The sequence below is a fragment of the Canis lupus genome, chromosome 29 (genome assembly GCF_003254725.2).
Source record: "Canis lupus dingo isolate Sandy chromosome 29, ASM325472v2, whole genome shotgun sequence".
NCBI lineage: Eukaryota > Metazoa > Chordata > Mammalia > Carnivora > Canidae > Canis > Canis lupus.
The window spans coordinates 26,919,797-26,991,885 of NC_064271.1; the positions used below are offsets into that span (position 1 = coordinate 26,919,797).

The window sequence follows — 72,089 nt, forward strand, 5'->3', positions numbered from 1 at the left end:
GTTAAAAATGGGAAGATCCCTAAAAGTTTCAACCAGAAACAATTTTAATGCCTTATTTTTTTCCTCTTGGTGTAGTACAAACTGACCTATTTTGAAGTATTTGGAACATCAGAATGCTATTGCAATGTTCTAACCAAGAAGCTGTCCAAAACTAAGTGATTGAAGCACTTCATAATTGAAGGACTTCAAATGAATCTAGTGCTGTCCCAGTTTCAGCTCTTAGCCTCCCTGTCATTTTTTCTTTGAGTACCTTCTAGGTAAAGAGAATAAAGCTCTATAAGCAAAGGGAAGGAGAGAATTATAAACTGATGGAAAAGTGGAAGAAATTAATAGTATTGTTTTGGATCCTCCTGATATTTTGATATTTGGAAGCAAAAGAAGAAAATTGGAATTTCTATTTTCAATGAGAAAATGATATGCAACTTAGATTAAGATAGCAAGACTGATGGGACCTAACCTGACCTCGCCCATCACATCCCAGGTAATCAAAGCTTAGGAGATATGATGGTGTAACTCTGAATTCCATACATCCAAAATGAATTTGATTCAACAGAGGAAAGTGAATTTTTAAAAGATGTTTACCAATTAAAAAGCAGAAATACAATTTTGGAGGAAAATATTTTTAAAAGAAAATGTCCTTCGATTATCAGTTATTATTAGAGAAAAGTATAAAACTAAAATCTCTGGATTTCTATTCTGGTTTTGTCATTTGCTAGGTGTATAATCTTGGGAAAATCACCTCATTCTGAGACTATTTTCTTACCTTTAAATCAGAATGATCATACATTCGAAATTGACTTCATAGGACCAGGTAGGGATAGAATGATTAATGTGTATTAAAATACTTTGAAAATATGGAAAGCCATATTCAAGTATGAGGCTTGATGATGATGATTATTGTTAATTTAAAAAAAAATTTTTTTACAGAAACACATGGGAATTAGAGCAAAAAGAAACCTCCACTAGCTATACCTGGGAGACCTATAGGGAAGAAGCCTACATTCTTCCTTCACAACCAAGGCAAAACTTCTGGCATTGGCTCTTTTCTTGCCTTTTTTTTTTTTTAAAGGAAAAATATTATTTGATTAATTTAATTTTATTTTAATTCCAGTATAATTAACATACAGTGTTGTATTAGCCGATTGATATTCTTATATTGGCCATTACAAGCTTAACCAAGTGGCAAACATTTGACCATGACTTTAGCTACAATCTCATAATATGTCATTTTGACAATATTCTTAAACATAGGAACATGAAAGAAAAAGAAAGTGTGCTGATCTATCTACAACACTATCCAATCAGTACTATTTTGAGGCCAGCTTTTTGACATTTTCCAAAAGAGACCAATACTGATCTCACCATAATCTAAAGAGAGTAAATACAAGAATATCATGATTGAGATTTTTCTATTTGAAAAAGTAATTCAACATGATATATATCATAAGAGCTTTTATTTACAGGCAACATTACATTCTTGTGCAAATCATTTCTGCTCACAAACACCCCACTGGCTTGACTTAATACATGTTTCAAAACAGGGATGAATCAACCTAAGTCAAAAAATCATATCTGTATCAAATGCTGTGGTCCCAGCATATTAGCCTTCTCTGAGCACAAGGACAGGGAGAGAGATGGAAACAATGATTAGTGTGCAGAGATGGGAGAGCAGTGAATTTTTCTCAAACTGGGCTAACATCTGTCTGGTTGGCTGTACCAGTGGGAAACTTCTAAAAGACTGGAGAGTTCTACTTTTGTCCTCAGTTTTATTGCATCTTTGAGTTTGCTAAAAATTATTGGAAATCTTGCTAAACTGGAACCTGTAGATGCAAGCCAGGACTCAGATAAAATCATCAGTCCTTTGCTTCATAGCCTTTTGTACCTTTGTGTAATCCATCTCCCTCTTGTCCCCAGGAAGCCCACTATCCTCATGGCATTGCCAGTTCTTTCTAAAATCTAAAATTTCATATTAATATGGTAATGACTTCTGTTACACTTTAAAGGTCAATTTATATTTTTAAAATATAGCCTTAAAAGGGCAGTGAATAAGTCTTAGAATCTTCAGGTAATATGACTCCCAGATGAGGGTGTATATTTGTGTAGGGATTTTATTTTTCCAAACTATACAACCAACTAAATACAGATAAAAGTAATGTTCATGCAAGTAGATGATATAGTTGCTAAAATAGTGAAATTAGGGTTTAATGTTGTCCAGAGACTGTCAAATACTGCTGAAGTGACTCTTGATGCCAGGTATCTAAAAGTCTGTGATGAGTATTCAAATATAAAATATGGAGTCCTGGGGATGCCTGGGTGACTCAGTGGTTCAGCATCTGCCTTCGGCTCAGGGCGTGATCCTGGGGTCCAGGGATCCAGTCTTGCTTTGGGCTCCCTGTGAGGATCCTGATTCTCCTTCTGTCTCTGTCTCTGCCTCTCCCTCTGTGTCTCTCATAAATAAATAAATAAAATCTAAAAAAAATATGTATTTCAATGCACAATTCCAAAGATATCTGGAAATTAATCAATTCTTTGCAACAGATGTGCAAGATGGTCTAGAAACATTTCCAATATTGATGTATATTAGTCTTAAATCTATCTATATGTACATGACATTTATATGTATAACACATAACACAAAGGAGACCTGACGTTGATTCTTTACATTGGCAGTGATACTGGATATTAGAAATTTCAATTTGTGAGTAGTTCCATTTTGGGAAAAATATTCAATACGAATTAAAGGTATTTTCCAAAAAAAAAGTCTTAACAATTTATATTTATTTAAATGAATTTTTAAATTGATATATATTATTATAAATTGTATTTTGCTTTTGTATAGAAAAGTTTAGGTATTTGTGAAGAAATTAACTTTTAAAATTACACGAATATCATTGTGTTCTTTACATTTACTTTAATTTACATTTCCCTCCCCTTTTTTTGAGGTATAGTTGAGACAATTACATTAGTTTCAGGTGTACAACACAGTGATTCCATTATACTTTATGCTCTGCTCACCATAGGTGGAGCTACCATTTGTTACCATATAACACTGTTACAATACCACTGACTATATGCCCTATGCTGTACTTTTCATCTCCATGACTTATTTATTCCATAGCTAGAACCCTGTGTCTCCCACTCCCCTTCATTCATTTGCTCATCTCCCGACTCCATTCCCCTCTGATAACCACCAGTTTGTTCTCTGTGTTCGTGGATCTGTTTCTGCTTATTCTGTTTGTTTGTTCATTTGTTTTGCTTTTTAGATTCCACAAATAGTAAAATCGTATGCTATTTGTCTTTGTTGGGCTTATTTCACTTAGCATAATACACTTTAGGTCCATCCGTGTTGTTTTAAATGGCAAGACCTCATTCTTCTTTATGGCTGAGTAGTAATTTAAAATTTTTATATGTTATATTCAAAGTTTATAGCCTTTAAAAAACTGCATCTTCTTTTTTTGATTTTTTACATCACTTCAAAAGAATGTAAGTATCTAAAAGGGTCCATTATAAAATCATGATCATGAGAGAAAAAAACAAACTATAAAATAAATACATACTAATTATAAATCACAGGTGCCTTTGTTTATTGTTCATTTAAACATTGTGGATCCATTAGCAGAATACCTAGATAGGTACAATAAAAATTAAATTCAATCAGAATTTATATCTTGTCCACTTTTCATTATATAAGACCATAGCTTTCCTTTTTTTCCTCTTCATTTTTTATTATGAAAGTATATCGTTTCATAAGCACAGAGAATGTATTTTATTTCACACTGTGTTGGTTTGATACACAACTCTGAAACATTTAAACATCTTATGTGTGGGCTTCCATTGTTACTCTGGCCTTGGGCTTCTCAAATACTAGAAACAGGCCTATAAAATAAATAGTAAAAGAATGTGAACAGATCCATTTTGCCAGATCCTGACCTTTAAAAATAGCCAGCAGAACTACACATGATTGATTTCCTGGCCTCTAAAGAACCACTGGCACTACAGGTAAATTTCCAGGACTTCCCTTGTCCTGTTTTTCTCCTGTTTCATTCAGATTTCACCTCTATATTCTGTTGTTGACTCTCAGTTCTCTGACCCCAACCTAATTCTCCACCTCTCCCTTGTAAACGAACTGTTTGTGTGTTCTCCATTGTGTTGGGTCTTTAGCTTTTGATCTCAGGCTTTTTGATTGATCTCTTTAGTTGCCAGCTTCTCTGATGGTTTGAGAAGTGAGGGTTAGTTCTGGCCACTTAGAAGGCTGTTCTTATCCTTGGAGACTCAGCTGGAACCTGGCAAAATAACTCAGACTTCTACTGTAGGTGGTGGGCCAGAAAGATTAACACCAATTCATTATTACTATGGAAACAAGATAAAGAAATAGCTTTATCATAAGAAGGAAGAAGCTTTTTCTTTGTATATAAAAAATGCACATATGTAAAATACTACCAAAAATTCTATATATGTCATCTACCCTTATAAACGTGCAAGCTTCTTTGTGGAATCTCATTTCTTTACTCAAAGAAGGCTTCTATCTCTGAAAAAGACATGATAAATATTATCTGTCACATATATTTCTGTACCCTGTCTTATTAAATTTTAATGTTTGATTGCTCAGTGAAATAACATTGAATAAATCAGTGCAAATAAGTATCAGCATCTAAAATTTCATGTCTTGCATATATTATCTGTCACCTCAGCGTTACTTTTCTGCTCTCTAAAGGACTAAGATAATTCAATTACCAAAATACACATGGGAAAAACAAGATAGCGACTAAATACCACATCTTTTGTGTGAATATTTGTCATTTTGGCTGTTAAAAATGTAATCCCTTCAGTATTAGTACACAAATTCCTTTTGTGTGCAGTTTTCATCAAAGTTAATGTTTTTCTGACACTACAGAATTCTTGTAGTGTTTCTGGTACTATAGTAATTCTGTAGTATTTCTTTTACTACAGAATTCTTGTGTTATTCATGCATACTAAGAATGGCCCAAGCTCACCTAATGAAATGGTATTAAATAGATCTTTGATTTTAGTTAGAGATGCAGACATGAGGGGGTAATTTGACACAAGATCTGATATCCAGTAGGTGTGCAACGATATGGCCCTACTGGATTTTTAGACACCATCCTGATGGTTCGGTGTCTGTGTATACAAAGAGATTTGCATTTTAAAAATCATCCATCCCTGGTTAGAGATAATTCATTCCAGGAACAACAGTGCATGCTGCCAAACTACTCCAGGTATCTAGTATGTTTTTCCTGCCTCTTTGTGTTTATGAGTTCCCTTGGATCTGTCTATTCCATAAGCCTTGTCATATATATTTTATCATCCAGATTTTCACTTGTTTGGTGAGCACTCATTGCTATTTTGCCCGAGACAAGATTGGTTTCCTTTGCTTGCAACCAATGTACTACAATACGATGTTTCTGAGAAGTAATATTTTTAGAAAATGTTATGATAGATAATTTAAATTGATTCACTTTCAAGAAAAATCTAGAAAAATCAAAAATTTATGTAAAAGATTAATCCTAAGAAACAATCTTTAAAAATAATAATGGAATGCATTTCTTTGGAGCATTTCAGGGTGTTTTTTTTTCATTTAATACCTTCTTTGATAATAGCAACAAACAAGTGAGACCAGAAAGAGAGAAAATGTTGGCCTGATTTTATACAAAGACACAATGAGATTGAAAACCCAAGAGTCTAAAAAGTGTGTTTTTCCAGACACAGTGAGGCATAGGCCTAGGCCTGGTTGAGAACTCTAGAGAAGGAAATGCAATAGGTTTAATTTTTAACATGTAGCCTATGAAGGTACAAGCAGCATCATTACCTACTACTTCAATTAGATGCAGAAGGAAGATAAGCAGGCTTCATATATACTGGAATCATTTTCTTTTAACATTTAATTTATTTATTCATGACAGACACACACACACAGAGAGGAGACACAGGCAGAGGGAGAAGCAAGTTCCTTGCAGGGAGCCTGACATGGGACTCGATTCCGGGTCTCCAAGATCACACCATGGGCTGAAGGTGGCGCTAAACCGCTGGGCCACAGGGGCTGCCCTGGAATCATTTTCTAATTGCTTGGGCTTATATTCCTTTGGACTGACAAGCACTCTAGCCGCCACCTTGCAAAAATGTTCCCATTATCCAGTTAGATTTACTGGATCATTTGTCAGAGAATTTCAAAGTCAAGCATTTTATGACTTTATCTCTAAGACTGGAAACTTGTATTCAAGTGAAACTGCGGGCAGAAACTCAGTATGTAAACAGAGAAAGCTGGTGCTCTAAGTGAAGCAAGATTTGTGAGAATAGAGACCTCTGATTCCCACATGTAAGGCCCCTCTGTAACTCAGGGCTCCTCGGAAAAGGGCCTTAACATTATCAAAGTAGCCCTGTCCCCTATTTTATAAGTGAAAATATCCAGGCACAGATAAATTATGTGATTTTTTTCAAGCCTGGTCCTATATAGGAATTTTATAGAAGACCTGGAGCCCTGACTCCCAGACAAGTTTTTTTTTTTTTTTTCAAGTTCAGGGGAACACCTGTATTTCCACCCTATTCTCCCAAACTTCACATCAAAGGAAGGGCCTGTTCAGCATCTTGTGAAGATGAGCATGAAGAGCCATGACAGCTATACTAAATTGCGCATTCCTCAAGTCACTTGTGTGCTTTTTGAGGGAGTTTCTATTTCCCATGGCTAAACAGGCAATATAACTTATCTTCCAAATGAGAATACTTCTGAAAGTGAAAGTCTTCCCCCTACAGCTCAAAAGGGACCACAAGGCACTAAGAGGATCATTCTGTGATGTGCCGCTTGGGACCAAGGGATGAGGGCCCAGAAAAAAATCCCATCCACTAGAGAGGGTGGGGAGAACATCTGAAAGAGCTGGGGTGGGGAGGCGCATTGAATGCCCCTAGGACGAAGTTGTAGATGTGGGTATGGGCGGCTAAGAGAAGTTAGCCTGGGAGTACTAAAGGGAGGGGGCAGTGTCCCAGAAAGTCAACCTCTAGGGAGGGCCCCAGGATGCCTTCCAGGGCTGCACTCCAGGCTTGTTTCCAAACTTCAATTGGGAATAAAGCCCTCTCCACTCCATTCAGGCTCAAAGCAGCCACGGGGTCTTTCTGACATATAGCTGTGACCCCAAAAAGAAATAGTAATAGTAATAATAATAATAATAATAATAATAATAATAATATAACACATGGTATAATACAATATAATTACACCTGGAGAGCAGGCCAGGTAAAGTAGGATGTATGATCATCATATCCATGGTATCTGGTGATATGTTTTATATAATTGGAATTATTCTATAAAAAAGGCGTTTAGCAGTCTCCATCTTACCCTTAGTTATTCAGAATGTCAAAATATATTCTGCACCACATAGATATGTAAACAGTCCCACTTATGTGGCAACATATGTACCTCCTGTCTGGTCTACTTGGAAGGCACACACATGAAAAGAGACTAAAAAGTGAGTGAATGTCATTCTAAAATGAATTAGAAAACATTTCCATGCATTTAGAATTCTTTATTTTCCCTTTTTATGCTTCTTACACATTCCTAACTAGAATCCAAATTATTACTGGGTCTCCAATCAATAGGTCATGCTAGTCATGGAGCCCATTCTACTGCCCTGTCCAGGCAAAGAAACAAATTGGTAGCCCTGCCCAGTTTCTGAGTGTAAAATCCAGTCCTATCTATCCAAAAAGCCTGGCAAGACAACCTAGTAACCATGGGACTCATCCTACACTCCTGCACAGGAAGCCAAGCCAACAGCTCTGCCCAATTGCTAAGCATAGCCTCTGGCCCCATGGAACCAGGAAGACCAACATTGTCTTCGGGCAGCCTCAGAACCCAGCCTACTGTGTCACCAAGTTGTGAAGCCCCACCTACAAGCCCACCTAGCAGAGGAACCTACCCTGTAGTCCTGCCCAGTTGTTGAAACACAGCCTGCAGCCCTGCCCAGGCAGGGACTCCAGCCACTGACCCCACCCAATTGCAGAGCACAGTCTCCAACCCCACCCAATTGTGGACTACAGCTGGAGGTCAATGGCATTTTTTTACCAAAATGGGAAAAAAAAAAAAAAAAAAAAAAAAAAAAAGCACTAAAATTCACATGGAACCATAAGACACCCTAAATAGCCAAAGCAATCCTGAGAAAGAACAAAGCTAGATGAATGACACATCTTGATTTCAAGCTATAGTATAAAGTTATAATAATCAAAATAGTATGGTACTAGCATTAAAAGAGACACATAGATCAATGAAAAGAATTGATAGCCTAGAAAAAAAAAAAAAACCTGTTTGTAATCAATTAGTATCTTACAATGGAGTCTGTGTCAGACTCAGATTATAAACTCCCTGAGGGCCCATATAGCTCTGTACGGTGCCCATGATGCCTAGGAAATAACTTTTACTAGTAGATACTTAAGAAATCTCTGGAAAACAGTGTGGAGATTCCTCAAAAAGTTAAAAATAGAACTACCCTATGATCCAGCAATTGCACTACTAGGTATTTATCCAAAGGATACAAAATACTGATTCGAAGAGACCAAGCACCCTGATGTTTATAGCAGCATTATCAACAATAACCAAATTATAGAAAAAGCTCAAATGTCCATCAACCGATGAATGGACAAAGACAATGTCATTGACATTTGACAGTTGACAATGTCAACTGATGAATGACAAAGACAATAATATTAATGGAATATTATTCAGCAATCAGAAAGAATGGAATCTTGCCATTTGAATTGACATGGATGGAGTTAGAGGATATTATGCTAAGTGAAATAAGTCCATCAGAGAAAGACAAATACCATGTGATTTTACTTATATGTGGAATTTAAGGAACAAAACAGATGAGCATAGGGGAAGGGGGAAAAAAGAAAGGGAAGCAAACCCTAAGAGACTCAACTAGAGAGAGCAAACTGAGGGTTTCTGGAGGGGAGGTGGGCAGGGAAGAGCTAAATGGGTGATGGGTATTAAAGAGGGTGCTTGTGATGAGCACTGGGTGTTGTATGAAATCATATTGAATTAAAGCCCATCCTAATAAGTGATCCCATTTTAACTGGATTACCTCTGTAAGGACCCAGTCTTCACATAAGGTCACATTCTGATGTACTGGGGGTAGGACTTTACCACATGGATTTTGAGGGGACACAATTCAACCCATAATAACCACTTACACTTCTACAATAGTATTTCCCTTATTGGTTATGATAATTTACTTGTCTTGATTCATGATTAAACTTGAGACAATCTGAACACATAGTAGTCACTCAGTAAACATTGAGGGTATGAGTGAAAGTATGCTCTGAAGAACAATTATTGATCCTAACACCCGCCTTCTGCCTTTCCCATAGGGCTTCTTCTTCTTTTCTCTTTTAAAGATTTTTATTTATTTATTTGAGAGAGAGAGAGAGAGAGAGAGCAAGCCTGAGCATGAGTGGGAGATTGGATCAGAGGGAGAAGGAGAAGCCGACTCTGTGCTGACAGGGAGCCAATGCAGGGCTCGATCCCAGGACCCTGGGATCATGACCTGAGCCAAAGGCAGAAGCTTAACTGCCTGAGCAACAGAGGTACCCCCTCTGTAGGCTTCTGGGACGGCCACAGGGCTTCTTAAAATTGATCAGACAGCCTTCTGCTTCAAATATCCATCCAGGCCTCACCACCCTTTTCCCAGGCTTGCTTTTTCCTACATTGTACCATGTTGTAGTGAATCTGAGCACATCTGTGATGTCCATTAACACTACAGGGACAGGGCCTTGAGTTAATATTCATCTTCATACCCCCATTATCCAGTGCCATGCTTGGAGCATAGTGAATGTTCAATGTTTACTGAACTAACGGAAACCAGCAGAACTCTGACCCAGACAAAGAAGTAAGGACAAAAAAATCTTTCCACAAAGGTATCTTAGGAATGACTATAATCTCTGTGACTTCAGGGCACATGGATCTTTCGTTGTCCATTCATTGAAACAGGTCAGTGTAACCTTCAGACTGCAGCTGCCTCTTATCACTGTGTCCCCTGAGAAGTGGAAATCAAGTTACACGGAAAGCAAAGTGAAATTACTTTGCAGTCTTCTCCCTGCTGTTAGTTCTTAAGGAAGGAAACAGTGTCACGTTTCATTGTCTCTGCATCACAATGGCAATAATAATAATAATAATTATTATTATTATTATTAATAATAAATTCCCTTGCTTTGGAACAGTGATGTTCAGATCCTTAGGCTGCAGCACATAGGATTTTTTAGGAAGACGCATTTTTAGGAGAATTTGGCAACACAAGGAAGTGCTGCAATCCAGTTGTTAACACCATTTTAGCATTGTCTTAATTCCCATTCCAGATGTTCCACTTGGTGGGGTGAGAGTGTGAGCATTTTTTCCCTTGGAAATTCAGCAAATACCATAGCAGTGTATAGTTTGTCCTCATCTCCAGAGAGAGATTCTGAGAGGATTGCTTCACTTGGCATGAATTCAAGGACACCCATTTAATAGGAGAAATCATACATTACAGTAAAAGGAAATGTTAAATTTCACTCATTATTGTCCAGTTGCCTTAAAATATATTTTCATTTGAGACTCCTTCTGTGGAGACTGCAGTGTTGTGAGAGCAAATGAACAAAGAAATGAGTATAGATATATACGAGGCAGTAAAATCTTATTTAAAATACTAGAAATAGTACACTTTATAGAAATTAAAGTACCTTGGGCATTCCTGCCATATGTGGAGTGAATAAAAAGTGTGATGAATCCTGAGCAATCTTTCAATTTACTATTGAATGATTGAGTTTTGCTTTTCTTTTCAAGAAAATTTAACAATTTAACAACCTGGTATGACATTAAAATAGTCTCATCACAATTTCTATGGTTCCATTCTTGATTTTGTGCTGTAGGATCTCCTTATAGGTGAATCTATAAATTAAAAATAAAAATCTCCTTTCAATGTATTGATAACTAAGTCATGATGCAGACAGTTTTATCAAGTGTTGCCTGACTTTGAATTTGGCTCTCTAGGAAGTCCCAGGTGTATTTTGCTCCAAAACATTCTCTCCAGATGTGTCTCTGCCATTTAGAATTGAATTTATGCATGCTCATATTCATATTTGAGACGACCAATACCTCAGTAATGTTTTTATTGATCTTACTGCAAAAGGATGAGAGCTTAATTGGTAGGAAGAGATTGGTTCTGTCTGGGTTTATTTGATAAGGTGGACCCTTAGGGGAGATCATTAGGTCTCAATGAAAAAAGAATTGGTCTTATTGTTGTCCTTTCAAACTGTTTCTGCTTATCTTATCATGAGGATGGTGGTGGGGCTCTGTGTTTAGGCATAAAGCTGGGCTGGATTTCATGGAATCCCATGGGGGCTCAGTGACCAATGAGAGGCTGTTGCTAGGGAGAGATTGCAACCAACATATGCTAACTAAATCAGACTTGATGTAAGTTGAAAAAAAAAAAAACAACAACAACAAGAGGAGATAAAATTCTCTTTGTGCATTTCTCTCTCTCTCTCTCTCTCTCTCTCTCTCTCTCTCTCTCAGTATTAGGTACTCTATGTGTTTCTGATTATAGCACTATTATTCTTACCTCTTATTTACCCAGACCTATTGTTTTTTCTTTTTCTTTTTCTGTCTTATATACTTTAGCCATGCTTTTCATCTTAGCTACTCTATTGCCCTCTCGCTCTACCTATAAAATCACCATCTCTCAATTTGTCATAGATAATTGCTAGTGACTCAGTTCATAGGAAATCTACGAATAAAAAAAAAAAGCTCATTAAATATCAAGGGTTTGTGGTGATAGAAATATGGCGATCTATGTTGAGGCAGCAGCTCAGGGACAAAGTCTGGACAAGATCTCAGAAACTGAAACATTTGGTATTTAGCCTGCCCACAGGGTAACTCATTTGTGCTGGAGTCTGCTTACAGGGAATCAACAGAAACTCCTAAAATATGCCAAGTTATGCAACACCCTCAAAATAATACAGTGCTTATTGCTCAATAATAATGTGTTAACTATAAGTAAATAGGAAATCAGTCCTTGCTGTTCAGGGAAAGTAATATAGTATACACCTTTCATGAAATTCAAGAATGAGTAAGATGAATCATATATTTATGAAAGCTTCAATGATTAGAGAAAATATCCATTCATGTCCAACCACACCTCCCTCATAGACTTGCATACCCCAAATCACATTAAGAAAGTGTTTCCTATTTTTCTCCCCTATTCCTATAATGAATGATGTTGGATCTTTAATTAAGCTGAATATTAAATAATGAATTACTTATTAAATTTTGACATTGAAAATTCTTTCCATGATACAGAAAAAAAAGTCTGGTTTCTTGTCAGTGCTTTGAGTAACATTTTAAATGTTTGCTTTGTATTTGTAGTAACAGATCAGGTAATACAAAATATATTAATTCTCAGCTTTTTTATTATTTATTTTAGGTTAATTCAATTTTTAAGCCAAGAGACTGGAACAACACAAATAAAGCTTTTTATTGTGGATTATAAGGCCAAATGAGTTCTGTCTCCTATTCTATTGTGTCGATAGATACTGTTTTACTGAATCAGTGATTCTGATCCCTGAACACTGTTTGTAAGAGCTACTGATATGGCTCCCTTTCTTAAGCCAGAAGGGCTTGGGATGTGCTTCATCTCAATACCATTAAAAACATTTTCTCATTTATTGTATGTCCTCCTTACAAACCTAGCTCCTGGCTGCCTGTGGTGGAACAGATCAACTAGTGAGGTATATATATCTGACATCCTTTCGTTTCAGAGTGAGTATCCATAATGTGGGAACATCCAGTTTTGAGGGGAAAAAAAGCAGTTTTGTGCTCTCTGTCAGATGTTCTGAGAGGTGATCTCACATTTTATTTACCAGACTTTGGTTCCATATTTGGCTCAGAGCTGCCCTGGAAATGTGTGGGATGTTTGTGAAATGTCTGATATGTTTGTAATTTGCATTTGCCAACTCTATTTGGAAATCCGTACAAGAATAGAGAAAAAAGTAAAGGCAACTATTATGTTGCCAAATGTGTAATTACTCTTTTTCATAATCTATTTTTCCTTGGAAATGATTGTTTTGATATCAGGCAATGAATTGTATCTACAGAGAAAAAAGAACCATGTTTACTATGGCTTATTTCCTAGGTTATATGTAACCAATGAGTCCTATCATTGTTAATCCTGTGCGCTATTTGCTATTCTCAAAAAACTCAAGACCTGACACTTCATCTTATGAGGTGATACAGTATTTCTGGCTGTGCAAGAAATGTTGCTATCATTTCTTAAGGCTCTCCATGGATGGCTCCACATTATGATTCCAGGCCATTTCTTTCCCTTCTATTTATTCCCTGACTTATGTTATCCCTTGGCTGGTTTTCTATACATTCCATCAGTTGTTTTGAATTATGCCATTCTCAACCTGAAAAATCTTCTTTTAATTGCTTTCATCCAGATTCTTTCCATTCTTCAACACCCAGATCAGTTATTTTATTATTTTCCTTCTTTCTCTTTCTTTCTTTCTTTCTTTCTTTCTTTCTTTCTTTCTTTCTTTCTTTCTTTCTTCTTTCTTTTTCTCTTTCTTTCTTTCTTTCTTTCTTTCTTTCTTTCTTTCTCTTTCTTTCTTTCTTTCTTTCTTTCTTTCTTTCTTTCTTCTTTCTTTCTTTTTCTTTCTTTTCTTTCTTTCTTTCTTTCTCTCTGTCTCTCTCTTTCTTTCTTTTGCAATGGGGAGAGAAAGAGAAAGAGAGGTGGGGGAGGGGCAGAAGGAGAGGGAGAGAGAGAATCTTAAGAAAGCTCCACTCCCAGTGTGAACCCAACATAGAGCCCAACATGAAATTCGGTCTCACCACCCTGAGATCATGACCTGAGCCAAAATCAAGAGTCAGATGGTTTGACTGAACCACCCAGGTGTCCCTAGATTAGTTATTTTCTATTCTTAGAAGCCTTACTTTCTGGCTGCACTACGCTTCTCTGGATTATGGTTTTTTGTCTCACCATCTAGATGGTAAGTTACTTGAGAATGATGGTCATCTCATACTTTTCTTGTATTCTCCATGATATCTTGCACAACACTGGGCACAATGCAGACATTCACACTTGTGTATTCACATATTGGTTTTAAGCCGTATATATATAGTATAAAAGCCCCCAACTTAATGCCCTCTACCTGATACTATAATGACATGAGAAATGAGCACCTTTTCCCTTCCTCTCTTAGGGACATTTATGCTCTAAGGTAATGAAAATAATAAAATAACTATTATCTTTGTCATTATTTATTCATTTATTTATTTTCTTGAGAGAGAGAAAGCAAGGGAGAGAGCTAATGCAAGCAAGGAGAGGGGCAAATGGAGAGGGAGACAAGCAGACTCCCTGCTAAGCAAGTAGCCCTACGTGGGGCTCAATCCCAGGAACCTGAGATCATGACCTGAGCTGAAATCAAGTTTTGGCAACTTAACCCACTCAGCCTCCCAGGCAGCCTGTCATTATTATGTTATATATTGCATGGCGACCACATGAACTAAGTTCTACATATGTCATTTAATTTGATCCTCAACAGTCTAGCAAGAGATGTATTGACATTGATATTTTAGAGGTGAAGCTATATTTTAGATGCTGAAGCTCAGAGAAATTAAATGAGTTTCCCAGGGTCACAGAGATAGTTAATGATAAAGCTGAACTAGAATCTAGGTCATCTTTTGTGGAGGCCAAGAAAAATTAAGGCCATCCCACCTAAAGTTTAGCATTAGCACAAGTACAGCCATCTTAGGTCCCTGTGAATAATAGCTGAACTTTAAGGGGAAAAACTGCAGAATGTCCTCAATGTCCTTGGCAGGTAATCCCATATCAGAAAGACAACAGAGCTCAGAATTGCCCTCGGCAGAGAATCCCATATCAGAAAGACAACAGAGCCCACGCCCGTGGTAGAAAGTCCCATCTTAGAATTCTTCCATCCCTTCTGGAAATCCCCTAGACCAGCCTATAAAAAAACCAGCTGTAACCCACTTCGGGTCCAAGTCCCTGCTCCGCTGTGTTATACTTGGACCCAAGCTTGAGCTTGCTAATAAACCCTCGTGCGCTTGCATCGGTGTCGGCTCCTTGGTGGTTTCTCGGATTCGCAATCTTGGGCACAACACTTTCTCTTAACAAAACAAAGCAATGTGTTCTTTTTCTTGTCTTCTTTTGCCATGTTTTGGGGATTGAGTGAAGAGTCTCACTCACCATTCATCACATGTTCCTTCCTTCTCTTGCCAGATACTGCCAGCCCTCAGGCCTATAACCTCAGGTTGCCCAGGGGCCTCCTCTGCAGGGCTTGCAAATGTCTTCCTGTCCTTAGGGAAAATTCTTGTACTCTTCTCCAACTCTTTCTTCTACTGCTCTTATGCCTTCCCAGGTGACAGGGGAGCTCATATCTGATAGATTGATCTTCATACTGTACTAATAGATCATTGTGACTCATTTTTTTCATCCTTATCAGAAAAAATTGTGTGCTAAAAGTGAGCCCTAAGGATCATAGTTTTTTTATTCTCAACTAATGAAGTTCTAATAATGAGAATTTTATCGTTAAAGAAAGTTTTAGAAGCCTGAGCCTTTCAATAGTGCCTCTCAAATCACATCATACACCAACTGCCTACGCAACCTGAAAAACATTTAAGTCTAACTTTTATTTCTTTTCCCTCATCTTTTCCTTGGAGCAAAGTGAGTTTTCAAGAAGTATGGTAAACTCTGCCTCCCATGCTTACAGCCTCCTTTGTATTATTTTGCTCATTTTAGGAATTTAAAATTTAAGACATCTATTCCCAATGCCTTATATGGCAGATGAATGCACTTGATCTCAAGGATGTACCCCCATGAGAACAAGAACTTTGTCTCATGCTTACTGTTTGGGAACTTGGGAATCAAGGCTGAGCCTTGCCTGACAGGGTAAGCTATCAGGAAATACTGACCGAGTTAATTGATGAAATTAGCATGTATCAAATTAGTTATTTTGGATAACCATGAAAACTAATATTTATTAGACTAACTATATGCCAGATATTTTCTTAAGCTTCATGTATTTATTTTTAGAGGATGAGAGAGAGTCCACTCATGTGAGTGGGGGGAGGGGCAGAGGAAGAGGAAGAGAGAGAATCTCCAGCAGACTCCCAGCTGACCACAGAGTCCAATGTGGGGCTTGATCGCATGACCTGAGCCAAAACCAAGTCAGGCACACAACCGACTGAGCCACCCAGGCACCCCTATGCCAGATATTTTTATAAGCACTTTGCACACATTAACTTAGTACTTAGGTCAACTTCCAATACCTGTTTTTTTATATTTATATATATAAAAATAACATAATATTTTGGTGCCTTCTGAAGATATCTAAGGAACCAAAATATTATGCAGTTTAACCAGTTTTGGGTCAGTTTCAGATCGGGGATATGAAACCAGACAAACTCAGTTCAAAGAGTGACTAACTAAGAAAGTTGTTCAACTATTAAATCCTCCAGAAATATTGCCTCCACCATCCTTAAGACAGACTAGGTAAAGTGTTCCATTTTGGATCACGTTATAGCATATGATTTGTATATATCACATTGTATTATAATGACTTGTCTTTGTCGTTCTTAATTTAAATGACTGGGTTTAAACGGAAGGTTATGAAAAAAATTGAAGCAAAATATACAATTAAAGATCAATTTGGGATAAGGTTAGAATAACAAAGCATTCTCTATCTGGAAAATTATTTTGATTGTTATATAAAAGATATAGATTAGGATAACAAACAAAAATAAACACTACCAGACCCTAGAGCCCAATGATTCTCATTTTTTGTTAATTTCTATAATTAGAATTTGCTAAGCAAGAGCATCTGATTTTCTTTGTACTTTCAGTTTTATTTTATACAGTGTTATCTAGGTCCAAGTAAATATCATTTGCCACAGATAGAAGTTAATTAACTCTCTATTATGCTATCCTGTATTAGGTGTTCATTGCCCCTCATATTTATTTGATAAGTACTAACATCTTTGTCATTGGGAAATATGTTCTCTGAGTTAGCACTATGGAAATGCAGAGAGTGACCCTGCTGTGGTTTATTGGGTCAGGTCAGAGATTGAAAGGTCCCAGATGGCTGCAGGATCTTGCAGTATGTGGGTCTGTTGCTAGGAGACCATATTGATCTTTTCTAGCCTCTTAGCAGATGACCTCCTCTACTTGCCAGTGATTGATTGCCATCATTTACAGCATTAGGTAGAGTGTTTGCCTTGTCTTCAGTATTTAAAAAGTTTAAAAATCTAATCATTAATGCTTAAAATGCTTTAAGGTCTTTTTTTAATGCACCCATAGCAGCCTATCATTAGGAATGCCTGTTCATTTAACATGGCCAGTTTCAAATATGGTTCAATAGATATATATTTTCCTGCCTTAATATAAATAAAATGTGATTATCAAAACCAATTTGCTTATATTAAACAAAGTTAATTTGGTTTTTACTGGTCAAAACCAAACTGTGTTGTGTCTGCCTTGCCCAGCTCTTTGTCTTAGGCACAAGGCTCCAACTAGAATGCAGATAGGTTTCGTACATTAAAATGTTCCACTTGCAGAGAATAACAGAAGACTTAATTGCACCTCAGTGCTTTCATGTCTGGCCCCTAAAGGTCAAGTTGGACAGTGCAGTCAATAACTGGACAGCTAGTCCAATGAGAGCGCTTTTCACGCCAGTGGAGAAGGGCAGTACATTTGAATGCTGCTCCAGTCTCTCAAGAAGGAAGTTTATACACAAGTCAGGCTTCCTGGTTACAGCTCTCAATGATTAAATGCCTGATATAAATATAGTGCTGTCTAATATTTTAGGGTGGATTAAAAAAATCAGATGGAGACAGCCTTGAAGAGAACAGCTTTCTGTTAGACTTGTGAAAGATTCCATTTAAACAGATACTGCAGCAGTATTTTGCTCAGCCTGCCCTGTCTGAGAGAGGGTCTTGAAGACCCTAGTATCCTATAAATCTTGACTTTTCTAAAGTTTCTGGGAGAAATGGAGATGTGATGGGAGTTTTCATGAAAGTAATGGTGATAGATACTAGGTGCTTATTCTGTGTCAAACATTGATCTCAGCAATACATAGGTATGCACGTGTACACATGCACACACACAGATAGATAGCTATTATTTTTATTATCCATCATAACAATCCTATTAGGTAGGTATTATTATTTTAAATAAGATGAGTATATTGAAGCACAGATGTTGCAAATGATTTGCTAAGGTCTGTGCAGACAGGAAGTGGTGAATGGAACCAGGATCCATCCCATACAGTTCGAACGCAGAGCCAGGAGTCCTAACCACCATTATCACCCTCTGCCTTGCAAGAATGAGATCTGGATCTGATCCAAAGCTTCTCAGTAATTATCAGAGAACTCCAGCAATTCTCATCCCTCTATTCACCTCATCATTGGTCCCTTGATGCTTTGCTGACAGCAGTCTCCATCAAATATTTTGCTGACTTAAAACATGGGTCTGAGGAAGGAATTAGAGCAGCAGCACTTCCCATCAGGCCTCCCCAGGGAGAGGTGAGAACAGGTTTCCAAATCACTACTGTAGAGTAGTATTGTCATCCCCTTCCCTGTGTGAACAATGACTACACTGTCTTGCATTTCCACATTCCCAGAATTTATACATCTCAATTCAGTGATAGCCACCTCACCTTCCTAAGTGCCCCTTAATCTTCTCCCATGAAAAACAGAGAAGTGATTAATATCTGCAAAGCAGTAAGAGAGATACTGGACATGAGGTAGCATCCCATCTGTGGAGACTGGACTACAAGGAGCATATTCTTAAGGATTTTATTCACTTTTAAATCCTGGCAATGTAATTTTTACTCTACAAAACCTAATTCGTATGTGCTTGAAGCCAATAATCTTATTCTTATAAAAGCTTCTGAAACCATTGACTCATTGAAGCTCATGAAATATAAATAATTTGAAACATTTTAGGGTTCATTGTTTTCTTTGGATCTCCTATTACGCTGCAGGATGGTAGTGTCTTAGAGAATTTTCAGTTTGGTCAATAAATAAATAAAATTTCAGAAAATGTGTATGTGTAAAAGGGACAGTGTGGATATCTCAATGGATATATTCCTAAGTTATAGTAATAGTAGCTGACATGTGTAGAGGCTTATGTCCCTGGTACTGTTCTAAACATTGTACATGTATTCTCTCATTTAATATCCACAGCCATCCTGTGAGGCAGGTTCTAGTATTATCTTCTTTTAGCAAATGAGGAAACAGAGACACAGAGGATTTCACCAACTTGCCACAGAATACACAGAAATTATTTGCCAGAGATAGGATTTGATCCTAGGCAATTAGGCTGACTGGCCCATATTCTTGAGTGTTTACATTCATTTTAATTATTGGAGAACTCTTTTTCATTAAGTTGATCATAGCAAAACTTTCATTACAATATGTTTCATTGCAATAATTTAATATAATGCCTTAACTGAAATTTTCTATTGGCTCAATTTTTGTTAAAAGTAGAATTTTCCTCATATTTAACCAAAGAGAATCTCCACTCTAAAGTTTGAGTTCAGTTTGCATAGGATCTATTGTGAGAAATTTTATCCTATCTCCATTACTCCAGGGTCACCACACTACAACCAGGTCTAAAACATGCTTGAGCAAAGCATATTTCTGCCTGTTTAGCACTGAAGTCCCAAATATATAAAAAAAAAAAAACATACCTACGGTTATAATCATAATTTTAGTTTTATGTATAGGCATTCATAATTTGTATAGAGTCTTATATGTGTATATACGTATGATTTGTGTGTAGAGATAGAGATAGATGATAGATAGATAGATAGATAGATAGATAGATAGATAGATAATAGATAGACTGAGAGAGTGAGAGAGAGAAAGAGAGAGGAAGAGAACTATATGTAGGTGCCCATGTACCCCAGGCCCAGAAGCTAAATCCTAACTGGACTAAACAAACCATCGTAATTACATTCCCTTCACCAATAATTATAAATGGCATTTAGCACCATTATGGACCATTTAGCACAATTATGGCCCATGAGATATGTTGAGGAAGTCAGATGGTTGAACTTCTAGCAAAATTCTTCTTGTTGCACTGGATTAACCAACCTGAAACCATGAACTGTGCTACAGATTGTTATATGAGATAAGTTTTTCTGGTTGTTTTAAGCCTGTGTGGTCAGGTTTTCTATTACTTGTTGCTTTAAGTCCAAGAGAAGTTATATACATCAGGGGTGAACAAACATTTGCGAAAAGGGCCAGTAAGCATTTTCAGCTTTGCAGGTCATATAATTCTTGTCACAATTACTCAACTCTGCCCTCATACCATGGAGTGGCTTATAGGTAACACCATTCAAATGCGTGTGCCTGTGTTCTAATAAAACTTTATTTACAAAACAGTTTTCGAAATTAAATTTATTGAACAAATGCCACCTCAGTCATAAAATCAACAATTATAAAGCCATCCAGAGACCCCCAGATATTTCTTTGGGTCACAGTCATAATTTTGAACCTGAGAGACTATGGGAGAGAGTCATTGACGTGGGGTCCAGTTTCAGCCCTATGACTTCTCTGTATGACTTTAATTAAATAAGTTACCCAGCTTTGCTGAACCTTGGTTTCTTTATGGGCAGCATGGGGAGTATTAGTAACTCCCCATAGTGTTGTTAGATTGGAAGTGAAGTCTAAAGTTCTCTCAACAGAGTGTCTGGCTCCTGCTAAAAGTCAGATCTTATTCTGTTTGTCTCCCGTGGTTTCTGCAGGGTCACTCCTCCTAACAGTCTGCTTTTTCTGCCTGTGGGAGTTCAGGTGCTTATTATTGTTGTTGTTTTTTAAATAACACAAAATCAAACGTATTTGCATGCACAACAAAGAGGATTAGGACTTTAGGCAAAACAGGAAAGCAGTTGTCTGTCAAATGGAGAGCAAGATTCTTAAGTAACTGACTATGGGACCTACAATGATGGGAAGACTTGCAGTGTTGCCTTCAGAAGTTATGTCTCTATACCTGATGCTTCAGCAGGCTTTCAAACATGCCTTAGTGCCAGGTTAGTTCTTCTAATTCCTTCTGACAATCAAGATGGTTTCAAAAGGATTTGCTTCACTGGCCACTGTTTGCCAATCTCTGATATAGATGATGTTCTCAAATATTTTGAATCAGAGTATGCTTTGGTGGATCAAAGTCTCTACACTATCTGCTTTATTATATAATAGAAACCTTCCAATGGCACACGGGAAAAAAAACAAACCCAAACTGAGTTCCTCAGTGAAGGAGACTTATTAATGCAAATAACTGAAAGGTCCAAGCACAAATTTAACATTAGTCTAGACTTGGTCCAGGAGTTCAGATAACATTATTAAGTTATCTCTTTCTCTCTATCTCTTGGTTTAGCCTTCTGCTGGCTGGATTTATCCTCAGCATACCTATAATGGTCCCTGACACTTCATGGCTCACTTCTTTCTGCCAGTAGTTCCAAGGGAAGAGGCATTCATGTAAATCCTGGGATTCATTGGAATCAAACCAGTTTGGGAGATTTGTGTGTTCCTGCACCAATCATTCTTGGACCAGCACAATTGGAATTATGGTAATGGGTCAATAATGTGCCAATAATAAAAGTAATCTTTCTGATACATCCCTAAAAAGTGGCACCATTGCTGAATCATACAGACTAAGGATGTGCAAATAATGGTCCCCAAGGGTAACATAAAATTCTGAGAAAGAGCTTACAGGTGGCAAATATCAACTGTGTTTGCATCTTGAATATTTGAATGCAATTTCCAAGAAAAGATGTAATTGTAGAATATGTATAATTATAGAATATGTAAGCAATGGCATCACCTTATCTACAAAACCAGCCCTGACCCTGAGAGGTAAATAACTGCCCCCTGCTCTATGCACCTACAGCTCCATCCCCATGCCCCATATCATATTATCATAGCCCATTAATGCCTCAAATCACTTGATAGCATATATTTCCCGACCTGTGACTACATTTTCCATAATAGTAAAGAAGTTATCACTTCATCGTGTGCCTCGATTGATTTCATAATGCCTAATGAATAGTAGAAACTATAACAAATGCTTATTTCTTCAATAAACTATCTCCAGAATTAATCATACAATAAGCAACAATATTAAAAGATATCAGATTACATTAAGTAGTCAACTCAGACCCCCAGTTAGTCTGATATTCTACAATTGATATTTATCTCCTCACCTCCCCTGCCAATACTCCAAAAAAGCCTTTTTTGTGTTTGTTTAAAATCATTTGCATATTGTAGAGACCTATTGACCCTGGGAGGAGAAATACATAGAAATAGAGTAGTACAAAGTTCAGGCTCTCACATCCAATTTGGGGCTTTGATGACACTGCTTAAAATTAAGATTGAAGAGTTTGTCAAAAACACAAGTTGCTAGACAGTCTTGAATTTACAGGATTTTATCAACTGGCCCAAGCAAATTTCTTAATTCTTTCAAGGGATTATATGTTTCTGAAGGACCTGGGAACCACCTCTTTGAAACATGGTCACTGAAGGAGAGAGCACCTTTATCCCCCAGTCCCTGTAGGAGGCCAACTGCCTAAATTCAAAAAAAAAAAAAAAAGAAAGAAAAGAAAAGGAAAATTAGCAAACACAGATGGACTGGTCACACTGACCACCCTCTCTCCTAGTATCCTTCAGTACTTTTCCATTAGCTCACCCCCTGGTTTTAAATATGCCCTCCCACCTCACCTTTACTTTCAGCAAAGTTGAGTTCAATCATTCTACCTTACTGCAATAGTCTTTAATAATTTTTTTCCTACTTAGTTGGTCTGATGCAAACCAAGAGTGCCTAGAAAAGGTGGGAAAAAGTGTTTACAAAATTTTTTTGAAGACAACAGAAAGAAAGTTCACAGGACTTGAGGGACCATCACCCCTCGAGGAAACAGAAGCCAACTCTGGGGATTACTTTTGCCTGCAAACCATTTGTCTATAGTGGTGACTGGTTAAGAATATGAATAGAATCTTCAGAGGTTTCATCTGGTATAATTGTTCCAAATATTTCTTGCCCCTGCAATGCACACTTAAGGAACTTATCTCCCTTTGGTATCTGGGTTGTGTCTTGATTGTTTTGAACAGAGGTATGCAGAAGTGGTATCTGGAATGTTCAAGCTTAGGTATTAGGAACACCTCACTGTTTCAATTTCTTCTCTCTTGGGACACAAACACCACACTGTGAAAAAGCTCTAAATGCCACATATATGGAGGAGTGGTCACAGATGCATTATTCATTATAATTCACAGCATAAACATCCCAAATATTTATCGGCATCAAAATGGGTAAATACATTAAGATATGTTCATGCAGTAGATACTTAAGAAAATGAAAATATACTGCTATGTGCAACAATATGTATGAATCATACAAACATAATATTGAGTTAAAAATCACACAAACATAATATTGAGTTAAAAATAGGCAAATCTAACACATGGCCTGTTAAAAATCGGGAGATGTCCTTGAAGTGGAGTGGGAATGTTCTGGCCAGTGGGAGCCTGGAGAGAACCTCTCTAACGAGTCATGTCCAATTTCTTTACCTGGGTGGTATTTGTATGGACGTGTTCACCTTGTAACAATTCATTAGCTGTTCTAATTCAATTGATTTTTTTTTTAATAACTTCAGATTGAACCAAAACAGAAAACCTTTCCTTAGCCATAGCTAATAGATTTTACCAATATTTAGGGAGCAGGAAGAGAAACTAAGTCTATGAAAGAAATAAGCAGCTCTACCTATATGCTGTCATATCTATGCAATAGCAGTTGGATTTATTTTAAATATTCTATGTGTAATCTCACTTGTATTGGTGTCAAAAGTCTGTCCCCTTTCCTGGTTTTTTGATCATTTCTGTTAACCTTTTGGAGTCCATATTACCAGAAGACTTAGCTCTTTTTTTCTTTATGGGGAGCGTTCAGCTCCCTTTTCTTGTCACTCCCTGCTCTCATCCTATTTCAGTAAATAGATTGTCTTCTGGGCCAGAGAAGTTCACATGGAAATGCTCACTTGTCTTATCCTTCAGCATATTTGTTTTCTAATTTACATTTCTCCACCGAGTTTATGTCTTTAAATGTCACATGATGATGACTTTCAATCTGAGGAATAAAGCTTCTCAGTTTTCAGAGAGCAAACAACCTTGTCTGCTTATCAAACTGAAGTAGCAGAGAAAAATGTGACTGTGAAGCCATTTCCACTGGTTCAGGGAATTTGCTCTCACCTATTCACTTAGTGCCATTAAACCTGACAGCTTCCAGCCTTCAAATGATTCCTGTGGTGTTAAAAGTCTATGTGTATTTCATGTCATTCAGCTAGTTTATAATGCTAGCTTGGCTCTTTCCTCTCCACAGAGATCCTATGCAGCTCTTTCTCAATGATAATTGTACATTTTTTCCCACCTATTCTTTCACTGAGCTACTGGGCACATTTCTGTACCATTTGTTGCCATTTAGAGAAATTACAGTGATATTTAGCTTTTTGTTCTTGGGGTTTATAATATAGCATATTATTACCAGACTATGCTAAAGCATGAAGATACACAGCTGAAAATACATAACCACAGAACATCATTGATTTATAAGTGACTTTTGAGTGTGTGTTTGCTTTAGGAAGGGCTATGCAAAGCATTGTTATGATTCGGCAACAATGACACAGACACACAACCCCTTAGAGAGATAAGATAACAAATAAATTATATCTAGGAAGAACTACAGATTTTTTCAAACTAAACGACCTTAAAGATCCAATTCAAACCTTCATGTTTATATCTGAGTCAAGTGAAGTCTAGAAGGGTAAATGGATGCCTAATGCTTTCCAGCCAGTAAGAAAGGCAGACTGACATTGAAAACCAGGCGTGCTCTCTACCACGTAACATATATATGTATAAACAAGTGCTAAAATACAATAAAAATAGTTGTGAAGCTCAAATAATTCTTGTTATCTACTGCATATGACATCCATTGAATCGATTTTGCCATAGTTTAATTTTGCTTACTAATTAGGCAACCTCTATTTTCTTCAACAAGTGATAGTAACTATCCTGCCCTTACCTTAGAATGAAAAACCAAGGTGATCTTCTCAGTACTAGATCCCTGAAAGAAAGTGCCCTCTATAAATATCTACTGTCACAACTTATTTAAAGAGGTTTGGAAATAACAGAGGCCAAACTGTTCCAATGCAAATAAGCTGTGCAAATATGCCAAGATGGAAAAACCGTAATATGGCCAAAAAAGAAAGGGAAGGTAGAAAAGAAAGAGAAGGAGAAAAAGAAAAGAAAGAATGTCAAAGAGCAGTTGTAGGAGGAGAGAAAGGGGAAAAAATGTAATCCAAGTAGTCTCAATGTGAAGAGGTGAAGTCAAACTATTCTATGAAATAGAGGATCACACCACCAAGAATGACATAGCCGTTTTGCAGATATCTTTGGGGACCAACCCTGAAGCATATTTACAGAATGATATACAACCTACTGATATAAAATTTGATATCAAAGAGAATTACAAATAGATTTTACTACCACTGAAAATGAACATAGAACTTCTGTGATAAAATAGCCACCCCAAGGAAACTTTCCTTTTCATATGTAAGGAAAGCCTACACACATAAAATCTGGTTTTATTTCCAATGGTACTTTTGTTTGATATGTTGACAATGGGCTACTTTGTTGAAAAACATTTCGATGAAACTGTTCCTTTTGAATGTTGAAATAATACTGAATAATTTGGGAGAAAATAAAATGGACAAGTTCATAGATAATAAACACATCTATTATTAAGCCTGAAATGTTAGCAGTGAATCCCGGATGAACTGAGATGACCAGATGCAGGAATAATTATGAATACTTTCACATTTAGTAAACAATCCCAAAAAGATGTGTTAACATTAAAGGGACATTAAACAGCAGCATGAAGTTAAGTGGGAAAACAAAGGAGAATTGCTTTGTTTAAGAATGAGTTGAGGGATCAGGTTTTGTTTGTTTGTTTGTTTTGGATCAGGTTTTTAATCATAAATTACAGTATCAACTATGTTGCCTTGCAAAAAGCTACCATTTGAAAAATACATTTATTTGTTAAATTATTTGGGCACACATTATAAGCAACATTTTGGTTTTATTTTTAATTTAATGAATGAATTGAGCCTGTAAACCACTTATTTTGGCCTTATATAAACAAAGCCATTAATTCTTTCTTTTGCTTTTTTTTTTTCCTTTAGTAATCTAGGTGAACAAAAATGAGTTGATCATAACCTTTGGTTCACAGTGCACTTTCATCATTGTTTGAATGGCCAACTTTTATTTATCCATTTATTCATTTACATTTTAAAATTATTTATTTTAAAAACTGGTAAATATATAAAATTTACAACATCATTTTAACAGTCTTTTAATATATAGTTCACTGCCATTAAGTACATTGGCACTGTTGGGGAACCATCACCACAGCCTATTCATAGAAGGTTTTTCATCTTACAAAACTGAAATTCTGCACCACTTAAGAGCTCCTCCTCCCACCAGCCCTTAGTAGCCACCATTCTACTTTCTGTTTCTTTGAATTGGACTAATCTAAGTACCTCATGTGAGTAGAATCATTCAGCATGTGTCTTTTTGTGATTAGCTTATATCACTTCGCATAATGCCCTCCAGTGTCATCCATGTTGTAGCATGTGTCAGAATTTCCTTCCTTTTAAGGTTGAATAATAGTCGTTGTATGTTTGTGCCACATTTTGTTTATTCATTTGTCCATCAGTGGACACTTGGATTACTTCCATCTTTTGACTATTATGATCAAGGCTGCTATGAACAGGGGTGTGCAAATATCCTTTCCTACCCCTGCTTTCAATTTTTTTGGATATGGACCCAGAAGTGAGATTTCTGGATCATAGGTAATCCTATTTTTAATTTTTTGAGGAATCTCCATACTGTTTTCCATAGCGGCTGCACCATTTTACATTCCCACCAGCAGTGCACAAGGATTCCATTTCCTCCTCATCCTCACAAACACCTAATTCTGCTTTTTTGATAGTGGTCGGGGTAAGTGGGGTGAAGTGGTATCTCATCACCACTTTTGTACCTACTTTTAATACTATAAGAAATATCCCCCAAATCTATCACCTAACCAGAACTAAAATATTATAGCTATGCACATGTTCCTCTCTCATTTCCTCCTCTGTCTCTCCCTAATGGTAATCTGATGTAATTGCTTGGCATTTCTCATTTTTTTTATAGAAATATGTATATAGTCTATGTCTAAATATCTCTACTTTTACTTGAACCGTGACTATCACTCCTGAAGAAAAAGAGAACTTAACAGACATATCTCTCCAAATAGGAACAAAGATAATCATGACCACAGCCACTAAGAAACCAGTTAAACCTATTCACTTCTTGTGGTTACAATAAGTTAATGAAAATTTTATGTTAATTAATTAATTGACTTCAAATAATTCTTTCTAATTAATAGTAGTTAACTGTACCAGGCATTGCAGAATGTCCAAAAATGAATATAAACAGTCCCTCCATCAATACTGAACTTGTTGTCCAGTCATTTTTTTGTTCGCTTCATGTGTTCAAAGCTATAGGATATACCAAGAAGTTTAATAGACGCTACTCTCTTCACAACCTTGCAAGATCATATGATCTGTATTCTTAGTCTGATTTCTTGTCATTAAACCTGTTTCCTTTTCTTTGGAGCACACACCTAGAATATATTTTCCAGATCCCTTTGTAATTATCCAAGGCCATGTGTATGGGTTCTGGTTAATGGATTCTGGGAGGAAATGATGTCCACCTCCAAGGGGGGAAACCTCACCCAAACTTCCCCTCACTCTTTACCCCTATCCGCTGGTCAAGGACACGGAAGGTCTAGGGAATGGTGGAAACACAAGTTAGAAGGAGCTTCCATCCCTGAATCACTTTATAGCTGTCTGCCTGCTGAACAGTCACCCAGAAGAGCTCTGAGCAATCACTTAAGCTTCCACAGTGTTAAAAGGACTTTATTTTCTAAAGTGGGAAGATAGGTAATAAACCAGTGAGCATTTAATATATAATATAGTGATGATAAGTGTTAGAAAGGTGCTTAGTGAGAAGCTAAATGATTTGGGGAGATATTTAGATAAAAATATGAAGTACTGGAAAAGAATGAATTAAAAATTTCAGAGAAATATTAAAAAGCTGAATATCATCAACATTAGAAAATGTATCTCAGTGATTTTAGCTAAATATGAATCTACTTAAAATGTATTACAAGTTATGAGCCTCTTTTTTGGTATAGATATAAAGAGAATAACAATATTTAACTTATAGTGGTAAAATTTTTGGAGAAGTGCATTTAATGAGATAAACAGTTGTCATTTGGTGGATATCAAAGCATGATAGCTGATTAATTAGTGAATTTTCTCAAGTGTGTTATTTATAAACCTTAAAGTGTCAGTACTAGGTAAGAAGAAAAAAATGTTGCAAGCCAGCAGGGGAATAATTCCTAAATGCTGATCCAGACAAAAGACGTATTACAATTTAGAGGAGGAAAGTAACAGCGGGGAAAAAAAAATAGCAATGGGCTTGGTTTTAAATGGTGAAAAAGATTTGGTTAGGAGGAGAGGAACAACCTACGTTAATGAAATGCTGTGAGGAGAAAACAGAGGTGTGAAGAGAGAGAGTGAGTAAACCAATTGGATGAAGTGAAAATGATAGTCAAGGAGCAATGAAAGCTCAGGTTTTATATATACACTTGATCCATAAAACAAAGAGCCTTGAATGCCAAAGTAAGGCATCTTGTAAACACAATTCAGCAGTAGAAAGATCACACCAAAACTGATGAATTGATTCTAGAAAACTTCTCTCAGCCATCTGACAGTTTATTTAGTGTAATGCCAGTCATTGTCATTCTCTCAGCCAGAGGTACAGTTTATAAAATTAAACAACACATGTTTCATTCATAGGGATCTTTAAAAATTGCCTGTCACAGTGCCCTGCCCACAGTCTATATATAAGGCATATTGTTCATTACAGATTTATCTAATTACCTCATATGCATGCTAGTTAACAGAAGATGAAATTACTTCTTTACAGATTTGTGTAGACTAATGCCTCTTCTATTATCCCCAAATGAGAAGATGTAAGAAATGGGAATTTCAGAATAATGAAGAAATTCATTTTGGTAAAGAAATATATTTAGATTGAGTTGCTTTACTTAAATTTATATCTTCACCTCTACTATAACTGAGTAGAAATTTAAAGAGTCTTTATTTTTCCATTAGCATTAAAAATGAAAACACTCTTAAGATAGAAAGGAAAAGGGATGCCTGGGTGGCTCAGCAGTTGGGCACATCTGCCTTCAGCTCAGGGCCTGATCCTGGAGTACCCAGGTTGAGTCCTGCATCGGGCTCCCTGCATGGAGCCTGCTTTTCCCTCTGCCTGTGTCTCTGCCTCTCTCTCTCTCTCTCTCTCTCTCTATGTGTGTGTGTGTGTCTCTCTCTCATGAATAAATAAAATCTTTTAAAAAATGGGAAAAAAACAAATGAATATACAAAAGATGTTCAGCATTTTTCACATCTTTAAACAAAATTATTTCTAATTTCAAAGCTTTTTTGTAGAATCCAGCTATGATGTACTCAATAATAAAATAAAATTCTTGTCCTTACAACAATATGAAGATGGGCTAGTAACTCTCTTTGTTTTATTCTACTATACAAGTGAGCCACCATAAAAAGATTTTGACCAAAGCTGACTCCTTTAAGGGACATTAGCTAGTTGTACTCCAACCAGGGTCCATTGAGATTATTGAAGACAGTCCCAAATGGGGCCAAAATGATGTATTCACGGTCATATCTGTAATTATGGGTTTCCTTTTCTTCCTATCCCTTCACTATAGAATATGATAAAAGACATTGGAAAAGGGGGGAAAAAAGGCCCTTAGGAGCTGCATGTTAGAGGATTCTGAGAAGATGGCACAGTAGGGAGCCCACCAACAATCCATCTCCCTACTCAACAATTACATGGGCAAAGTCTGTCCGGGTTAACTATTTTAGGATTCTCAAGTCCATTGAAGGTTTGCTACTTCCAGGGGAAGCCTTGGATAGTAAACAATTATTTTTGGTCAACTTTAGCTCTTTCCTGTCACTATAGCAACTATCTGTCTGCCACCTGCAGCCAAGTGAAAGGCAGCTGTGCATGAGTTCTGGGAGCAGCTTATGTACAGCTTGTAGGGGCCAGGGTGTCCTTTAAAGACTCTGTCCAAAAAACATTAGGGATCTGTCATCTGATCTCTGATGGCTGCTTCAGATCATAGAAAGGCAGACACAGAGATGATGGCCATTGTTGTTGTACCTCCCTCCATTGTTACAACCCCCTTCTCCTTTGGCTAAAGTGACTTCCAGAGGATTTAAAGGGACAAAACCTTTCGTCTTGCTTCAGTTTTCTCTTTTTGCACTGTGGGAGCCAAATATTCAAAAGCAACTTCTATTTATGTAGCAGAAATTAGAAAATCACTGTGCATGCCTAGGGAAAGGCACAGTCTTGGAAAGGTTTGAAAAGAAGTTTATACCTCTGACTGATCTTTAACACAGAGACATAGCAATCAAAACCAAAACAAACAGAAAAACAGAAAACTCTCGGGAAGGAGGGGCATCTGATTTTCAAAGTTACTACAGTAATTTCAAATTTCTGGTTTTCAACAAAAAAAATATCACAAGGCCTACAAAGAAATAGGAAACAAAACAAAACAAAACAAAACAAATGGTCCCCGGGAAAGACCCAATGGCAGATCTACTAGATAAAGAGTTTAAAACTTTGTTAAAGTTGCTCACAAAATTAAAAGAAAATATAGAGACAGTCAAGAAGAAAACCATGTATGAACAAAATGGAAGTATCAATAGAGATAGGAAACTTTAAAAAGAAATAGAAAAACCAAAAACAAATTCTGCAGCTTAAAAAGGATGTAAAAAGATATTCCATGTAAGTAGTAATCAAAAGAGAGATATATACAATGGAATATTTTTTAGCTTAAAAAGGAAGGTGATTATGAGGTATGCTACAATATGGATGAACCTTGAGGATACTATGCTAAGTGAAATAAGCCAATCACCAAAAGACAAACAGCATATGATTCCATTTATATGGGTACTTAGAGTAGTCAGAATCATAGCAACAGAAAATAGAATGTTGGTTGCCCAGAGCTGGCTGGAGGGGAGAAAAGGGAGTTACTGTTTAATGGATGTAGAATTTCAATGTTAAGAAATGGAAATAGTTGTGGAAATGGATGATGGTGATGATTAAATTGATATGAATACACTTAATGCCACTGAACTATACACTGAAATACAGTTAAAATGGTAAATCTTAGGTGTATTTTACCACAATAAAATAATTGAGAAAACAGCATACATGTTTTCAACATCTACTGTCTATGAGCACTCACACTTACTTGCATATTGATTCATTTCAAAAGGATAATGGAAACAAATATTGATTTCATTAGAAGATGCTTTTAGATTATCAAAATAATGTAACAATATGCCAGAATTAAAATATAACAGTAAGTTTGGCATAAGGAGAGGCGCCTGGGTGGCTCAGTTAGTTAAGTGTCTGCCTTCAGCTCAGGTCATGATCCCAGGGTCCTGGGATCAAGTCCTGCACTGGGTTCCCTGCTTGGCTGGGAGTATGCTTCTCCCTCTCCCTCTGCTCCTCCCCTATCCATGCTTTCTGTCTCTCTTAAACAAATAAATAAAATCTTAAAAAAAAAAAAGTTTGGCATACGGAGAAAAAACTAACCCCAAATTACGTAAGCCTAGAACTACTAGTGTTTGGATTATAGGTATGTATATACACATTATTTTTATAGTCCAAAAGCAATTTATTAAAATTTTTATAGTCTAAAATCAATTTTCTTATAAAGTGAATACTTAGCTTTTATTACCCTTTCAAAACAAATCTATCCATCTCTCTCTATATATAAATATGCATGTAGATAATCTGTATCTATAGTGTTATATTATGTAAGATATATATTATCACATCTAATGCAATTTTACACCTAATATTACAATATTAAATGATTAACAATATTTACTACATACAATATATTATTCAAGACTTTGAGGAAGAATAAAATTTATTTCTTTTTAATCTAAATGTCTAGAAATGGGCAGCCTAGGGCCAGCATGTAGCTCTTCTCCAAGAGATCCTGAGAGACCCTCTTCTCACTGCTCTCCTCTTCTCACTGCTCTACCATCTCTTGGCAGGTGTATGGAAAAGGGACAGAGAAGAAGTGGAGGAAAGGGCACTTAATCACCTGTTACTTATGAAAAGAAGATTGTTGGAAGCTGCTGCATGCTTCTTCCATCTCATTGGTTCATGGCCACACTTAACCAACTACAAGGTGCAGAAGCATTGAGAGAGTGGGTAGGCTAAATTTGAGAGTCTATTATCCAATGAATATTTCTTTCCTATTCTATGAAAGGAATAGAACATGAGTATTGGGATAAAACTAGCATATCTGCTACACTGGTACTAAAGTTTCTCTATATAGTACAGATCCACTGGGGTCTTAGTTAATCCTTACAATGACCCTGTTAAGTCTTACTTTTACTTGGAAAACAAAGAAATTAAAATGCATATACTAAATGCATATACTAAATTAGTCCAAGATCATTCAGCTAGAATGGGGGGGAGAAATCCACTATTTGTCAGGAGAAACTTGATCTGTGTTGTCTCTTAACAGCTATGTGATTTGGGCAAGTCATAACTTTTCTGATTATAGCTCACTTAACTGCAAAAGATAGTAAAAATTCCTACCTAGAAGTTATGTGCTGAACATTAGAAGAATGTCTTATGTCAAATAGTACTAAAAAATTGGAGGTGATAGCAGTCATGGTCATGGTCCTAAGGGTGGTAGTAGCAGCACAGAAATAAGGAACAATGCTAGATTCAGCCCTTGGTCTATTTTTTCCCTACATTATACTGCTTTTCAGAGCCCTTCATTGACCTTACCAGCAATTTGAAAAATTTCTTTTTTATATGATAGAGGCCAAGAAACGGGAGATTAAAAACACTGTTTCAATGATAGTGAAACAGCCTATTAATTCTATCAATAATCCACTCAATAGACATAATTGACTACTATTGAATAAACCACTCTTTAATAAAAAGTCAGTCAATTTTACATTAAGATCCCTGATCCACTGATCTAAATGAAATAACTTACTGCTTTACTGACTTCTCATTTCGTCCCATTGCAGCTTTTAGATACAGCTTTTGTCTTTCAACTACCGTAGTACAATAGTGAAGTTAAATAAAGACCTAAATAAATCTCTAGTCTTCTTGTTATCTTGGTTGCCCGTACATCCTATTGCTGAAATTCAGCTCAAGCTGATTGTTTGCTTTTAACCTGGATTGTTTTTGTTTTTGTTCTAAATGAAGATTTCTAGGCACCACTTAAGCCCCATTAAATTAGAATCTACCCTGATGGACCCCGACCATCCGCCTACTAATAATTTTCCCATGTTAATCTAATGCCCAAAGACATATATTTCATCTTCAGCCCTCCCTATCATTATGTCTCCTTTCCTAGTTACTCATGATAACCGTAGCAGGATTAGAACTATAATCAATAGTCTTCTTATCTGAAGAGCTTTGCAAAACTCTTTGCTTCAACTAAATTTTGAAAAATACCAAAACAAAGAAATCAAAGCCTGACAGAATTCTTTCCTAAGTCTCTCTCCGCTCACTGACAGACATAAGCCTGATCAGCACCAGTCTGTGTGAATCACCAGATCAGGCTAGAAAAAAAAACAGGAAATCTAGAGCCTCTAAAACAGCAAGAGGGCAATTTTAGACTTCGCCAGCATTCTACTCAAGCTATGAACAGTACTTACTGAGCAAAGCTCAGCATTCCCTTCCTGCTGAACAGAGAACTGACTTTCAAACACATTCTGCTGAGTCATTTCATAATAGCATACTTAGCTGAATGAAGTTGCCTGATTTAGTAGGTACCTTCACTTCTGAGTCAAGGCTGTGACTTCCAGTCAGCACAGCCCTGCTCTGATAGAATTGGCCTTGGTGGCCACCTTAAACCTTCACCAGTATCTTAAGTCTGGTCCATAAACTGTCCTAGCTGTTTACATGTCATATTAACTTGTTTAAGAGCTCTTTGAAGGTAGATAGGATCTATTTTTTTATTATTTATGTATTTATTTTTATTGTGGTAAAATATATATAAAAATGTACTATTTTAACCATTTTAAGTGTACAATCCTGTGGCATTAAATATAGTCAAATGTCCTACATACATCTATACCTATGTCTATGTCTGCATTTCTATCTTCATCTATCTATCTATCTATCTATCTATCTACCTATCATCTGTTTATCTCTCCACAGAGAATGCTATATATAACTGCAGGAACAAAAAATAAAAATGTATCTTTCAGTTTCCTGAACAGACATTCTAAAATTTCTCTGCTTTTTGACCAACCAGTATATTTTTTCTTATAACTCATACATAATTGAAAACAGCTTACTTGTCATAAAGAACTTTTATGTGATAGTAAAAGATCCTCTTGCACATGTTAGTGTTAGTCATAAACAGCACACTGAAGTCTAAAGTAAATGGCATGAACAAGAAATTTCATTAGATTTTAAATTAGGACAAATAAAATTCTATCATGTTATGGCTGCTGCTTATAAAATTCTATTCAATTAAGCACATATTCATCACTTGCGTATTATGTGCCTGGCATTGTGCTAGGGAAAGGACACCAAGATAAGCAAAAATAGTCACAAACTCTGACATTCACAGTCTGGTAGAAGAGAACATGAATCCAATAATCACACTGTTGATTGTATAATTACATATTGAGATAAAAGATGTGAAGGGTACCAACATGGATCTATAAAAGCATATAATAAAAAAATTAAAAAATAAAAGCATGTGATAACAATAATTGACTTAGTCTGAGAAGTCAGAAATGACTGCCTGAAGAAGTGGCGCTTGAAGCTGGTAAGGAGAAGTTTACAAAGCAAATGGGGGCTGGGAAGTGAGCACTGTGTGTTTCACAAAATGAAGAAAATTCATTGTAGATGGAGAATTAAGGAAAGTCATGAAATATAAAGCTGTCAGCACTCTTCATCTTGCTTGATCTTTGTAAAATATTTCAAATTTTTGTATGATTTACTTTTCTCACTTGGAAAACATGGTACTTTTTAAAAATTATTATCTCAAAGATCCCTTCCATTCAAAAACTATAGAATTCTTAACATTCCACTGCATAATTTTTAAAGCCAAGTGTGCTGTCCATGGTGCTAAAAAAGTAGCTGTAAAAAGGGCGGTGTGATCTAAGCTGAAGTTTCCAAACTTGATCACATTTTGGAATCACCAAAAACACCACACTCAAAACATACTGAATTATGATCCTCAGGATTAGAGTCCTGGAGTTTGTATATTTGTAGATATCGGAATATGAGTTTCATGTCAGAATCCAATATAATATAACTTAATTATAAGTACTGAGCACTTGCGAAGAGTTAAATATTGCTGTATGTTGGTAATATAAAAGCCCCTAAGTAAGGACATTGTAAAAGTTAGATGTAGTAAGAGTAGTAGTAGTGGTACTGCTGGTGGTAGTAGTAGTAGTAGCAGTAATTTTAGTGAGTTTGAAAATTTTATAAAAAGAATCTGTGTCTCTTACTGGACTTTGAAAACAAAGATGTTAGATGGGCAGCTATTATTTATCCCTATGTTTTAAATAGGCAAATTAAGATTCATGATATGTATATGGAAATAATATTCTAGTTCCATGAAAAATTAAAACTAGGAATTTAAAATATATATTTAATGAAAGTAGCCCAAAATCCACAATAAAAGTCCAAGGCCCAGGAGGTGGAGTCAGGGAAATGTTGTAGCAGAAAACCTCAGCATTAGGGTAAAAATCATAAACAAAACAAAGATGGATGGATGCTAATCAAGTTCTCCAGACTCCTGCCTTCATTATACAGCAAACTGACCATTAGCCTCAGGCATGAGCAAGTCCAGTTCAAGGGAACATTGGGTCAGTGGGTTGCTACTCTACTGCCCTCAGCCATGGAATCTCATTTATCATCTTAGTTTTATCTACTAGTCCCTTAAGTACACTGGAACAAAAAGAGAGAAATCTGGGTATGTATTTTCCCTCAGAGCAAGGAGATATGTAAATGGCATGAATGCAAACTTCATGTTTTATTCATAATTGTTCAAATGATAAAATTTTAAAGGAAGTGTCAAGTAAGGCAGATCAATGATTCTAAAGGTCTTGGGTACTTCTTCTATTGGTATATCGCCAGATTTCCTGAGGAACAGCATTTAACCTCCAAGTTCCCCTCTTTTACAATGGAAAAGAAAGAAATAAAATTCCTTTTTTTCCTCACTAAGATGTATGAGAGAATAATAGAAATAATTAAAAAGGACTTTTCAAGAATGATTTGTTAATACATACTTTTGTCATCTATCCAACCAATGAATGAAGAGATTCAGACCTCAGAGGAACATGAAACCTAGAATTCTAGACAAAAGATGAGAAAGACCAAGGTCAGGAAGCAAACTAGATGACCAAGACATAAGAGGGCTACCTGTCCTCTGTGATTGTGGCCAACAAGACATCACATGCCCTGAATTAGATTAGAACATTTTTGTTGAACATGGAACCCTTCCCAGAAGTTACTCATTGTACTGCATGATTCTGAATCATTTTACAAATGAGGGGGAAAGGGATCCCTGGGTGGCGCAGCGGTTTGGCGCCTGCCTTTGGCCCAGGGCACGATCCTGGAGACCCGGGATCGAGTCCCATGTCGGGCTCCCGGTGCATGGAGCCTGCTTCTCCCTCGGCCTGTGTCTCTGCCCCTCTCTCTCTCTCTCTGTGTGTGACTATCATAAATAAATAAAAATTTTAAAAAAAAAAAAAAAAAAAAAAAAAAAACAAATGAGGGGGAAAAGGTGTCTTTTTGCATATCATCTGGAAGCAGCAGGCCTTAAATATAGTAAATGGCAAATCTGCACAAATGCAGTTAAACACTTGAAATTATACCAAATTGAAGAGATGTTATAAAAACAACTGCAATAAGGAAAATGGTGTTATTAATGAAAATAGGAGAAAGGGAAGAATTTTCAGTATTCTGAAGGTGAGAGAAGGTTGACCATCAGATGCCATTTTTCCATTCTTAATTGACAATAAGGCATGCAATGAGAAGTGTGACTACCCAGACTATCCTAACATAAAGGTAATCCCTCTTAAGAACATCCCACCACTGGAGCACAGGCTGAGTCCAAGGGAACTAGATTCAGACCTTATTTCCCCCTGATTGTATCTCTTCTTTAGCCTGATTCTGGTGGTTCACTCTGCAGTCATATCTGAAATGATGTAATGAACACTGTGTGTTATATGCAACTGATGAATTACTAAATTCTACCTCTGAAACTAATAATATGCTGTACATTAACTAAATTGAACTTAAATAAAAACTGGAAAAAAAATCACCCTACAAGACTTCCCCTTTTCCCCAGCCAAATGTCTAGCATTCTGGGTGTTGTTTATACCACCTCTGTGATGCAAGGATGAATTAAGCTAACCTCAGAGTCCCCTGCTATGTGACTCATGATGAGTGTGATTGGCTTTCCAGGTTGGTCAGAGAGAGGCCGAAGATCTGAATTCCAGAGGCCAGAGCTTCTTTCTGCCCTTGTTATGACCTTCACTAACCTAGCACAAGTACATAACCTTTCGTTCTCCTCCCTCCATCATCATTATACTCTTCCTCTTTTTTTAGTTGAAGACTTAGGTCAGGCTTGCCAATTTTGTCTATTGAATGGCTAAATTATAAGAAAGGAAATTTAAGATTCTTTTTTCAATACTTTCACAGCTTCTAAGACTATTACCATCTTCCTGCAGATCAAATTTATGAATGTTAAACTCTGTCTTTCTTGTAGCATTCTTTCTGGATAATAAATATAATCTCTACTCTGAATCTGTAGACACACTTGGATAAGGGTCAAGTGCTCAGAAAGGTCAAAGGAATATGTACATTAAATTTTCAAAATATCCCTCATTGCATTTATAAAAATAATCCCTGGAATATGTCAAGTATTTAATAAGTAGCCCTATTGCTATTTTTAAATAATAGTCATCTGTATTTATAACATTTAATAATAATGCCAATCTGATACCCATCAATCTGTGACCATAAATATCTTGAAATTGTGATACATGTAGGTAAATTTTCTTGCAAATTAATAAATAAGCTATCTTTATTTAGTTAGTTCATTTTATTTAGATTGAGTCATTTAGAGCCTGTTCTGCCTCATATGTACTAACAAAATTAGTATTTGTGAACTCTGACATGAGGCAGAAAGTAGAGAACCACAGCAGCCCCTCAGGACCAGTGATGCTCCTAGGCATCACTCACTCTTAAGATAATTGGCCTAAGGACTAGTAAAGAGTTATCATCTTCCATGGTCTGATATGTCCTGCTGAAAGACAGACAAAGTATTGTAGGATATTCTGGAAGCCATAATGAATACAAAACTACCTTAGAAATAATTCCCCAAGTAACCAAAGGAGAATGTTGTAGAAAGACAATGATTTCTGGAAAAGTGGCTCATGTTCTTGAAATATTTATTCCAGGAGGCCTCCTGCTTTCAGAGAGCATATGTTTTTTGATCATTAATGAAAATAGAAGTCCTGTTAATGGAAAGAAAAGATCTCATGAGGACACTTTCCCTGTGCCAGTGTAAATCTGAGCTCTGAGTTCTAGATGACACTGCACTTCTGCGAAAGGTAGGCACCAGTGGGATAGCCAGTGGTGTTACAGTAAGGAGCTGTGCAGCAAATGCAGCTCCCCTGCCCTTCATGTGTCAGAATAGGTTAGTAGAACAAAAAGTGGTTTTCCTAGTAGCCTGGATCAGCATTCAAAACCCAGTTCTCCAGGATAAAAAAAAATGTGTCATTACAGTGAGCACTTCCCATGGCAATCTATTAGTCTCTAGATTAATTATGGTTGTAGGAAAGGCTTCACCCCACTAGTGATCTGTATCCAAAAAGCCCCATAAGGCAGTCTCCATTATTATTGCTTGTCCCATTTGTTCACTCACTCTTCAGCTTGATTTGAGACATATCCAATGGTGATTATGAAGCAAACGTTTCCAGAAAGCCCACCATAGATTTTGAAGTAACTAAATGAAACGCTCTGCTCAGAACAATCTCTAGAGACTATTCTGACACTTCTTTATGATTCTATCACTGTACTTTTCTTACTTCAGGTCATCTACCTAAGTGGAAATGAATTATCGATTGAAGAGTAGTCAGAGATGATGTGGAAATGCATTTTAAATCATTGTCTTTATGAAAACAACTGTAAATTATAGCAGCAGAGGGCAAAGAGAAAAGTGCCTGGCCTGCCCATACCACTTTCCCAAATTAATTTTTATCTTTCATTTAAAAAATAAATCCTATAGTAAAATAGAATTTAACTTGCCAATTAAATAAATTATCAAGAACAAGCAAGTCACACTTATAAGACAAACTTGAAAATCTCCCTTCAGCAGCAGTGTGAAGTGCTGAAGATGTGCCTTCACCAGTGAAAGTAAAGACCCTAGAGAGTGGCTGAGCTTTGTATTAAATGCTGTTTAGAAGGAAGTACTTTCAGATCCCAAGTATCTGTATTGGGTATCTTCTAAGCAGAGGTTTTCAAACATTAGCTTGCACTAAAATCTAGAAGGCTCTTCAAACTGCAGATTGCCGAACCCCACCTTCAGAGTTTCTGCTTTAGTAGATCTGAGGGGACCTATGAGTTGACCATTTTAATAACTGTTCAGGGCTGCTGTTGCTGCTCTGGGGACCACACTAGAGGAACTACAAAGCTAGAGGGCAATTCCTGACCCTGCTCATACCCTAACTCTTCCTCAAGAAAAGAGGACTAATTAATCTTTGGGGGGAAATTACAGAACAGGTTTAGCTCCACTGTTTCTTCTTTTTTTCTTCAAGCTTATCAGGGCAGGCTCTGCCCTTCAGAGAAAGGCTAAGGATGCCCAATACTGTAAACCATCAGTAAACTATCAAAGCATAATTTCTAAAGGTTAAAGATATGAGTCTATTACAAACACATAGTTAACATGTGTCAGAGATTTATTTAAGGCAATAATGAGGGAAATGGAGTATTGGTAAAGATGGTTCAAAAGAGTATAGGAAAGATAGAAGTATTTATAGTTAGGGAAACACAGAACCCTGAAATAATATCATTGCAGTGTAAAATATAAAAGTAGTTAATGTCCTATGATGAAACAAAATTGTAACATTTGAGGTTATCTTCTCTACTGGTTAGAAAACTTTTACATCTCTTTTGAAAAAACATTGTTTACTATATGAATCCATAAATCAATAATTCACTTCAAGAATCTAGGCTGTTATCCAATAGTAAATCAAACAAAACTGCATTCTTCTAGAGTGGGGGTTAGCATACTACAGACAATAGGCTAAATCCAACCCATTGCCTATTTTTGTGAATAAAGTTTACTGTACACAACCACAGTCATCTATCTAAAAGGTTTGTGGCAGTTTGTCAACTACAAAAGTGAAAATTAAATAATCATGAAATAGTCTTATTATAATGTTTCAACATGACACTTAAAGGCCATGCAGTCATTCTTTTATTTCCCATTTTTGCATCAGGTTCATAATAGAACAAATAAGCACTAAATGAGGCATCAGAACAGTAGGAGTTCAGAAAAAAGAATTGCTAGATTTGCACAGTATCAACTTAGCCAAGCTAAAACTATATTTCCTAGTATTCCCTTCCTTGAGACCAAGATAGCTTTAATATTCCCCTCAGCTTTGCTAAACCATAAACAGGCATTTTCTTGACTCTAGGCTCCTGACCTCTCTGTTCTTAGAATATGTATTTTAGAAAACTTGTAATTGTAAATTCTTTCTCTGCCTTTTTGAGATGTAAGTCTTTTAAAAAGCCTCTTGCCAGTTTTGCAGCTGAAGATTTTCTCTGGACTAGGGAGCTAACCTTTAAAGGAGCAATCATCAGGAAAGATAGCATTCCTGCCTCCCAGAGTCTGTAGGAGAAGAGAAGCCTAACTTCAGTTGGCACTTTGCTCCAAGTTGTAAAATTATTTCCTGTCATGAAGAGAAAGTTTGATTTTCCTTTGGGTAAGGCCAATTAACAAACAAGGGGGTGCCTAAGATCTTCCCAATCCAGCTTTTAAAAATTCCTGCCATTTTCTTCAGTAGAGGTAAGCTCAGAGTTCTCATATGTTTCTCCTGTTTCAATAACCTTGAACAAAGTCTTCCTTGCCTGTTCAACATTGTCTGGTGCAGTTTTTGCTTTGACACCTGCATATTTTCTTATTAGCATGGATCATGAGGAACATTTTGCATGAAATTTGGAAGGCAAAAGTGAGGCAGAAGCCATATATTTTCTTTTTGCACTCAGGTCAGTGCAGGACAACAAATGCTGTTGTAGCTCACATAGATTGGTCCCTGATGTACTAGCTCATCCTATTGTGCAGCAGCAGTTAGTCCTGCAGCTGCTTTAGCTCTGTTGAATCTCCTTCAGTGTCAGTAAATCCATGGTTAGTGTTTATAGCAACTGGGACAGTAGCTGGAAAGCAACCCCTCAAACTCGTGCCAGATCTCCCTAAGCTCTCCAAATTCTGAGCACTAGCTTCTGTAGCTTGTTACTGGCATCATTGAAGTTGGAAACTTGGTTGGAGGTGGTAAGAGACAGATGTATGTTCCAGCCTATCCTTATGGGTTTGGATTTGTCCTAACCACCCCACTTTATGTCTTTAGCTTATTATTTTACTGCCTTTGCAGCTATCTTCAGGCTCAAAACAAGACACAGAAGTAAAAGCTATATACAAACTGTTTAACCAAGTCACACAATTGCACAGTTTAAAGGCAATTGAGTTAAAAGCAAGAGTCGAAATGGTCTAGTTGGCCAACTGACAAGGTGTCCCTAGAACTGAAATAGATGAGCAACATATAAAAGTCTTGCTTGGCTTGTATACACAAAAAAACTCTAGGTCTAGTGAACAGAAGCCTGACTACAATTGAAGTATCATGCCCTTCAACAAGTTCCCAGATGTGAACCAGTTCACAGACCTGGAACCCCTTAAATGAAAGGAAAGCCTGCTACCCTTAGGAAAAAAAACATTTTCCATGATGAAAGTATGTAATGTAAATCTTTTAGCCTTCCCTTAAAGAGTTGTGCAACCTTTTACTGGGGTGATTGTGCATTGCAGAAGAGAAAAGAATTAGACTTTTGAGGGATTATTAGACATTGGCTCTAAACTTAAACCAATTCCTGGAGACCAAATATTTCACTGTGGCTCACCAATTGTAGTAGAGGTTAATGGAGGCCTAAAATAAATTGAGTTTTGAGTTGGGTCTATCTCATAGTGAACCAAAGAGTCTCAAAACTCATCCTGTGGTTAATTTCCCATATTCCAAAATGCGTGATTGCAATAGACATGCTCAGAAACTATAAGAATCCCCACTTTGGTTTCTTAACCTATGGAATGAAAACTATTATTTTAGGGAAAGCCAAGTGAAAATCACTAGAACTGCCTAGATAGTAAACTAAAAACAGCATTGCATTCCTAGAGGAACTTTAGACATTAGTACCACCACTAAAGACTTGAAAGATGCAAGATAGTGATTCTTGTCACATCCCATTTAATTGTCTCTTTGGCCTCTGTGGAAGACAGATGGATCTTGAAGAATGACAGTGAGTTTCCACAAACTTAACCAGATGGTGACTCCAATTGCAGTTGCTCCTTCAAATGTGGTTTTGTTAGTAGAACAGATCAACATATCCCCTGGCATATGGTACAAGGCTATTGATTTGGCAAATACTCTTTGCTTCATACCTGTTAGTAAAGACCAAGAGAAACGGTTTACTTTTGGCTGTTTGAGACAACAGTACATCACTACCATCTTACCTAAGGGTGATATCAATTCTCCAGCCTTATATCATGTCATAATCTAGTCTGCAGAGACCTTGATTACCTCTTCTTTCAGTGGTATTTCATGATGGTTTATTTTCTTTATAATATTTAGCTGTTTGGGAAGGACGTGAAAATAGTAGCAACTATCTACGCATTATTTAGAAACATCTGTGCCCATGGATAGGAAACAAACTCCACAAAAATTCAGAGCCTGTCTGCCTAGTGAAATTTCTATGGATCCAGTCAATGGCCCATGACATGAAAAGTATCCTTTCCAAAATGAAGAAAATTGCTTCATCTGACCCCTCTTACCAGTAAAGAAAAAGCATTATTTGTATCTCTTTGATATTGATTGCAAAATATACCTCATTTGGATATGCTATTCTGACCCATTTGCCTAGTAACTCCAAAAGTTTTAGTTTTGATGGAGGTCCAGAGCATGAGAAGAAGACTCTGCAACATATACAAGGTGCCAAGCAAGATGTCCTATCATTTGGGCTATGTGATCTATAAGATACAACAGTGCTTGAAGTATCTTTGTCAAGACAGGAAAGCTGAATGGAACTTTTGGCAGTCCTTATAAGTGATTCAAGAAGCAGATATTTAGGATTTTGAAGCAAACTACACCTTCTGTTACACATAATTATTCTCCTTTTGTAAAATATCTCTGGCTTGCTACAGAGCTTTAGTAAAAAACCAACACCTAACCACGGACCATCAAATTACTATATGGCCTACACTGTCCATCAGAGTGTTGTCTGATTCTTTGATTCATACCCTTGAGAGAGACAGTAGCATCCCCATCATCGAACAGAAATGGTAGATATGATATTGAGTTCAATCAGTTTCTTAAGACACAGTGAGTTGCACAAGCAAATGGCCCAAATGCCCATGGCCCATTTTCCTATTATATTACTTCCCCTTAACCTACACCTAAAACCTCATGGAGAGTTGCTTAAGGAAGAAAAAAATTGGTCCTGATTTACAAATGATTATGCACTACTTGAAGGTATATGGCTACAACACTACAGTCCCTCTCAGTGGTAAAGCAAAGTCTACCCAGAGGTCAGAACTTCAAGAAATGTGGGGCACCAGGTAGCCCAGGTGGCTCAGTGGTTTAGCACCACCTTCGGCCCAGGGCATGATACTGGAGACCCCGGATCGAGTCCCACGTCAGGCTCCCTGCATGGAGCCTGCTTCTCCCTCTGCCTGTGTCTCTGCCTCTCTCTCTCTCTCTCTGTGTGTCTCTCATGAATAAATAAATAAAATCTTGAAAAAGAAAAAAAGAAATGTGTGGCACCTGAATAGCATAGTTGGTCAAGCATCTGACTCTTGGTTTCAGTTTAGGTGGTGGTCTTAGGGTCCTGGGATCAAGCCCCATATTGGGCTCCATGCTTTGAGTGGAGTTTGCTTGGGATTCTCTCTCACCTTTCCCTCTGCCCCTCCTCCTTCCTGCTCTCTCTTTCAAATAAATAAATAAACCTTAAAAAAATAACTTCAAAAAATGTACCTACTTTGCCTAAAGGAAAGATGACCAGGAGTTAGATCTTCACTAATTCAAAGGCAATAGTTAATGATTTGGCTGGATAATCAAGGACTGAAAGTAATGCAATTGGTGAAAAGGATGTCAGGGGAAGAAATATGAGATGGATCTCTCTTAATAACACACAGAGTGAAGATATTCTCAGAAGATCAATACTGGCACTAGTCTCTGTTACCACTCATGCTCATTGTCACTGATCTGGCTCATCATGTTGATGAAGGGTAGCAGCCAGGTTCATAGTTTTTCTAGCTCTCACTGAATCTCTTTTCGCTTCTCTAAATCCTGGCCAGGTGCATTTTTAGCTCTATGATGAAGAGGACCATCTTTTCTTCAGGTCACCTCATCATCCAAATTAGAAGCTTGGTGATGGTAAGAGATCTATGTGGGTTCAGCTAGCCCTTGTGAATTCTATTGTCCTTGCTTCTCCTACTCCATGTCTATTTTTCCTTCTTCACTATCTACTCTATTGATTTTATTCTCAGGACCAGATGTAGAACTAACAGCTATTTGTAAAGTATTTAACTAGCTCCATAATAGTGTAAGAACAATAATGAATAATGAATCCCATATTCTGTATCATTCCCAGGGCCTTGGTTTATTTTTAATAAAAAAAAAATTGAACACAAAATCAATAAAGATGAACTAGAAATGTTGATGAAAACCTAATATAGGAGGCAAATTTTATGTCAAAATTTGAAAGAAATAATTGTAAAAGGCAAAAGGGAAGATCCCTAGATGAAAGAAAAAATACTATGTTTATTTTAGGATAAAAAGCTATGAGTTTTGTCCCTTGGGGGGAAAAGGAATATGTCATAAAGAGAAAAAAATGTTTTGAGGTAGATGAGGATATCAGAATACAGAAATCTATGAAATTCAGGCTGAGAAATTTTGCCTCTTCTGGTGGACATCAATAACATGAGCTAATGGCATAGCATTTTTATCATGAGGGCTGAAGTGGCCCAGAACTGAGAAGCCCACTCCAGGAATCCTATTAGAAAGCTCAAGATAGAGAGAGGTAGGAATCTCTTAGGAGCAAAGCCAGGGATGATGTGCTAAGACATAACGTGCAGAAATATGAATCCAGATAAAGGATACTAAATCTCTATGATTTGAACCATTTTTAATAACCACCATTTACTTAGCCAGATATAGTGCCAAGCACTTTATATACATTTTCTCATGAAACTTTATACAGTGGGTGTTATTTTTTCTTGTGCAGATAAAGAAACTGACACCTACAAGTTAAATAATTTACCCAAGTTTGCATACTTAGAATTAAAACATCTTGCATTTAAACACCATTCTCCATGACTTCAACTGTTTTGCTAAGAACAAGTATGGATACAGCCAGGAGGCACTTGAATCAATCCTAGGAAGTAAGCTACAAGCTGAGGATCACTACATTTCCTGTACCTAAAGCTTGACTTTGTTCTGATGTGTATGAAGTTATAGGTGGAAATTTAAATGGACAAGCTGAAAAAATAAAAAGATAGGTAAGTGGTAGCCACGTAGGAATAAAAAACTGCAAATTCTGAATATAGACAAGAGTCCTGTGTGCAAACATATACATACAACTTGACCAAAGTCTGTCAAAAGCCAAGTAAAACCTACTCTCTTATTTATGTAAGTTATATTCCAAATGGCATGAATTTCAATTTTCCATCTTTAATGAAATGGAGTTGAGAATTCTTCTTTATATACATAAAAACAAAAAGGAAGAGAAGAGAAGTATGTGTTTTGAATGTCAAGCAACCGCAAAAGGTGACCTGGAACTCCCAGGACCCTTAGGAAGCAGCATAGGGTGATGCTTGGAAGGATAGACCCTGGAGCTGGTTTGCAGGTGTTTGAGTCCTAGCTCTGCCACACTCTAGCTACAGCCAAGTACTCAGTCTCTCTGCAAATCCTTGTTCTCATATGGAAAATGGGACTAGTAATTGTTATGAGGATTATTTATACTTTTTATAAATTATAAAATTTATAATTTTTATTATTTTATTTGCAAAATGCTTAAAAGAATACTTAGCACATGGTAAAGCACTTAGTAAAATGTTTTATAGTTAAGTACTTGACACTTTTGAAAATTTACTATAGGCATGGATCAAGTCAAAGGTCATCTCCTGGGCCACCCAGGTGGTTCAGCAGTTTAATGCCCCTTCAGCCCAGGGCATTATTCTGGAGACCCGGAATCGAGTCCCATGTCAGGCTCCCTGAATGGAGCCTGCTTCTCCCTCTGCCTGTGTCTCTGCCTTTCTCTCTCTCTCTCTCTCTCCATCTATCTCTCTCTCTCTCTCTACTCTCTGTGTCTCTCATGAATAAATAAATAAAATCTTTTTTTAAAAAAAAAAAGGTCTTCTCCTTTATGAGACTGTTTTTCAATAATTCATGTATTCTTTTGTGAGACTGCTTTCAGTGATTCAATTAATAAGCATTGTTTTTTGAATGCCTGATAGATTCAAAGTAGTGCCCTCAGTCTAAGATTAAGATGGTGAACAGAACTGACATTAAACATAACTTCATGGACATTTATTGTTCTAATCCTCTAACACCTTACATTCTATTCTAATCTATTAGAGGATTCTCCATGTTTTGAAAACATTTGTTAAATGTTATTTACATAATAATTTTCCTTACTTGTCTATAAATTCTTCGAGAGTCTGAAATGTATACTTCTTTGCATTTAAGTTTAAATAAAGAATAGATACTCAAGAATGCAGTTAAATTAGGGAGAAAGAGAGAGAGAGAGAGAGGAAATGAGGGAGAGAGGAGCCAGCAAAGTAGGATGGGCAGCAGCACTAATCCTGTATTCCAACTATTTGAGCCCAAACCTGGGCTACTACCTAGTAGCTATATGACATTAGGTAGGATACTTAACTTCCCCCTTGCCACTGCCATCAGCTATTAATGAGGATGATAATAATAGTACTGGCTTTGATGAGATTTTCTATGAGACTGAAAGAACTAATGATTTGAAAGCATCTAGCATAATATATGGCATATAATAATCACAACATTTAATATATTATAAACTAATGAGTAAAATGAACTTTAGAGAAAACATTCTCTAAAGATGCTGCTATGATTCAACATGTGTAGAAAGTGTCAAACTTCCTTGATGTATGTGTGTGTGTGTGTGTGTGTGTGTGCATCTATGCATATACACAGTTGGTATTTGTAAGATTTCAAAGTCTTATAATTTTTATATGAGCAAATAAAAATGATTCCAAAAGACTCAGTCTAACTTACTACATACCATTTTAATGCCATGAACAAAAGGATTGCAATGCTGGATCTCTGCCATACTGTTATACAGACCAATTGCAGCAAAGTCAATGAATCAAATGCAATTTAGTCTGGCTCAACCAGATCCAGCTGGAGGCTGTTTCTGCACATGAAGCAGAAAAAAACATTATAGACTGTAATTTCTGCTCAGATCAGTCAGTCTCAGTCATTCTAGTTGGCAGGCAATTGGTCTGACTTAAATGATTCTGCGTGAATGATTCTGTAATGGTGGAAAAAGCACAACCTTTAACCTGTAATAAAGTAGACTGGGTACATTCTTCTTAACTCAAAAGAGGGTGATCACTAGGCATTTCGGCTGTAGTATCACCTTCTGTATATCTACCTAAGAAACTTTATTTGGTTATGTAGAAAATTACAAGATCATATTATTGACTTTTGAATGTAGTGCCTTAATTGGATAAGTCTTTTAAGTGTCCTAGATGAGTATATTTTGCAAATGGGGATAATGTTAACATTTAGTGTGTGACCAGAGGACTGGCTATGGAAGAATGTAAAATAAATAAATTTTGGCCTTACATCTACATTCTTGCAATATGACATTGCAAGTTCTACCATTAGAAGATAGGGAGTGTGTAATCCACATCTTGAATCTGAGCTGGCTGTGTGGCTCACTGCATTGGATTATGATGCAAGAAGAGCCTTTAAAATTTTTTGTGCATTGAATCTTGCTCTTTTGCTGTATCTGGAACTCCACGATCACCACAGAAGCTAGCCTGCTTGGTGAGTGAAAGGAAGAGAATTTAGGTATCCATTCAATGGTAAGCCAGCCTGCAGCCATGGAACAGTCAATTGCCAGACTGATAGTAAATGAGGCCAATGCTGTCAACTAAATGTAGGTACATGACTGAAGCCAGATGAGACCAGCAGATTACCATTCAGTTAATCCAAGCCCAGTTGTTAATCTACAGAATTATAAATTAATAAATAGCTGTGACAAGCCACTAAGTTTAGGGATGACTTATTATATACCAACTGGTACAATGAAGAAGGGAGACATAGTGCCAGGGCCTATTCTTGGATCCCACATGTTTTTATGGACAAGCTGACTCAATTCTAAGCCCGTGTATGTGGCAGACCTAGAGTTTTTCATCCATATATTCTTTACTTCACAAATGAGTATAACAAGAGCAGGCTGGAGGTTACTCAACACTCCGATCTGAGAAACTTAGGAAGGCCAAAGCAAAGAATAAAGTTGGTGAATAACACTTATGAAATTTAAAGAAGCCTAGTTCATCACAGTAAATGAGAGAATCAGATCAGGGAAGACTTAACTTGACATTTAAATGTTCAGTTTAACTAGAAATTAGTGAGTTAGAAGACAGCGTGTGGCTTGAGCACTTTTCTAAAATTAAGGATGTTGTTAATATTTTAAATGGAGCTTAGGTAATAAAGCGCTTCTGTTGAGATTTCTCGACAGTGGCAGTGGACAATGACTTTGAACTGAGATCCAGATAAAATATAGTAAGAGGGTCTATTTCTGGATTATTTGATGGGACAGCTTGGTGTTCCTGTTGCTCTCTTCTCAGTACTCACTTTCTTACATCTGCATCACTGCCCTTGTCTGGTTAAACCATTTCTTGATAGTTTCTGCTGACTAGACCCCAGGCCCAGAGTTTATGCAAGACTCTGGGCTCACCATGGCCTACTGAGCAATCAGATGGGCACCTTCATATCCATTATGTCTGTTTCCCACAGTAAGAGAAGAGATGTTAATTAATTTTGTGGCTTTTAAAGTCTGTATTATTTTGGACTATTATGTGGCAGCATCTAGTAGAAAGCAGGTGGACCCTAGAGCCAAGGTTCACATCTGGGTCCACACTCAATACGTGACCAGCCTTGAGAAACTCACCAAAACATTGTGATTTTCTTTCTTCTTTTGTAAATAGTTATAACACTTGTTTTAACAAGTTAGTGGAACTGTTGTAAGAACAAAATAGTATCCATACAAAACACACACACACATATGCATAATGTTATTTTAGGATTTCAATAAATATTAATTATGATTATTACTGTCCTTTGATAGTCCTAAAACTCCAGAAGTCTGAGCTAAGATGGTAGGACAAATTTTATTTAATACTCTATGTCTTTAGCTATGTATTTGAGTCCTCGAATTCAGGATGAAATAGATCTGTGTGAAGAAAGTGAAGAGAGTCTGAATGAGTATTTACCTTGTTATTGGCTGATGCAGAGAGATTTTCACATACAGATAGAAAGTCAGGAGTGGGGGATGGGTGGTGAAGATTTTACTCTGAAATAGAGAACAAATTCTGTTTCTTTCAAATTGCTTGCCATTTCTATTTAGGTGATTCATTGTATAAACAACCCAAGTCCCTGATTATCCTATAAAGGAAAGATTGTCTGTAGGTGTTTCCAACAATGGAATTACAATGCAGCTACGTTACCCAACTGGTAATAACAAGTATCTACAAAGCCAAACCAGTGCGTTGTCTTTCTCGGCTACCAATTGATGCCAATGAAGACAACATCTCTGAGAGAGAGAAATAATATTTTGTAAGAACAAATAATTATTTTACTTTTTTTTTCTCTTTGAAAATGCCAACGTTCTATTCCTTCAAGGACCTCTTCCTCTTCTGTGTAAATGCATTTTGGTGGGTGATTTTGACTTTGAATATATTTCAAAACATATTTCATCATTTTCATGCCTCTGATATCACATTTTATGCAATGTCTAGAAGAACACCTGTTGTATTAATTTACTTCATAGATAGGTGTTGGCTGGGTGATGTGTAACAACTATGGGGCCATAGACCAGCGATGTGGAGCAAAGTGAATGGTATAGTCCCTGACCTTGTAGGATCTATGCTTTCATTGCTATTTAGGCTTGGCCTGTGCCACTCTCACTCGCCCCCTTCCCAGGGATTTCTCTTTTCCCTGTAGCATTTCACATGGGAAAACCAGCTCAATTCTCCAGTACCTATAGGTACCTCTAAGTACTTTCCATAAATTATTTTATTTAATCTTCTTTGCAACTTCATAAGGTTCATTCTATAATGATCCCAATTTACAGATAAAAATACTGAACTGTATGTGGTAGAAGCAACATTAAAACCCAGGTTTATTTGACTCCAGTGTCTGTAATATACATTACTTGGTATTACCTTTAGTCTGTACTATAAATAAGCTACCTTCTAAAAGTAGATTTTAAGGTCGCTGAAAGCAAGCAATGTAATTTTCATCTATATTAATTGATCTGCTTTATGTACATTATATCGATTAATTCTATTTATGAAGCAGACATTTTAACTCCACCATAGAAATGAGGAAACTAAGGATCAGCTTGATTAAGAAACATGTCCAAGTTCACTCAGCTAATTAATGGTAAAATTAGCATTCAAATCAATGTCTCAAATCTAAAATCCATGTTTCTAAGCTGCTTCTTTAAGATTTGAGGAATTTATTACAAATTTTAAAGACAGATTATGGAGATAAACACAATTCTTCAACAGCAAGAATTTCAGAACAAGGATGACATTAAGGTCATATGAATAGACAGGGAAGAAATACAAGGAATTCTGATCCTCCTGCTAGTATCTCATTATAGTAACATTTATTAGTGAATGCTCATAATTAACTTTCCCTTCTTCTGCTTAAAAATGAGGATAGAAATTTAGAAAGACAGGAAAGTAAGGCATATTTTTATGTAATCAGAATGAAAACTATTGGATTGTAGTGTAGAGAATATGAATTTAGGTTTTTCTCACACATTAAGCATGATAATAATTCCAGATAAACCATAGAGTAAAATGTAACTTTTTTAAAAAATGCCTTACAATATTGAGCTTTTTTGGTTCTGTTTCTCTAAAGGAAGCTGTGGTCTGATGGACAGGGTCCTGGCCTTGAACTCAGAAGGTAAGAGTCAGTGCCCTAGGTTTAGCACATTTTACTTCTGCAAAATTTGGTAAATTGCTTAAAGTCTTGAAGTTGCTGTCATATTAGTCAGATTAGAATAATATCAGGGTGTCTAAAAAATGCAATATTAAAAACTGTGAACATGTACTCATGAGCATACACACACACACAAATACACACATGACTCAGAGTCACTGCCAGTTTCTATAGTACCTTTGGAGTCCCTGACTTTATGTTTGGAGGATAAGCTTCTCAGATAATAATTTGTAACTGTCTAAGACTGTCTACATGAAACCAAAACAACTTACTGTATCAGTCAAGGTAATTAACTATCAATTAACGTGCAAATCAGTTAAATAAATTGCTCAGTATCAGGTAGTACAAACAACTTTAGTTGATTGACTGAATTACCAGCTTATTATATTATCTAGCAGAGTAATATATGTAGACCCCCTCCTAAGTGTATGGCCAACTCTGAGACTCTCAATAAAGCAAGATTTTAATGGTATTGATAATGATTCTACTGATTTCTCTATATTTTATAATCCCTCCAACTTAAAAATTATTCTCATATGTGTGACCTAATTTAACAGCTCAAAATATCCTACTATATATAAGTTATTTGCCTTTCTCTTGACACACATACACACATCCAATCTTTATTGAACAATGAAGACTAAAATTCACTCATTAGCTCTCAATTATTTAATCATATAATTTTATGATCTGATTAATCAGTTAAAGATCATGTAAATTAAGTGGTTTTTATTTATACTTAAATAGTTGTTTAATTAAAGGAACATTTACCTTGGGATACTTTTAAATAGTGAGTACATCCTAACAAAGTATGTTTCCATTTAATAAAGTTAAAATTTATACATAGATTTTGTACAACAAGACATGCCTGTTTTAGTCACTAGCTATAGCAAAAAAGTCCTGAACAAAATCTATTTCTCACATGCACAAGTCTGATATCAGTCAACTGTCTTTCCAGAGTAGTCACTCTGCGTATTTGTTGAGTTCTGCCATTTCAATAAACTGCTTCCATGTCCCTGTCAGAGAGGAATAGAGATTATGGAAGTGACTTACTTGTTCTAAAAAGCTTCAACTGGAAATAAAATGCGTGGATTTCACTTGCATCTCACTGGCTAGAACTAGTCATATGACCCTGCCTAACTGCAAGGAGGTCTGGAAGGAGAGAATAATCAGATATGAAAAATACTAGTAAATTTTATCACAGTTTCTTTGCAAACATTGAGATAATATTTCCTTTTTTAATATCATTTTTTCTACTGACTTCTCTACCTACAATAATTCAACATTGAAGTGAGGAATTTTCTTACTTTTTGCAATATGAAATAAAAGAATATTTGACAAGCTTCATGCTTTTACTTTTATCTACAAATTATACGTTTTAAACATAATGACAACACTTTAAAACACAGTTTGGTACACGTCGGTAATAGCTTTTAATGACTCAGAAAGAATATAATAATCTGCCATGATCAAAACTAATCTGCCATAAAGAGTACAGAAATATCAAACAGCTTATTCTGTGGAAACAAATCCAAATTAATTGCCTCATTTGTTACATCATATATAATATACACTTTAACAGTGCCATGATATCTAGCTTCTCAGAGAAATTTAGAAAAACATTATCAAATAAGATTTCATTGGAAAGAAGTAACATGTGTAACGATGCAACTCCTAATTTTCTGTGGGTTTTATTCTGGTGATGCAACAATTATTTATTGAATTATGGCACTCTAAGTATAACAAAAAGTGAAATAAAATAAAGCTTTCCATTACACTCCATTTCTTTGGGGAACCAGTGTGTGCATTCCCACATAGGCACACATTCTCTTTTTGTACAATATTTTTTAAAAGTCCATGTACTGTAGTTATCCTACATAAAATGATGAATGGAATAGCTCCTCATCAAAAGACAGCACAAACTGTCCATCTCTCCAGAATTTGTGGAAATTTAATCTACTTTGTCTAGTTTTTTTTTTTTCTTTTTTCTTCTCTCTCTCTTTCCCTCTCTTAAGTATATCCTTTGTCTCTGTGTGCTTGCAGCATTTATATTCTTGGGCTAGGTTTGGCTCCAGACTGTGGGTTAGGTTAGGTCTTCTGCACCTATGCACCTATGTTCTTACTCTGGAGCATTTCTGTGGCGATGCCCTTCCCCTGGCAGACTACAGGAGCACAAGAGCACAGCCAGTATAAAATGGAGCAAAACACTGGAATTGGGTTGTTCCCAAGATAAAGTACAAAACAGACATTACATTACCTGGTGTGTTTGATTTGTAGATTGTGGGTAAAATAGGAATGCATAAGCAAGCTAAAGAAGAAGGAGAGGAGGAAGTAGAGAAGCATATAAAAAAGAAAGAAAAAGAAGAGGAAGAAGGAGGAAAAGGAGAAGAAATAGAAATTATTAACTACAGATAATAAGAAAGGAATTTATATAGTTATATATATATGCATACACATACAGACAGACATATATAAAACTGTATCTGAAAAATGATGAGGGTGGAGGAGAAAACTTTTGAAGAGAATATATGAAAACTAACTCCTTGCCTTTCATGATAGAAAGCTAATCTCTATTTAAAATAGAATGCCTTCAGACAGAACATGGAAGACTCCTAACTCTGGGAAACGAACTAGGGGTGGTGGAAGGGGAGGAGGGTGGGGAGTGGGGGTGACTGGGTGGCGGGCACTGAGGTGGGCACTTGATGGGATGAGCACTGGGTGTTATTCTGTATGTTGGCAAATTGAATACCAATAAAAAATAAATTTATTATTTAAAAAAATATAAAAAATAAAATAAATAAAATAAATAAAATAGAATGCCTTCAAAAGTTTGGAGTGTTTCCAGAAACAAGTCAAAATTGAAGTCAAATGTAAAGGACTGAAATGAGAATGACATTAGAACTCTTAAAAGTAACAACAAGGCTGGAAGATAATTTATATGATTTTAAACACCAGCATATTAATAGATATACTATTTATAAATATGGAGTCAAACACCAAAAGAAACAGTTAAATGATTTGAAAATGAATTTTGGGGAGAAGCAATATTCAGAAATGGGGAGGACTGAGGGAAGAAAATGCATGCTGTTTGGAGTTACATGCCTTGCAGTAGTACATACTATATTCATGCAGTAGTTCCTGAAATTTAATTAAGTAATATAGATAAAGTATTTTGATAAATTTAATTTAATTACCCTTTACAATTTGCACTCAGACCAGTGGATATTTGGTTCAATAATATTATTCAAGGCAGAATACATGAAGTACCATAAGATTTTTACAGATTAATATTCAATTGTTTGATAACTTGGGCCTAAATATGGATCCAAGACTGGATATCTAAAATATCTTGTTCCCATGTCTCATTCTCTCTTTCTCTGTTACTGTATTATAATCATAATGGAAAAAAAAAGTGTTCATTTCATACCACCTATGAATAAGTAGACATCATAGAAAATATCTAAAAAGTGTTATGTTAGTTGTTACCCCTCAATTATTACTTCCCCTGTATTGGATTTGCTGGCCAATTATGAGGAATTTTACTAGAATCGAACTTAAAATGCATCTGCTTCATAGTATTTATACTTCACAAAGCAATGACTGGCTTCCTGTTTGTCTCTTAAGAGTTGGCCACAAGTTAATTATCTGGGCAAGTTTTTAAAAGATGGAGAACAGTTGGTGGGCTTTGCTTTCAAATGCCATTCTTTTAAGTATTACAGAAATATTTTCTCTAGAAAATTAACTACAAAACACCCAACCAAGAGATCTATTACAAATTAGTTTTCTCTCTAATATCTTTGCAAGTCTAAGATGGAAAGAACACTAAACTTGGAGTCTGAAGACCCAACATCGTCCCTAACAACTGTCAATTTAGCCAAGAACTTAATCTCCAATTGGCTTTGTTTTCTCATGTAGACGATGAACATTATGTCATCTACTCAATAAATACATATTGTATGTTTACTGTTTTCAGGTGCTCTGTATGCACGGAGGACCCAAGATTGAAGAGAACAGTAATGGTCTGTGCTATGAGACAAAAATAATATTAACTAACAGCATTACTGTGAGAATAAAAACAAGATCATGAATGCAAGCATTTTTAAGAGTGTAATGCCTTACAGAAAATGAGTTTTATTACTTTTATTTAATATGACACAATGAGGATTCGTAAAATGTCAAAAGGCAATAAGGATTTACTCAATAGTATAAATACATCCTCTCAAATTGATCTTACTTCCAGCTTTTAAACATGCACAAGTCTCTTCCATCCATATAGTTCAAATGTTCCTTTGGACAGAGCTTTTTCTCTACCTTCTTTTTCAAAACAAAATTCTAAAAGACTGGTCTGTTTCTCCAGTGAACACTTCCTCACTGTCAGCTTTATTGTTAACTTTTTCTGATCTGGCTCCAATTCTTATAGCAACAAACTAAGGTCACAAGTGATCTCCCGATTGGTACATCTAATGGATATTTTCAGTGTTCTTTTTTATAGTCTCAGTAGCTATTAACAGTATAGACACACTCTGCACAAGACTTTGCCCTGTGGCCCCTTGCTCCTTTTACTCTCCCAGATTGCTCAAGTCTCCTCTGTTGATTCCTCATTCTCTACCCAAACACTAAATTTGGTAGGTCACCAGTCAGGCCTGGACTTTCTTCTCTTCTCACTCTATAATTTTCCCCTGGGTGATCTAATGTGTTCCATCCACCACTGTATGGCAGTAACTCACAAAGTTATATCTCTAGTCCAGAACTATCCTCTGAGTCCCAAGTCTTTTTATCCAATCACCTATCTGGCATTTCATGTCAGATGTCCTCTTGTTTTTTGTTTATATATCTCAAGTTTTTATTTAAATTCTAGTTAGTTAACATACAGTGTAATATTAGTTTCAGGTGTAGAATTTTTGGTGATTTGTCACTTTTGTATAATACCCAGTGCTCATCACAAGCATCCTCCTTTTAATATCCATCACCCATTTGACCTATATTCCCCATCAGCTCACCTCCAGCAACACTCAGTTTGTTCTCTATAGTTCAGAATATGTATTATGGCTTGCCTCTCTCTCTTTTTATTTTCCCTTGTATTAGTCTGTTTCATTTCTTAAATTCCATATATGATTAAAATCATATGGTATTTGTCTTTCTCTGACTGACTTATTTTGCTTAGCATAATACACTGTAGCTGCAAATGGCAAGATTCCATCCTTTTGTATGGCTGAGCAATATTCCATATATAGAGTATATGAGATACTGATTCAATTTCTTTACTGGATTATTTGGTTTTGAAGTTTGAGTTTGATAAGCTCTTTATAGATTTTGGATACTAGAACTTTATATGTCATTTGCAAATATCTTCCCCCTTTCTGAAGGTTACCTTTTAGGTTTGTTGACTGTTTCCTTTGCTGTGCAGAAGCTTTTTATCTTTATGTAGTCTCAATAGCTCATTTTTGCTTTTGTTCTTCTTGCCTCTGGAGATGTATCTAGTAAGAAGTTGCTACAACTGATGTCAAAAAGGTTACTGCCTGTGTTCTTCTCTAGGATTTTGATGTATTCTTGTGTCATATTTAGGTCTTCAATCCATTTTGAATTTATTTTTAGGCATGTTGTAAGAAAGTGGTCCATTTTCATTTTTTTGCATGTGGCCGTCCAGTTTTCTTAGCACCATTTGTTGAAGACACTGTCTTTTTTCCTATGGATATTCCTTCCTGCTTTGTTGAAGATTAACCACTTAGTTAACCACTTAAGCTGACAACCACTTAAGTTGACCACTTAGTTGTGGGTCCATTTCTGGGTTTTCCATTCTATTCCATTGATCTCTGTGTCTGTTTTTTTGCTGGTACCATACTGTCTTGATGACTACAGTTTTGTAGTATAACTTGAAGTCCTGAATTGTGATGCCTTCAGCTTTGCTTTTCTTTTTCAAGATTGCTTTAGCTATTTGGGGTCTTTTGCATGTGGTTCCATGCAAATTTTAGAATTTTTTGTTCTAGCTCTGTGAAAAATGCTGCTGGTACTTTGCTAGGCTTTGCATTAAATGTGTAGATTGCTTTGAGTAGCATAGACACTTTCACAATATTTATTCTTCTAGTCCATGAGTATGGGATGTTTCCATTTCTTTGTGTCATCTTCAATTTCTTCCATAAGTGTTTTATGGTTTTCAGAGTATAGATCTCTTACCTCTTTGGTTAGGTTTATTCCTAAATATCTTAAGGTTTTTTGTACAATCGTAAATGAGATTTATTTCTTGATTTCTCTTTCTACTGCTTCATTATTGGTGTACAGAAATACAACAGATATGTGTACATTGATTTTGTATCTTGTGGCTATTCAATTCATGTATCAGTTCTGGTAATTTTTTGGTGGAGTCTTTTAAGTTTTCTGTATAGACTATCGTATCATCTGCAAATAGTGCAAGTTTAATCTCTTCCTTGGTGATTTGGACGCCTTTTATTTCTTTTTTGCTGTCTTACTGCTAAGTCTAGGACTTCCAGTACTAAATTGTATAAAAATGGTGACAGTGGCCATCACTGTCTTGATCCTGACCATAGAGGAAAAGCTCTCAGTTTTTCCCCATTGAGGATGATATTAATTGTGGGTCTTTTGTACATGGCCTTTATGATGTTGAGGTATGTTCCCTCTATCCTTACTTTGTTGAGGATTTTTATCAAGAATGGATGCTGTACTTTGTCAAATGCTTTTTTCTTCATCTATTGAGGACATCATATGGTTCTTACCATTTCTTTTATTAATGTGGTATATCATGTTGATTGATTTGTGAATATTGAACCACCCTTGCAGCCCAGGAATAAATACCACCTAATTGTGGTGAATAATTCTTTTTAATGTACTGTTGGATTCAATTTGCTAGTATTTTATTGAAAAATTTGTACCCATTTATAAGAGATATTGGCCTATAATTCTCCTTTTTAGTGAGGTCTTTGTCTAATTTTGAGATCGAGGTATTGCTGGCTTCACAGAATAAGTTTGGACATTTTCCTTCCATTTCTATTTTTCTGGAACAGTTTGAGAAGTGTAGGTATTAATTCTTCTCTAAATGTTTGGGAATTCTACCAACGAGAAACCATCTGGCCCTGTAGTTTTGTTTGTTGGAAGATTTTTGACTACTGATTTAGTTTCTTTGGTTATCAGTCTGTTCAAGTTTTCTATTTCTTCCTGTTTAGGTTTTGGTAGTTTATATGTTTCTAGGAATTTGCCCATTTCTACCAGATTGCCCAATTTGTTGACATATAATTTCTTTCATAATATTCTTTTATAATTGTTTGTATTTTTGTGGTGTTTGTTGTGATTTCTTCTCTTTAATTCATGATTTTATTTGTGTCTTTTCTCTTTTCAATTGATGAGTCTGGGTAGGGGGTTATTAATTTTATTAATTATCTCAAAGAACAAACTCCTGGTTTCATTGATCTTTTGCTGTTGTTTGTTTGTTTCTGTATCATTTATTTCTGCTCTAATCTTTCTTATTTCTCTTCTGCTGACTTTGGCTTCATTTGTTGTTCTTTTTCTAGCTCCTTTAGGTGTAAGGTTAGGTTGTGTATTTGAAATTTTTCTTCTTTTTCTTATAGCCTGTTGTGCTATATACTTCCCTCTCATGACCACTTTTGCTGCATCCTAAAGGTTTGGGACCATCATGTTTTCATTATCACTTGCTTCCATTTATTGTTTTTTTTTCTTTAATTTCCTGGTTGACCCATTCATTCTTTAGTAGGATTTTCTTTAAACTCCATGTATTTGTGATCTTTCCAAAATTTTTTTATGGCTAACTTTAAGTTTCAGAGTATTGTGGTATGAAAATATGTATGGTATGATCTCAACCTTTTTGTCTTTGTTGAGGCCTAATTTGTGGCCCAGTATGTGATCTCTTCTGGAGAATATTCCATGGGCACTCAAAAAAAATTTATATTCCGCTGCTTTAGGATGAAATATTCTGAATGTATCTGTTAAGTCTATCCAGTCCAGTGTGTCACTCAAAGCCATTGTTTCCTTGTTGATTTCCTGATTAAATGATCTGTCCATTGCCATAAATGGGGTGTTAAAGTCCCCTAATATTATTGTATTATCAATGAGTTCCTTTATGTTTGCTATTAATCATTTTATGTTTTGGGTGCTTCCAAGTCGGGGGCATAAATATTTACAATTGCTTTATCTTCTTGTTGGATAGACTCTTTTATTATAATATAGTGCCACCCTTCTTCATCTCTTGTTACAATCTTTGGTTTAAAATATGGTTTGTCTGATATATAAGTATGGCTACTCCAGATTTTTTGGATGTTTATTAGCATGATAAATGGTTCTCCATCCCCTCACTTTCAATCTGCAGGTATCTTTAGGTCTACAATGAGTCTCTTGTAACCGGCATATGGATGGGTCTTTTTTTTTATCCATTCTGACATCCTATGTATTTTGATTGGAGCATTTAGTCCATTTACATTCAGAGTGATGATTAATAGATATGAATTTAGTTATACTGCTAAGTAGTCATTTATGGAGATTTTCTCTGTTCCTTTCTAGTCTTTGTCACTTTTACTCTTTCTCACTCAAAGGGCTTCCTTTAATGTTTCCTACAGGGCTGATTTAGTTGTCACAAACTCCTTTCGTTTTTGTTTTTCTGGGAAACTCTTTATCTCTACCTCTATCCTGAATTACAGCATTGCTGGATAGTGTATTCTTGGCTGCATATTTTTCCCATTCATCACATTGAATATATCATGCCATTTTTTTCTGGCCTGCCAAGTTTCTATGGAGAAATCTGCTACTAACCTTGTTTGTCTTCCCTTGTGTGTTAGGGATTTCTTTTCTCTTGCTGCTTTTAGAATGTTTCCCTTATCTCTATATTTTGCAAATTTTACTATCCTGTGTGTTGGTGTCAGCCTGCTTTTGTTGATTTTGATGGAAGTTCTCTGGGCCTCCTGGATTTAGATGTCTGTTTCCTTCCATAGATTAAGGAAATTTTCAGCTGTAATTTCTTCAAATAAATCTTCTGCCCCTTTTGTCCCCACTTCTTCAGGACTCCTATGATATGAATATTATTACACTTTATGGAGTCGCTGAGTTCCCTAAGTCTACATTTGTGATCCAATATTTTTCTTTACCTCTTCTTTCAGCTCCATTATTTTCCATAATTTTATCTTCTCTTTTTTTTTTCTTTAGAGAGAGAGACTGCATGTGAGCAGGGCGGGAGGGGCAGAAGGAGAGGGGGAGAGAATCTTAAGCAGACTTCATGCTTAGTGTGGAGCCTAACACAGGGCTTGATCTCACAACCCTGACATCATGACATGAAAGAAAATCAAGAATCAGACACTTAATGAGCTGAGCTACCCAAGCAACCCTCCATAATTTTATCTCCTATATCACTTATTTGTTCTTCTATTTCTTCCAGGCTTGTGGTCATTATATCTACTTGGTTTCACATCTAAGTGATAGCATTTTTTATTTCTTCCTAATTTTTATGTCTTTTATCTCTGTAATAAGGGACTCCCTGGTGTCTTCTATGCTTTTCTCAAGCCCAGGTAGTATCTTTATGATGGTTATTTTAAATTCTGAATCAGGCATATTACTTATATCTATTTCATTTAGATCCCTGGATATGGCTTTTTCTTGTCTTTTTCTTTTGGGATAAATTCCTCCATCTTGGCATTTTGTCTAGGTGTCTGTCTTCTTCTGTGTGTTAGGAAAGCTTGTTATGTTTCTTGATCCTGAGAGTATTGCTTTATTAAGAAGGGGTCATATACTGTTCATGCCTTGGTACTTCAGGAAGTGTTTCTAGTGTATGCTGTATACATTTTGCTGCTGTGTTTTGACTGCTCTTTCTCTCAGGTCAGTTCTCTGCAGTTTCCTCTTGCCTGTATTGGGAACTGTTCAGGCCTGACCAGAGTGTGACGAGTTTTAACTAGGTGTATTCTGGTCCGCTTGTTAAAAGAGACCTGATGCTACTTCCACTACAGCTGAAGCTTTACAACACTGTTCAGTAGACTTCATGCATGTGGTGGGTCTGTAACTTGTCTTCTGGGGGAGTGGCTGGCTGCTCTGGTTCTCAGGCTCACTGACCATAGTAAAGAAGCACCTACAGAGTGCAGGGGAGTGGAGATTGGTATAAGCAGTTTAGGCCACCACTATTAGTATTGTGCTGCTTACTGAAGTCAGTTTATGCTGAGGGGTGAGGGAAGAAAATTGAACCAGCCCTTTCCCTCATCCCTGAGAGGGGAGTTCACACTAGCTGCTGTCCAGGAAGCTCTCCCTGCAGAAAAACAATCTCTCCTTGTGTGTCCCCAGTATTCCTCAGTTCCCTGCCTTCACCCTGTCTGTGTCTGAGCTGTCTGCTCCTCTGGCAACACAGGCACCTGTGCTTTATCCCAGGCAGGCAGGCAGGCCGAGTTCTAAAATTCCAAACTTTAGGGACATGGCATGGTGTGGACCTGCACTGGTCCTCTGTGGGAGGGTCTTGACAAGGTGGGGCTGGTGCAGGTTTGTTCCAGAAGGGCAGTTGTACCAACATGCAGCAGCTTGGAATTTGGAATAAAGCACAGCAAAAAGCTGCTGTCTAGGTTAGCTGCCCTCAGCAGGTGTCTCTGCCCCTATGCTAAGGGTCATAGGAACATAATGGCACCTGCCCACTCTTTTGTCCCCAGAGAGGCAATGCCACCTCTCCCAGAAGCACTTCAAGAAGGGGGAACAGTCCCTCCCAGTGTGTCCTAGATGATCCTCAGATTACACTGTCAGCTCCCGGGCTTCTACTTCTCCACAGGAGTACTGCAGTGCCCACTGGGCTTGACTCCAGCCAGGGCACAGACTTCTAAACTTCCAATCTTTGAGTTCCACTGTTTGTAAAAACTCACAATAATCAGTCCCTCTGGTTTTCCCAGTCAATAGCTTTGAGGAAGTGTTTTCCTTATGCAATCCTCTGTTTCTATCTATCTATCTATCTATCTATCTATCTATCTATCTATCATCTCTTTTTTCCATGATCAGGGCTCCCTCCTCTCCACAGCACCCACTATCCTTACTTCCCCCAAATCATGTCTCCACACCTCCTATCTTCCACAATGTGGCCTCTTCTGTCCCTCTAGTTGTTCAGTTTGTTCTGTCGGTCCTCAGATTGATTTTATGGGTATTCAGAATGATTTTATATTTATTTAGCAGTGTTCAAGGGACAAGACAAGCCTAGGGTCCTCTACTACTCTGCCTATCCTAGCTCCACCCTTTTGTCCTATGTCTCCAAAGCACCTCAAACTAATAAGACACCATTGAAAATCTGACCTTCTCCTTGAAACCAGGTCCCCTTCTGTGGTTCTTATTGCTGCAAAGGACATCATTATATAGTCAGATATGCAAGATGAAGACCTACGAACCACCCTGATCCTTTCTCATCATCTGTTAGTTTTCTTTTCTAAACAGCTTTTTTTAAATCTTCTACTTAATTGTCACTTTATTTATTGTTTATTTCAAGTTTTAATTTAAATTCTAGTTAGTTAACATATAGTATAGTATTGGTTTCAGGAGTAGAATTTAGTAATTCATCATTCACATATTCTAAGTACCTTTTAAATTCATTCACTTCTTTCCATGCCAATTTCCACTGTCTCATTCAGCTTACTGTTATCTCTTACCTGGTATAAAACAATAGCCCAAACACTGATCTATCTGATTCCATCTATGGCCCATACTCACCTGCAGCCAGAATGACTTTTAAATACATATCTTTTTTGTTGTTATTGTTTTGTTTTATAATGGAGAAAATTAACAAGACGGGAAACAATAAATGTTGGAGAGGATGTGGAGAAAGGGGAACCCTCTTGCACTGTTGGTGGGAATGTGAACTGGTACAGCCACTCTGGAAAACCGTGTGGAGGTTCCTCAAAGAGGTAAAAATAGACCTGCCCTACGACCCAGCAATTGCACTGCTGGGGATTTACCCCAAAGATACAGATGCAGTGAAACGCCGGGACACCTGCACCCCGATGTTTCTAGCAGCAATGTCCACAATAGCCAAACTGTGGAAGGAGCCTCGGTGTCCATCAAAAGATGAATGGATAAAGAAGATGTGGTCTATGTATACAATGGAATATTCCTCAGCCATTAAATACTTATCTTAAGCCCATATATTATGCTAAAGATAAAATCCAAGTTCTTAACCTGCCTGTAAGGTCATGCATAACCTGGCCCTGTCTATTCTTCCAGCCTCAATTTACTCCACTCTTCCCTTGCTGAATGCTTTCCAGCCTTACTGGCCTACTTAATTCACTGAGGGACCCATGGACCTATTTTCCAAAGGACCTTGCACATCCTGTTCTCTGCTAAGCATGTTCTTCCCCCAGTCTCCTGAAAGAATTTGCTTCTGCATAACCTTTAGACTCTCTCTCCAGAGAATCCTTCCCTGGATTCCTGATTTAGTCAAATCTTCTGATTATTTCCACATAAGCCCTAGTACCTACCATTCCTTCATAATACTTGCAGTCATTTTAATTTTCATTTATCTTGCAATTATTTTTGTTTGTTTGTTTGTTTTCTATTTCCCACACTAGAGTATCAACTCTATGAATTCAGGAAATATAACTATGTGTTCACTCTATATATCAGATACCTAGCATAGCCACATATGGGGCTCTCAATACATATTTGAAATGAAAAAATGAATAAGCAAGTTTTATACATTTCAAATATGTATTGAAAAATATGAATAAGCAAGTTTTATAAAGATATACAACTCTAAAACCCTGAAAACTGGATGCTAAAAAAAATCATAACCAATTGCAGTCATAACAAAATTGTGATTTTCAAGAACAATACTCTGAAACATTTTAATCTCACAATTAAATTTAATCTCAAAATTACTTGAATAAAAGAACAATAAATATCAACATTGTCTTTAGTTTTCTGCATAATAAAAGTACACTCCACGAAAATACGTTGGCCTCAATACCAACAAATTGGTATGAATCAATTCTAACCCAGGAGGATAATACGGCATTTTCCAGGTTATCTCACTACATGCTCAACATTCATTGTGCTTATATAAGAAAAAGGAATAAATAAAACTGCCTGCTATGGTGAGAAGAACTCTGATCTGTTAGCCAATTTCAGTTCTACCTACTTAGTTTCAGTTCTACCTCTAGTTAATATTTTGACACTGAAAAAGTTTCTTCAGGTTTCTTTTCTTGTTTTTTATTTTTTTAAGATTTTATGTATATATTCCTGAGAGACAGAGTGAGGGAGGGAGAGAGGAAGAGGCAGAGACACGGGCAGAGGGAGAAGCAGGCTCCATGCAGGGAGCCCGATGTGGGACTCGATCCCAGGTCTCCAGGATCACACCCTGAACAGAAGACAGGTGCTAAACTGCTGAGCCACCCAAGATCCCCTCTTCAGGTTTCTTATAATCAGTTTATAAGATAAAAAAAATTCATGATTCCTATTTCTATCACCTACAACAGTGTATGAATAAATGATTATTCTCTTTTCCGGGACACCTGCACCCCGATGTTTCTAGCAGCAATGTCCACAATAGCCAAACTGTGGAAGGAGCCTCGGTGTCCATGGAAAGATGAATGGATAAAGAAGATGTGGTCTATGTATACAATGGAATATTACTCAGCCATTAGAAATGACAAAAACCAACCATTTGCTTCAATGTGGTTGGAACTGGAGGGTATTATGCTGAGTGAAGTAAGTCAATCGGAGAAGGATAAACATTATATGTTCTCATTCATGTGGGGAATATAAATAATAGTGAAAAGGAATATAAGGGAAGGGAGAAGAAATGTGTGGGAAATATCAGAAAGGGAGACAGAATGTAAAGACTCCTAACTCTGGGAAACGAACTAGGGGTGGTGGAAGGGGAGGAGGGCGGGGGGCGGGGGTGAGTGGGTGACGGGCACTGAGGGGGGCACTTGACGGGATGAGCACTGGGTGTTATTCTGTATGTTGGCAAATTGAACACCAATAAAAAATAAATTTATTATAAAAAAAAATAAAATAAATGATGATTCTCCTGATGGTGCCAGGAGCTCTTTCAAGGGGCCTGACCCTATGGAATTCTAGGAGAACAACTGCTTAGAAATTACCTAATCATACAAATGGCCTCTGTTACATTATTGCCAGTGACAGAACATTTCAGAGCATGCTGTTTTGTTTTGTTTTTATTTCAGTTCAATCATAGGATATAACTTCAGGGGGAATGGTCCCACTGCCCAAAATAATACTTTCTATTTCTCCTGGCTTGGAGTCTGGAAAGATCATTGAGAAATTTATTTTGGGATTTCCAACGAAGTTACCATTGTTGAGGTCATGTTCTGATGCTCCCTCCATTCCAGCAATGATAGATAAAATATGAAAGGAGAAACATTAAAAAAATAGTTATGCTAAAACATGAGATAAACATGTCTGTTGGCCAGAAACAAATTGAAGTGGGGGCAAAAGTCATAAGCTTGTTGGATTCCAGATCTGGAAACATGCGGAAGCAAACTGGTTATTATGCAGGAAAATGGCAAAAGTCAGGAGCCAGAGTTGCTTAATGGAACTGAACACTAGATATAGTTTTGGAAGGTTACATAATGAAAGAGGTAGGAGATAGGATCTCAGATTAGAACATGCGCCAGGATATCCTATAACTCAGTGATTATAGTTGCATTATATCTCATATCATCTTACTTAAAGAACCTAAGCTTCCAGTTTAAGACTAGGCCATTTTCTCAGAGCCCTGGGCAACTGAAAACACTCTAAAAATATGAGGAACAAAATTAAAATTCAGGTGTCCTGCTGTTTCACTGCATCTGTATTTTTGAGGTAAATCTCCAGCAGTGCAATTGCTGGGTTGCAGGGCATTTCTATTTTTAACTCTTTGAGGAACCTCCCCACAGTTTTCCAGAGTGGCTGCACCGGTTCACATTCCCACCAACAGTGTAAGAGGGTTCCTCTTTCTTCACATCCTCTCCAACATTGGTTGTTTCCTGTCTTGTTAATTTTCACCATTCTCACTTGAGGTGGTATCTCATCGTGGTTTTGATTTGTATTTTCCTGATGGCAAGTGATGCGGAGCATTTTCTCATGTGCTTGTTGGCCATGTGTATGTCTTCTTTGGTGAAATTTCTGTTCATGTCTTTTGCCCATTTCATGATTGGATTGTTTATAGCAGCAATGTTCACAATAGCCCAACTGTGGAAGGAGCCTCGGTGTCCACCGAAAGATGAACACATAAAGAAGATGTGGTCTATGTATACAATGGAATATTCCTCAGCCTTTAGAAACAACGAATACCCACCATTTGCTTCAATGTGGATGGAACTGGAGGGTATTATGCTGATGGAAGTAAGTCAGTTGGAGAAGGACAATCATTCTATGGTTTCATTCATTTGGGGAATATGAAAAATAGTGAAAGGGAATAGAGAGGAAAGGAGAGAAAATGAGTGGGAAAAATCAGAGAGGAAGACAGAACATAAAGACTCCTAACTCTGGGAAACGAACTAGGGGTAGTGGAAGGGGAGGTGGGCGGGGGATGGGGGTGACTGGGTGACAGGCACTGAGGGGGGCACTTGATGGGATGAGCACTGGGTATTATGTTATATGTTGGCAAATCGAACTCCAATAAAAATATATTTAAAAAATTAAAATTCAGGAGAAACACTGATAGCAAATGAAATTTGGAAATGACTTTAAATATGTATATAATCTTCAAAGAGATAAATCAAGGAATAGCATCCATGAATATGAAATTAAAAGGACCATAAGTGACAGAATAAAAATATATACTAGGAATTCTAAGAATATATTTAATTGAGAAAACTTAAATTGTTGTGAAAGCTGAATAGAGAATTAATAAATAAATCTACATTTTTGGACATGTTTTGAATGGTTGAAAACATAGTAATATCACCCCTACTTTTGATGTTTACTGTTTTATACCAGAAACTTTCCATTAATTCATACTACAAATATTCCTTGAACACATTTTTTTTTTGCCCTCAAAATGAACTTTTCCAAACAGCTTCTTTTTACCTTATGTGTTACCAAAAGCTGAAAGATGGAGACATGACTTCCTTCATTAAGTAACCACATTAAAATACAGGTGTCTGAAATATTTTTTACTGTTCTATTTTACCAAGTTTATCTTACAACTCCAAAATATATAGTATTGATCTTCTTGTGTTGAGAGAGGTTTTCATATTTTGATGCAGATGTTGTCTGTATTTTAGGAAACATTGAATTGGTTACTCCTAAATGAACCCATTTATTTTCCAAAGATTTTACTTTTCAACTTTTCCAGAGCCTGGAAAACTATATGCTTCCACCAAAATGTAAGTGCCTCAAGAACGAAGATTTTTGTCTTTTTTTTTTTGTTCAAGTACCTAGAATAGTACTTGGGTCATAGTAAACTCAATGGATATTTGTTGAAAAATCAGCTGCTTCTTAAAAAACACTTTTATTTTGAAATATAGCAGGAATTGAAGTGACTGATGTTTTTTATAACAGATCTCATTAAATTGGTTTAAATGCCATAAAAAGTTTCTTACATGTTTCTCTTTCTTAAGAATTTAATTCATATATAATAATTTGGATTATTTGGCAGAAGAAACTGTCTCAAGCTGACTTGAAAGAAGAATTTATTGTTAGGAGAACAGAGGTGTGCAATCCAGTTACGGAGAGGCAAGAGCACAATGAGATGTTCAGTCACCTCTGTGTCTGTTCCACTATAACATCTGGTTTTTTCTTCCTCGCTGCACTCCACTTTTCTCAACTTTTCAGATGCCATGGTGGAAAATGAGCCTTCACAATCTGTGACATTACATTCAAAGTTCTAGACATTAAAGCCGGAAGAACATGGGAAAATCTCCAAATTTCTGTAGACAGGCTCATTGTCCCAACGTAAGTAGATATTCACCCTTAAACCAATCAGGGGTGGCCAAACTGACCAGGAATAAGATACTTCATTATCATTAGAGTTTATGGGTATTTGATCAAGTGTCTTAGTCACAAGAGCTTCTGAGGAAAATTAGGGGGTTTTAGTAAAGCCAAATGAAGCTGAAAGACCTTCTAGATACAAGGTCAAAGTTTTTCCAATAAAGACAGATGACCTAATAATAACACTGTTACTGTTCGGCTCTGTGCAGTGGGAACCTGTGTATCTGGCCAACAAGATCTTGGAAAGTGCATCTCTCATGGAAGGCAGGTGACTGGGCATCTCTCAGTGTTAATATTATTTTTTCCCTTTTGTTTATTTTTTTTAAGATTTTATTTATTTATTTATTTATTTATTTATTTATTTATTTATTCCTGAGAGACACAGAGAGAAGCAGAGACATAGGCGGAGGGAGAAGCATGCTCCTTGCAAGGAGCCCGATGTGGGACTCGATCCCTGAACTCCAGGATCACGCCCTGAGCCAAAGGCAGACCCTCAACCACTGAGCCACCCAGGCACCCCTCAGCATTAATATTGTGTGGTTATTACTGTCAACAGCTGTCTCTCTCTCTCTGTCTTTGTATGTGTGTCTGTGTGTGCATGTGTGTATATATATATGTACCTGTGTGTGTACATACATAAATATACGCATGTGCATATATAAATGTATGCCTACATACACATATACACAAATGTGGAATAACAGGTATATAAATACATAGATCCATAACAATAGAGAAATGACTCTAAAACAATGAGGTCATCTAATCTATATATTTTAAACATTAAGAATAATTAAATGTTAGGGTCATCTGGGTGGCTTAGTGGTTAAGTGTCTATTTTCTGCTCAGGTCATGATCCCAGGGTCCTGGGATTGAGTCCCACATGAGGCTTTCTTCCTCTTCTACCTCTGCCTCTTTAGTAGCTTAATAATTAATTTCTAAGCAGTTTTCTAAGGAAAAATGCAGTTACATTTTTTTATTTAAAATAATATATCTGATCATATTTCTTTGGCAGTTCTACAAAAATCATATTTCTAAGCTGGAGAAAAATATTACATAGAAGTGGGACGCCTGGGTGGCTCAGTGGTTGAGAGTCTGCCTTCGGCTCAGGGCGTGATCCCAGGGTCCTGGGATTGAGTCCTGCATCAAGTCCCATATCAGGCCCCCTGTGGGAAGTCTGCTGTTCCCTCTGCCTATGTCTCTGCCCCTCTCTCTGTCTCTCATGAATAAATAAAATCTTTTAAAAAAATAGTTAAATTTTTGTTAAATTTAACAAAAACATTACCAGTCTTCTTAGTAATTAATATATTTCATTACAAAATATATGTGACTCTACAATATCTCTCTAAGTTTCAGAACAAAAATACTATCTAAAGTACTGATATTAGATCAACTATGGCATTCAAAAAATACTTTTCCAGTTCAGACATCTTTGATTGTCTTCCTTGATGAGAGAGGAACTGCTTAGCATCATTACATTTCAACCCTCACCTCCTGCTTACATTTCCATCTGTGATACTTGTATTATCTTTGCTTTGGATGAATGAATGGCATTCACATTCTGATCTGCTATAATTTTTCATTAGTTAATGTTGTTTTCATATTTTAGTGGATTAACTACCTCCCAAAAGAATTTAAATATTTAAAGTCATTTTACCATATTGCTACATGTTAAATTCTGTCTTTTAATATTAGTTCATATTTGGCTGGATTTCAAGATTGGTTTGTTTGTCTTTTTCTCCAGAGGGACTTATGGGTGCCATATGATTTTCTTCTTTGAGAAAGCCTCTCTCTGGCGTGTATTTATTTTTTTAAGATTTTATTTATTTATTCATGAGAGACACAGAGAGAAAGGCAGAGATACAGGCAGAGGAAGAGACAGGCTCCCTGCAGGAAGGCCGATGAGGGACTGGATCCCAAGACCTCGAGATCACCACCTGAGCCAAAGGCAGACACTCAGCCACCAAGCCATCCAGGTGCCCTTGTGGCATTTATTCTTGAAAAATGACTGGGATGGGTGCCTGAGTGGTTCAGTTGGTTGAGCGTCTGTCTTTGGCTCAGGTCATGATCTTGGGGTCCTGGGATAGAGCCCCAAGTTGGGCTTCCCTGCTCAGAAGGGAGTCTGCCTCTCTCTCTCCCTCTGCTGCTTCCCCTTCCCCCGCTCATCCTTTCTCTCTCTCTCTCTAATGAACACATTAAAAATATTAAAAAAAAAAAAGAAAAAGAAAAATGACTGGAGTGAATACAATAAACTTTTTATCCCTCAGTACTTTGTAGACACTGCTGTATTGAAGGTTGCTATGGGAAAGAAATGAAGTCACCTAGATATTCTCCCATAATGGGTGGTATTTACTTTTTGACCAGGTGAATGAAGAATCTTTTCTTTATTCTTTGAATTCAATAACTTATCTAGAATATGTCTTAGTTTCTATAATTCTGAATTAATTTGTCTTTGTATATCGAGTCTTTTCATTGATCGATCTAGTCTTATCAGACAAATTTTAATCAAATGACTCTGAAAACCCTTTCCTTATTTAATTTGTTGAGTTCTCTACATCATGAACTTGCATTATCTCTGTGCTGTATTGTCCTTTTCTCAAATGTTAAAATGTTATATATTATAGCAGTTCATTTCATCTCTTTAGCTTTTTTCTATACTCTGTATGACTGGTGTGTGTACTTTAAACCTTGATAGATATTACTAGATCATACACCAGAGCAATTTATACCACTGGTTCCCAAATTGGATTTGTAATACCATTGATTGAATGGTAGAGTGTCAGGCCTCCTCTCATCTTCCCAAAATTATTTGGAGAAGGGAAACCTATATTTAATTAAATAAAAGCAAAAACAAAGAAATGAAAATTTCACAGGTACTTGGATTCTATGTCAGACTATAAATCACTGGCCTTTACCACTCTCTTTCTTATTCCCTCAAAGCCAGGGAACTTTTCTATGCCTCTCTTTGAATTAGCTGCCTATCTATATGTCAGCATCTGCCAAGATATACACTCACCATACAGTCAAGTTAGCTGAATAATATCTAATGGAATCAAGCAGTATCACAGCCAGAGTGCTCTCCTCCATGAATATCTGAGAGGAACAATAAGGAATACTCTTAACATATGGAAAGAATCAGATAGCTGAAGATACCAGGAAAAACATCATCCTCTTCATAATTTTGCCTGGGCCATATTTTCTGATTATCATAGTTATCTACTATTACTGAAGAGATATCACAGTCATTATCTTTTATTAGATATTTATCTATGCTTTATTAGAATATTTATCTAAAATTCCAAATAAAGTGAAAGGCTAAGGTAACAAACCATTCCAGTTTTGATTCAAAAGTTAACAGCATTGCAAAGATAACTTTTTTCAATTCTTTGAATTATTAT

The 72,089-nt window shown here is 36.6% G+C and overlaps 1 long non-coding RNA gene across 1 annotated transcript; it reads left to right on the forward strand.

The window, feature by feature from the left end:
- The first annotated feature begins 12,722 nt into the window (after positions 1 to 12,722).
- On the forward strand, positions 12,723 to 55,877 carry LOC112678644 (uncharacterized). Its single transcript, XR_003147727.3, has 5 exons — positions 12,723 to 12,793; positions 21,429 to 21,621; positions 32,302 to 32,461; positions 51,706 to 51,750; positions 55,760 to 55,877. It is a non-coding gene; the product is annotated as an uncharacterized LOC112678644 (long non-coding RNA).
- Positions 55,878 to 72,089: the final 16,212 nt, after the last annotated feature.